The sequence below is a fragment of the Oryctolagus cuniculus genome, chromosome 12 (genome assembly GCF_051225735.1).
Source record: "Oryctolagus cuniculus isolate XC-2025 breed Fujian yellow rabbit chromosome 12, ASM5122573v1, whole genome shotgun sequence".
Lineage (NCBI taxonomy): Eukaryota > Metazoa > Chordata > Mammalia > Lagomorpha > Leporidae > Oryctolagus > Oryctolagus cuniculus.
In genome coordinates, this window is record NC_142878.1 from 114406943 (window position 1) to 114479031 (window position 72089).

The 72089-nt window shown below is 42.2% G+C and overlaps 1 protein-coding gene and 1 pseudogene across 3 annotated transcripts; one reads left to right on the top strand and one right to left on the bottom strand.

The window, feature by feature from the left end:
* Positions 1–7922: 7922 nt before the first annotated feature.
* Positions 7923–56996, bottom strand: LOC138844775 (uncharacterized). Of its 3 annotated transcripts, XM_089309578.1 has the most exons (5): positions 56418–56555; positions 55646–55722; positions 19508–19634; positions 19171–19263; positions 7923–15392 (listed from the first exon to the last, which is right to left on the bottom strand). In XM_089309578.1, the coding sequence occupies exons 2-5, from the start codon at positions 55658–55660 to the stop codon at positions 13603–13605; spliced, it is 2025 nt and encodes a 674-aa protein (XP_089165704.1). In that variant the 5' UTR covers positions 55661–55722; positions 56418–56555; the 3' UTR covers positions 7923–13602. The 3 variants fall into 3 exon arrangements, with proteins under 3 accessions (XP_089165704.1, XP_069910905.1, XP_069910904.1); XM_070054804.2 differs by lacking the exon at positions 55646–55722 and having other exon boundaries at positions 56414–56996; XM_070054803.2 differs by lacking the exon at positions 55646–55722 and having other exon boundaries at positions 56418–56974.
* Positions 34720–38821, top strand: LOC100358064 (vacuolar protein sorting-associated protein VTA1 homolog; annotated as a pseudogene).
* Positions 56997–72089: the final 15093 nt, after the last annotated feature.

Here is a 72089-nt window from a genome sequence, read left to right on the forward strand (position 1 = left end):
CACAGTGGAATGAAGCTGGAAATTAGCAACTCAGGAATCCCTAGAGCATATGCAAACACATGGAGATTGAACAACATGCTCCTGAATGAACAATGGGTCATAGAAGAAATTAAAAGAGAAATCAAAAATTTTCTGGAAGTAAATGAGGATAACAGCACAACATAGCAAAACTTACGGGATGCAGCAAAAGCAGTGTTAAGAGGAAAGTTTATATCAATAGGTGCCTACATCAAGAAATTAAAAAGGCACCAAATAGATGAGCTTTCAATTCACCTCAAGGATCTAGAAAACCTACAGCAAACCAGACCCAAATCTAGTAGGAGAAGAGAAATAATTAAAATCAGAGAAGAAATCAACAGGATTGAATCCAAAAACAATTACAAAAAATCAGCCAAACGAGGAGCTGGTTTTTTGAAAAAATAAACAAAATTGACACCCAATTGGCCCAACTAACTAAAAAAAGAAGAGAAAAGACCCAAATCAATAAAATCAGAGATGAAAAAGGAAACGTAACAACAGACACCAGAAAAATAAAAAGAATGAGCCGGCGCCGTGGCTCACTAGGCTAATCCTCCGCCTAGCGGCGCCAGCACACCGGGTTCTAGTCCCAGTTGGGGCACTGGATTCTGTCCTTGTTGCCCCTTTTCCAGGTCAGCTCTCTGCTGTGGCCAGGGAGTGCAGTGGAGGATGGCCCAGGCGATTGGGCCGTGCACCCCATGGGAGACCTGGAAAAGCACCTGGCTCCTGGCTCCTGCCATCGGATCAGCGTGGTGCGCCGGCCGCAGCACGCCGGCCACGGCGGCCATTGGAGGATGAACCAACAGCAAAGGAAGACATTTCTCTCTGTCTCTCTCTCTCACTGTCCACTCTGCCTGTGAAAAAAAAAAAGAAATAAAAAGAATCATCAGAAATTACTACAAGGACTTGTATGCCAGCAAACAGGGAAACCTATCAGAAATGGATAGATTCCTGGACACATGCAAACTACCTAAATTGAACCAGGAAGACATTGAAAACTTAAACAGACCCATAACTGAGACAAAAATTGAAACAGTAATAAAGGCCCTCCCAACAAAGAAAAGCCCAGGACCGCATGGATTCACTGCTGAATTCTACCAGACATTTAAAGAAGAACTGACTCCAATTCTTCTCAAACTATTCAGAACAATCGAAACAGAGGGAGTCCTCCCAAATTCTTTCTATGAAGCCAGCATCACCTTAATTCCTAAGCCGGAAAAAGATGCAGCATTGAAAGAGAATTACAGACCAATATCCCTGATGAACATAGACGCAAAAATCCTCAATAAAATTCTCGCCAATAGAATGCAACAACACATCAGAAAGAACATCCACCCAGACCAAGTGGGATTTATCCCTGGTATGCAGGGATGGTTTAATGTGCACAAAACAATCAATGTGATAAAAAAAATCAATTTGATAAAATACAACACCCTTTCATGATGAAAACTCTAAGCAAATTGGGTATAGAAGGAACATTCCTCAATATAATCAAAGCAATTTATGAAAAACACACAGCCAACATCCTACTGAATGGGGAAAAGTTGGAATCATTTCCACTGAGATCTGGTACCAGACAGGGATGCCCACTCTCACCACTGCTATTCAATATAGTTCTGGAGGTTCTAGCCAGAGCTATTAGGCAAGAAAAAGAAATTAAAGGGATACAAATTGGGAAGGAAGAGCTCAAACTATCCCTCTTTGCAGATGATATGATTCTTTATTTAGGGGACCCAAAGAACTCTACTAAGAGACTATTGGAACTCATAGAAGAGTTTGGCAAAGTAGCAGGGTATAAAATCAATGCACAAAAATCAACAGCCTTTGTATACACAGACAATGCCATGGCTGAGGAAGAACTTCTAAGATCAATCCCATTCACAATAGCTACAAAAACAATCAAATACCTTGGAATAAACTTAACCAAGGACGTTAAAGATCTCTACGATGAAAATTACAAAACCTTAAAGAAAGAAATAGAAGAGGATACCAAGAAATGGAAAAATCTTCCATGCTCATGGATTGGAAGAATCAATACCATCAAAATGTCCATTCTCCCAAAAGCAATTTATAGATTCAATGCAATACCAATCAAGATAAAGAAGACCTTCTTCTCAGATCTGGAAAAAATGGTGCTGAAATTTATATGGAGACACAGGAGACCTCGAATCGCTAAAGCAATCTTGTACAACAAAAACAAAGCCGGAGGCATCACAATATGAGATTTCAGGACATACTACAGGGCAGTTGTAATCAAAACAGCATGGTACTGGTACAGAAACAGATGGATAGACCAATGGAACAGAATTGAAACACCAGAAATCAACCCAAACATCTACAGCCAACTTATATTTGATCAAGGATCCAAAACCAATTCCTGGAGTAAGGACAGTCTATTCAATAAATGGTGCTGGGAAAACTGGATTTCCACGTGCAGAATCATGAAGCAAGACCCCTACCTTTCTCCTTACACAAAAATCCACTCAACATGGATTAAAGACTTAAATCTATACCCAACACCATCAAATTATTAGAGAGCATTGGAAAAACCCTGCAAGATATAGGTACTGGCAATGACTTCTTGGAAAACACCCCAGAAGCATAGCCAGTCAAAGCCAAAATTAACTATTGGGATTGCATCAAATTAAGAAGTTTCTGTACTGTAAAAGAAACAGTCAGGAAAGTGAAGAGACAACTGACAGAATGGGAAAATATATTTGCAAACTATGCAACAGATATGGGTTGATAACCAGAATCTACAAAGAAATCAAGAAACTCCACAAGATCAATACAAACAACCCACTTAAGAGATGGGCCAAGGACCTCAATAGACATTTTTCAAAAGAGGAAATCCAAATGGCCAACAGGCACATGAAAAAATGTTCAAGGTCACTGGCAATCAGGGAAATGCAAATCAAAACTACAATGAGGTTCCACCTCACCCCAGTTAGAATGGCTCACATTCAGAAATCTACCAACAACAGATGCTGGCGAGGATGTGGGGAAAAAGGGACACTAACCCACTGTTGGTGGGAATGCAAACTGGTCAAGCCACTATGGAAGTCAGTCTGGAGATTCCTCAGAAACCTGAAGATAACCCTACCATTCAACCCAGCCATCCCACTCCTTGGAATTTACCCAAAGGAAATTAAATTGGCAAACAAAAAAGCAGTCTGCACCCTAATGTTTATTGCAGCTCAATTCACAATAGCTAAGACCTGGAACCAACTCAAATGCCCATCAACAGTAGACTGGATAAAGAAATTATGGGACATGTACTCTATTGAATACTATACAGCAGTCAAAAACAATGAAACCCAGTCATTTGCAACAAGATGGAGGAATTCGGAAAACATCATGCTGAGTGAATTAAGACAGTCCCAAAGGGACAAATATCACATGTTCTCCCTGATTGGTGACAACTAACTGAGCACCAAAGGGGAAACTTGTTGGAGTGAAATGGACACTTTGAGAAACAGTGACTTGATCAGCTCTTGTCCTGACGGTTGATGTACAATGTAATACTTTATCCATTTTAGTATTTTTTTTTTGTTCTAGTACCATTGATTGAACTCTGTAATTAACACACAATTGTTCTTAGGTGTTTAAATTTTAACTGAAAAGTGATCCCTGTTAGGAATTTGGAAAACATCATGTTGAGTGAAATAAGCCAATCCCAAAGGGACAAATACCACTTGTTCTCCTTGATAGGTGACAACTAACTGAGCACCAAAAAGGAAACCTGTTAAAGTGAAATGAACACTATGAGAAACGGTGACTTGATCAGCCCTCACCCTGACTGTTGATGAGCAGCTTAATATGTTATCCCTCTTAGTATTTTTTTGTTTGTTCTACTTAATACTTTTGGTTGAATACTGTAATCAATACACAATTCTTCTTAAGTGCTGAAACTTAACTGAAAAGTGATCGCTGTTAAATATAAGAGTGGGAATAAGAGAGGGAAGAGATGTGCAATTCGGGACATGCTCAAGCTGACTTGCCTCAAACGGTGGAGTTAGAAACATACCAGGGGATTTGAATTCAATCCCATCGAGGTGGCATGTACCAATGCCATCTCACTAGTCCCACTGATCAATTTCTGTTCACAATTGATCATAATGATAGGACTAAGAACCAAAGGAATCACATAAACAAGACTAGTGTCTGCAAATACTAGCTGATAGAATCAAAAAGGGAGAGAATGGTCCAACATGGGAAGTGAGATACACAGCAGACCCATAGAATGGCAAATGTCCTAACAGCACTCTGGCCTCATAATCAGCCCTTAAGGCATGCAGATCCGGCTGAAATGCCCATGAGAGTACTTCAGGCATGGAAAGCCAAGACACACTGGAAAAAAAAAAAAAAACCCTAAATGAAAGATCTCCGTGAGTGAGATCCCAGTGGAAAGAACAGGTCTTCAAAGAAGGAGGTACCTTTCTCTGAAGGGAGGAGAGAACTTCCACTTTGACCATGGCCTTGTCTAAAAATGATCAGAGTCAGTGAACTCAGGGGACTTCCATAGCCTTGGCAGCTCATGACAAGAGCCTAGGGTGATTATTGATGCCATAAACAAGAGTGTCAATTTGTTAAGTCAACAACAGGAGTCACTGTGCACTTTCTCCTCATGTAGGATCTTTGTCCTTAGTGTGCTGTACATTGAGATTTAATGCTATAACTAGTACTCAAACAGTACTTTTCACTTTATGTTTCTGTGTGGGTGCAAACTGTTGAAATATTTACTTAATGTATGCTAAACTGATCTTCTGTATATAAAGAGAATCAAAAATGAATCTTGATGTGAATGGAAGGGGAGAGGGAGTGGATAAGGGGAGGGTTGCAGGGTGGAGGGACATTATGGGGGGGGGGAAGCCATTGTAATCCATGTTCTGTACTTTGGAAATTTATATTCATTAAATAAAAGTTAAAAAAAATGTGAATATGGTTTACTGCCCTTGTTTATACTCTTGAAGAACAGTGGTTTTCTTACTTGATACCTATTGAATTCTTTATTTAGTGGAGTTTTAAAAGTATGTCATAGTAAAAATTGAAAGAAAGATTAAGAAAAGGAAGAGGGAAGAAGGGAGCAAGAGCGAGAGAGAGGGTTGGTGGGAAGTATTACTATGCTCCTAAATCAGTACATATGAAATGCATGGAATTTGTTGACCTTATGTAAATAAAAAGTTAAAAAAGAATTCTATTTAGAACTTCAATTGCTTTATAGTTCATGGTTATATGTGATTCTTTATTAAATGGCTCAGAAATAGAATTACTTTTTTTTTAATTTGGAAGGCATAGAGACAAAGAGATAGGAATGTAATGAAAGAGTTAAACTCTTCATGTCCACTCCATGAGTGCCTATACACTTGGGGTTAGGTCAGCAGAAAAGGCACTCAATCAAGGTCTCCTAGGTGGGTAGCAAGAGTAGTTATCTGTCTCCCAGGGTCTGGATTATCAGGAAGCTTGAGTCAGGTTCTAGAGCCAGAAATGAAACCCAGGTACTCTAGCATGGGATGCAGGCATCTTAATTGCTAGGTTACATACCTGCTCCACAAATGAAATATTCTATAACTGAACACTGAAATGCTGAACTGAAAGTTGACCTATCATAAATTTATTTGATAATAAACAGAAACACTAAGGACATGCTGAATATAATTTAGCCAGTTCTTTCCCTCCCTAGGACTCCTGGAGAAGGATGACATGAGGCAGCTGTGGGAATCTCTTAGGAGTAGACAGTTGAGAATTAACTTTTTTTATTTTTTATTTTTTTGAAAAGACAATACTGGGTTATGCTGCAAATTTGGACTTTAGGTTTTGTAATTCACTTTCATGAAATTAATTTTATTTTCCATTTAGAGTTCTGATGGTTTCTTGTAGTAATAATCATTACTTTTTATGCAGAAGTGTACATTTGCCTACTTAGAGCTTTGAATGTAGTAAATTATTCAAAGGAAATAGCTGCTGTTGAGAGCAGTGCATTTCCAGTAATAATGTCTATTACTGTATGAGTGTCTTCAGAACAGTTGCCACAGACTTAGTGTTCTCATCCTTTTGAGAATTACCCTAACAGTTGCCTTGGAAACCCCAGGAGGCCAATGAAGTGATCCTAACCACCCCCAAACTTAGAGAAAGCAAATGATGACATTGATTTCATCCTGGAAGGTCTTTACTTGTGGTGAAGAAATGAGCAGAACTCATCATACACTTTGGTTATTAACATCTGTTTTGTTTAGATAATTCTGATCTCACAAACTGGGAGTTTGTACAACTGTTATGTGTGCATGTATATTTTGCTGCATCAAAGTAGCTGCTATATGTTATTCAGATTTGATTTTTTTATATTCTTATACTGTAGGATTTGTGTCAAGTAAAATCTAATTCTTGCCTCATGTACATTTGGGATTGTCTTTTAATAAAGAAATAAGAATTTTAATTACTGTTTTCTGAAGGCCAACTTCATATGTATTTAAATTTCATAGTAGTTCTCAAAGTCGGTGTTTTATCTCTGCAGATGAGGAGACAGATGCTGAGGAGCAAGATAATTGGCTCAAAGTCTTGTTACAGACTAACATGTTGCAGGACCTGTATTGGAACCAGGACTGGTTAGTTAAGCACATGTTGTCTCTACTACTCAAACCTGAATTACACACTTCTCCATATTTCTTTTTATTGTGCCTTGTCTTCACTCGAGTTTGGCTTACCAGTCTCTCTAGTCCATCCAGCTACTGAAGCTGGGGATGTTGAAGTAGGGCTTGGGGATAGGCTTCAATGCTGCTGAACAGGGTAGAGGCCAGCCGATGAATGATGATGGCTACAGTTCAGCTAAGGGGGAAGTATGCCATCTGTTTGATGGCTGACATTACCAAGAGGGCACCAGACCCTGGACAGATGCTTCATGAGGTGCAGAACATACTTCAAGCATCATGCTGAAAAATATGTTTCTCTTCTTGTCTCATTGGAGTCAGCCTAACTGGATTCTCTAGCTGTCTTTTCTTCCTGGGCATCTCAGTTTCTGGGAAGCTTGTTTCTGAAATTTGGAAAGCAAGAACTTTTGGTGTGGACCATCACTCTTCAGGTAGGATTGGCTTTTGCTGGTTCAGAGCTTGCACTCTTGTCCAAACTCTTTTCTTCCTCAAACTGCCAGCTGCCTCCATGAAAAAAGGAAAAAATAGCAGCACCCTAGGTTCATTTTCTTATTCGTTCCATGATGCTATGTTATCTCTTTGTCCTAATGTAGTAAGTAGCTGATCTAATAATCTAATAAATTTTAATTGGCTAACACAAATGTGTTAGAGGAAGACCTTTTTTTTTTTTTAAATAGGGAACTCTATGCTGTCTGTCTTGATTTAACTCCTTGGTGACCATGAGAATTTTAATCTACAGGCTCTGGGAAGACACAAAACCCATGAAGTGTGGGATTGCTCTTGTCTTTTTTTTTTTTTTTTAATGCCTGTTTGTTGAAGGAGGTAACAGTAACCTTTGAATGACAGAGTGGCGGTTTTTGGAGGTAGAAGCACACAAGTGTCCAAGAAGCAGCATCTAAACAGGAGATGAAGTGATTTGCTCTTCACATTAGTTGGCAGGTGCATTCTTTTTCAGAAAGTGAAGATGATACAGAATCCAAGTTAGAGAGGGCTGTTTGTAGGGAGGGAGGTGTGGACAAAAAAATGAACTAAGGGTGAAGCCTTTCTAATAGTGTTCTCACAAGCATGCATCCAATAAAAGCAATTTGAAAGATGAAATTTAGCCATTCCTTAGCATTATATGTATGACAGTGTCATTAACCCTGTTATCATAAATGGCTATGATTTTTCAGGGTGCTGTATAATAGTTGTTTATACTCTAGGGAAAATGAGAAGACTTGGTATATGTACTTTAGAAAATAAAATATTGGCAATCTATTACAGATGATCATTTTTATTATAAAATTTTAAAATTTAAAAGCCAGGTTTCTGTCCACTGTGACTATTATGGACATGCATTGGTTGTTCAATAAGTATTTATTGAACTCAATAATAAACAATTGGACAGATGAGTAAAAGCCTATTGATGAATTTCTTGAGAAAGAATAAACCAAGGATTAGATTAAGATGGAGGAATAGAGGGAGCTTACTGTTGTAGAAGATAGTATGAAAAAAGTGGAGAGAGTACAGTCTCAAGGAAGAGTTAAGGAAAAAATGGCAGAGGAAACTCCACACGAATGAGGGACACTGTGGACCATGTGCAGAATGTGGACATGCACAACTCAGAAACCCAGCAGCCAAGAACCTCAGCAGCAGCTCAGGAAGTGAGACCAGACTGGAGCAACCCAAGCCACTGGTGATAAAGTTGCAGAAAGATCCTGGTGGGAATCCAGCTAGGAGCCCTAGGTAGGACAGTGTACCTGCTGTGTTTCTCTCTCCCTGACCACCCTGAAACTGGCATTTTGTAACAAGCTGATAGAGAGCAGGCATCATTTTGGACATATGTAATAGACGCACCAGTGTCTGTACACCCAGCAAACAGCAGAGCAGAGAAACTTGAATTTGGTGGGAAGAACTAATGGGGGGCTGGGTGCTCATCACTGTGGGAGGCTTGTGTGCTGGGACTGTGAGAACACTGATGCTGCATGGAGGGCTCAGGGTATGGCTGGGACTTTGGGCAGTCACTGTGGGAAGTTACATGTACTCAGGGCTCGCTGATTACCTGGTGAGGATCACTGCATATTGGTCTCCTACATAAGTGCCAGGGGTTAGAATATGTGTGGAATCCACTGCTGCTTTCCCAGGAGCATTAGCATAACTGGTTTGGAAGTAGAGCAGCCAGAATTCAAATCAGCACTCATATAGAATCCCAGTATTATAGGAGATGGCTCAACCCATTATTAAACAACAGCTCCCTCTCCTGTCTTCTGTGGTGAACTATTTCTAACATGCTCACTATTTTAGAGTTAAGGGTTGTTTTGGTGGCATCTTATGTATTGCATTATAAAATTTAATTTATCAGGTATATTTTTCCTTTTTCTTTTTTTTTTTTTGTTTTTGTTTTTGACAGGCAGAGTGGACAGTGAGAGAGAGAGACAGAGAGAAAGGTCTTCCTTTGCCGTTGGTTCACCCTCCAATGGCCGCCGCGGCCGGCGCGCTGTGGCAGGCGCACCGCGCTGATCCAATGGCAGGAGCCAAGAGCCAGGAGCCAGGTGCTTTTCCTGGTCTCCCATGGGGTGCAGGGCCCAAGCACCTGGGCCATCCTCCACTGCACTCCCTGGCCACAGCAGAGGGCTGGCCTGGAAGAGGGGCAACCGGGACAGAATCCGGCGCCCTGACCGGGACTAGAACCTGGTGTGCCGGCGCCGCTAGGCGGAGGATTAGCCTAGTGAGCCGTGGTGCCGGCCCCTTTTTCTTTTTTTAAAAAAGATTTATTTATTTACTTGAAAGTCAGAGTTACACAGAGCGAGGAGAGGCAGAGAAAGATAGGTCTTCCAACTGCTAATTCACTCCCCAGTTGGCTGCAATGGCCAGAACTGTGCCTATCCAAAGCCAGGAGCCAAGCATTTCCTCCGGATCTCCCATGAGGGTGCAGGGGCCCAAGGGTTTGGGCCATCTATTACTGTTTTCCCAGGCTATAGCAGAGAGCTGAATCAGAAGTTGAGTAACTGGTACTCAAACGGGTGCACATATGGGATGCTGGTACTCTAAGCAGTAGCTTTACCCACTATGCCACAGAGCTGGTCTCATAGTATATTTTTCAAGGATTTTTTTTTTTTTTTTGCTTTGACTTTCATTCTTTAAACAGCATTTTGAAAAGAAGTTTTTGGGGCCATGCTATGGCATAGTGGGTAAAGCTGTTGCCTGCAGTGCCAGCATTCCATATGGGTATGACTTTGAGTCCTGGCTGCTCCACTTCTGATCAAGCTCACTGTTATAGCCAGGGAAAGCAGTAGAAGATGGCCCACGTGCTTGGGTTCCTGCACCCACATGGGAAATCCAGAAGAATCTGTTGGCTCCTGACTTCAGATCAGCCCAACTCTGGTCATTGTGGCCATCTGGGGAGTGAACCAGCAGATGGACAATCTCTCTCTCTCTCTGCATCTGCCACTCTGTAATTCTGCCTTTCAAATAAATAAATAAGTCTTGAAGAAAAGAAGTTTTAGACTTTGATTAAGTGTAAATTATCCCTGTACTCAATTATAGATTTTAATTTTTTCTTGTATCTAGGAAATCTTTGCCTAACTTAAAGTAAAAAAAAAAATTCTTCTATGATTTTTTTTTCTGGAAGTATTGTAGTTTTCAGTACTACAGTTAGATCTGTGGCATATTTTCTTTTCAATTTTGTAAATAGAAGCTATTTTATTGGAAATTAGTATCTCATTGTGCTAATACCATGTGTTGAAAAGGCTACACTTTCTCCCCTGCACTGTGATAGTGCCTCTGTAGAAAACCTGCTCACCGTTTGTGTTTGGATCTTCTATGGAACCTCTTTTGTGTTCCATTCATCTGTCTGGCTTTCTGTATGACAACAGCACACTTTAGATTAGTATAAATTTATAACACTTAAAAATCATCCCTTTGATTTTATTATTTTTTCAGAGTTATTTTGGCTATCCTAGATTCTTTGCATTTTCATATGCACTTATATCAGCTTGTTACTTTAAAATTAACCAGGTTGCTAAATGAAAGATCTCTGTGAGTGAGATCCAAGCGGAAAGAACGGGCCATCAAAGGAGATACCTTTCTCTGAAGGGAGGAAAGAACTTCCACTTTGATTATGGCCTTATCCGAATAAAGTTGGAATTTGTGAACTCAAGAGGCTTCCATAGCCTCGGCAGCTTGAGATAAGAGCCTTGGGTGATTACTGACATCATAAATAAGACTGTCAATTGTTAAATCAACAATGGGAATCACTGTGCACCTGCTTTCCATGTAGGATCTCTGTCCTCAATGTGTTGTACTATGTGAATTAATGGTAAAACTACTACTCAAGCTGGCGCCATGGCTCACTGGGCTGATCCTCTGCCTGTGGCACCAGCACACTGGGTTCTAGTCCCAGTTGGGGTGCCAGTTCTGTCCCGGTTGCTCCTCTTCCAGTCCAGCTCTCTGCTGTGGCCTGGGAAGGCAGTGGAGGATGGCCCAAGTTCTTGGGCCCTGCACCCGCATGGGAGACCAGGAGGAAGCACCTGGCTCCTTGCTTTGGATTGGAGCAGTGCACTGGCTGTAATGCTCATTTGGGGGATGAACCAATGGAAGGAAGTCTTTTCTGTCTCTCTCACTGTCTAACTGCCTGGAAAACACAAGAAAAACCTTTGCCCATCATTATGAGGGGATCAGACCCCTTCCATTGTTGGGTGGTTGGGTCCCTCCATCAAACCAGAGGCAATTGGGTTGCACCTGTGAGAGGCCTCCAGTGTCTCACTGCTGGTGGCTCTCCATGGGGTGAGACCTGTAAGAATTTTACAGTGAAAGGAGCAAAGTTAATACACTCATAGTGGGGGTACCGTACTCTCCCCTCTGTTTTTTAAGCATAGTCTTAAGGTCCTGCATGGGAAGTTAGTGCAAAGTAACTCTGATGGTTAATTTAAGAATTCACACTTTTTTGTGTGCTATCAGTGATCACCCAAGGCTCTTGACATGAGCTGTCTAGGCTATGGAAGCCTTCTGAATCCACAAGCTCCATCAATATTTAGAGAAGGCTGTAAGCAAAGTGAAAGTTCTCCCTTTGAAGAGAGTACATCCTTCTTTGATGACCACTTCTTTCCACAGGACTCTCACCCAGGGAGACTCTCCATGTAGGCACACCTTTTTGCATAAGTGTCCTAACTTTCCATGCCTGAAATGCTCTTGTGGGCTTTTTAGCCAGACCAGAATGCCTTTAGGGATGACTCTGAGGTCATTGAGTGTTACTTAGAGCAATTGCCATTCTATGAGTCTGCTGTATGGACTGCTTCCCATGTTGAAGCATTTACTTCTCTTTAATTCTGGTAATTCTATCGATATGATCACTTTAACAATTGGTGCCTTCTATATGACCAACTTAAAACTTAATGCAATCAAATACAGTCACTTTTAACCTTAATCATATATATATATATATATATATGTTAAAACTTAAGATGTCACTTTCACCATCTAGCCCAAGGGGATGAGAGACATTTCTGGAGAATCTGAACTTATACTGAGGACTACACAGATCCTTTGTGTGGTTCTTTGGACAGAGCAGACAAATATTATACCCACTGGGGCTAGTACTCAGGCGCTGGTCTCCATTGAGGAGAAGAGCCCAACTGAGCAGAAGATGCTTCCCTTCTGATCAAAAAAAGGAGAAATAAGACATGCCAAAATTGGGTGTGTCACCTGAGGCACACCCTTAACCCTGGAGACTGAACAGAGCTCTCTGGCCACATCCACTACTAGCCTCCAGAGATTCAGAGAAAGCAGAAAGTCCACTTATCTACAGTCATAGTACAAAGATAAAATCTGCCACAGTGGAAAAAAAAATAAAAAAGAAAAAATCTTGCTGGTCTGGACAAGTGGTGGCAAATTCTTTCAATTTCTGTTTGTTATGAAAGGTCTTTATTTCACCTTCATTCACAAATGAGAGCTTTGCAGGGTATAATAATCTGGGATGACAGCTTTATTCTCTTCAGACTTGGACTAGATTTTGCCATTTTCTCTTAGTCTGCAGGGTTTCTGATGAGAAGTCTGCTGTGAGTCTAATTGGAGATCCTCTGAGAGTAATCTGATGTTTCTCTCTTACGCGTTTTAGAATCTTGTCTTTTTGTTTCACTGTGGCAGTTTGATTACAATGTGTCATGGCAAGGATGTTTTCTGACCATGTCTATTCAAAGTTCTGTGTGCTTCCTGTACTTGGATGTCTCTTTCTTTTTCCAAACCCAGGAAGTTTTCTGCTAGTATTTCACTAAAAATGCCTTCTAATCCTTTCTCTCTCACCATGCCTGCAGGAACTCCTAGAACCAGAATGTTGGTCTTATTTTTTTTTTTATAGTATCCTGTAGATTCCCAACAGTCTTTTTTAGATTTCTAATCTCCTGGTCTTGTGTTTGGTTTGACTGTATACTTTCCTGTATAACATATGATTTCCATATAACATATGATTTATAAAGGCTTTTCCACACTCATTAGATTCATAAGGTTTCTGCCCTGTGTGAATTGTTTTGATATGAGGTATAACTTATAGAAAAAGGCTTTTCCACAGTCATTACATTTATAAGGTTATTTCCCTGTGTGAATCCTCTGATGCATTTGGAGTTGGAACTTAAAATCAAGTTTTTCCGCAGTCATTACACTCATGAAGTTTCAACACTGTGTGTATTCTCTGGTGCATTATGAGGTTTGACTTTTGTCCAAAGGCTTTTCCAGTCATTACATTCATAAGGTTTCTGCCCTGTGTGAATTCTCTGATGCATGATGAAGGTTGACTTATGGCTAAATGCTTTTCACAGTTATTACGATCATGAGTTTTCTACCCTGTGTGAATTCTCTGCTGTGATATGAGGTTTGCCTTTTGGCCAAAGGCTTTTCCAAAATCATTACATTCATGAGGCTTCTTCCCTGTGGGAATTCTCTGATGTTTCCAAAGGATTGACTTTTATCCAGAGGCTTTCCCTTGGTCATTACATTCATGGGGTTTCTCCCCTGTGTGAATTTGCTGATGTTTCCTGAGATCTGACTTTCGTCCAAAGGCTTTTCCACAGTCATTACATTTATGAGGTTTCTCCCCTGTGTGAATTCTCTGGTGCATTATGAGGCTTGACTTTTGTCCAAAGGCTTTTCCACAGTAATTACATTCATGAGGTTTCTCCCCTGTGTGAATTCGCTGGTGTATTTTGAGGTCTGACTTTTGTCCAAAGGCTTTTCCACAGTCATTACATTTATGAGGTTTCTCCCCTGTGTGAATCCGTTGGTGCACGATGAGGTGTGACTTTTGTCCAAAGGCTTTTCCACAGTCATTACATTCATGAGGTTTCTGCCCTGTGTGAATTCGCTGGTGTATTTTGAGGCATAACTTTCGTCCAAAGGCTTTTCCACAGTCATTACATTTATGAGGTTTCTCCCCTGTGTGATTTTGCTGGTGCACGATGAGGTCTGACTTTTGTCCAAAGGCTTTTCCACAGTCATTACATTTATAAGGTTTCTCCCCTGTGTGAATTCGCTGGTGTAGGATGAGGACTGACTTTTGTCCAAAGGCTTTTCCACAGTCATTACATTTATAAGGTTTCTCCCCTGTGTGAATTCGCTGGTGTATGATGAGGTCTGCCTTTCGTCCAAAGGCTTTTCCACAGTCATTACATTCATGAGGTTTCTCCCCTGTGTGAATTCGCTGGTGTATTTTGAGGCATGACTTTCGTCCAAAGGCTTTTCCACAGTCATTACATTTATGAGGTTTCTCCCCTGTGTGAATCTGTTGGTGCACAATGAGGTGTGACTTTCGTCCAAAGGCTTTTCCACAGTCATTACATTCATGAGGTTTCTCCCCTGTGTGAATTCTCTGGTGTTTGATGAGGTCTGATTTCCATAGAAAGCCTTTTCCACAATGAAGGCATTTATAAAGTTTCTCTCCTGTGTGAATTCGCTGATGGTTTATGAGGTGTGACTTTCGTCCAAAGGCTTTTCCACAGTCACTACATTCATGAGGTTTCTCCCCGGTGTGAATTTGTTGGCATTTCCTGAGGACTGACTTTTGTCCAAAGGCTTTTTCACAGTCATTACATTCAGAAGGTGAATTAAAACTGAGTGATTTTCCACAAGGTTTACATGTGTAAAGTTTTTCCCTTGTATTTAGTCTCTGGTTTATTGTAAGATGTGACTGGTGAATGACAGGTTCAACATACATAATGTACTTATAAAATTTCTTTCTTGTGTGAGTTTGTTGATGCATATTGAGGCTAGAATTTCCATAGATAGCCTTTTCTATTTGAGTTGCTTTTCCAAAAGTGACAGTTGATTTATTACAGTTTTCTGCCATATGAACCCTCTCAGATTTACAGAACATCTTTCTTGTGAAGACTTTTGCTTGTCCAGTGGGTCCAAATGGCTGCTTCGTGATGTGAATCTTGTCATGCTGACCAAGAGGCTCACAGAACTGGAGAGGTTTTCCAGGTATCTTAGTGTTATCAAATTTCTCTTCACCCTGTAGTTGATCAGGCCCACTGGGGGGATACACAGTGTGACATTTATTGCATTCCTCAGGCTTCAATCCTGAATAGATTCCCTTTTGAATAATCAGTGTTGGAATATGGCTTGAATTTAAACTAAGTGTTTTTCTTAATTCAACTCTCTTGAGAGCTGATGTCTTCTTATTTTTCATAAAATCCTGATTCAGATTGTTGTCCTGACTTTCCTGGTTGATCCTAATCAGGTCATCCGTTTTCATGCCCACTGAAATGAGAAAAAAGCAATCATGTCACTGAATCACATGTAACTGTTTCTCCTGGCATACTCATGTAAAGGCAATGAAGTTACTTGTTATCCAAGTGGCATAAGATTTTCACAAAATCAGTATGAAGTACTTATTTGTGACCATTATATGGTTTTTCTCCTTAATACATTAATATACCATGAGGTTTCCCAATGTTCAAACATGATCCTTTTTACTATGGGAATTTGTCAAGGATGGTAGAATGACATTTGTGCTATGATGTGTGGGATGCCTGCATCTCAAAACAGTGTCAGTTTGAGCCCTGGCTACTCTGCTTTCAGTACAGCTCTCTGCCTATGTAAACTGGAAGGAAGCAGATAATGGTTCATGTGCCTGGGAACCTGTGAGAAACCAGGGAAGACTAGAGGGATTCTAGAGTTTTGGCTTCAGACTAGTTAGACCTAAGTGTTGCAGGCATCTGGGAAGTGAGCTAATAGAGGACCTCTTTCTCTCTCTTCTCTCACTATCACTCTGCCTTTCACAAAGATGAAATATCTATAAAATATTTTAAAGAATGGAAAAGTATTTAATAAAAATATTCACCCACTGCCTAGCAACCATTTTTTCCCTGTCCTTTTTCTCCAGTTTATTTTTATAAAAATTGTGTGCTTTTTGCTTCTCTGATATCTCCACCATAAACATGAAAAAGTTTTACTGATCATTTACTTGCAGGTGGAGAAGAGTGAAATGTGCCTGTACTTTAAGCAGGACAACATTTAAGGAGTAGGATTTGAATCTATGAGTGTCTCATGCTCAGTCTTCCTAGGTAAACATCATTTGTGGGATTTTTCAAATGAAAAACTACTTTGTCTCTACTCTATGACAGCTTCCCTAAATTCCTAAGGACACCCAACACCTTCAGCTTCTCAGAAGTACAACAGGTACAGAAAATTCCCAATATACCACTTTAGTTAAACACTCCCAATCAGTTTGAAGAATTTGTTTCTGAGCCGGCGCCGTGGCTCAATAGGCTAATCCTCCACCTTGCGGCGCCGGCACACCGGGTTCTAGTCCCGGTTGGGGCGCCGGATTCTGTCCCGGTTGCCCCTCTTCCAGGCCAGCTCTCTGCTATGGCCAGGGAGTGCAGTGGAGGATGGCCCAGGTGCTTGGGTCCTGCACCCCATGGGAGACCAGGAAAAGCACCTGGCTCCTGGCTCCTGCCAGGATCAGCGCGGTGCGCCGGCTGCAGCGGCGGCCATTGGAGGGTGAACCAGCGGCAAAGGAAGACCTTTCTCTCTGTCTCTCTCTCACTGTCCACTCTGCCTGTCAAAAAAAAAAAAAAAAAAAAAAAAGAATTTGTTTCTGCAAACTGGGATGTGCTCATCTTCTTTGAAAAGTGTTTTCTAGCTCATTCTGAAATCATCAGTGCTGGTTACCTCCTCTCAATTCTTTCTAGAAGCATTCCTGTGTGATAATTTGAATTTCTGGAGGCTTTTGATCAGTTGCCTCCTATTTTCACTGAAAGCTCCATTTCCTATGCTTTTCTTATCTTTTTATTTGCTTATTTTTCAATGATACTGAAAAATAAGAGAGAAATCATACTTCAAACTCCACCCTTAAAGAAATCTGAGCCACCCAACATAAACCCACAAGGCTACTTGACCTTGGGTCTCAAAATCTCATTACTTTCTTGGTGAGTCTAGGATCACTTCTTTTCATGTTTTTTATAAGTTCATGCTTAGTTTAGGATTTCTTTTTTTCAAAGAATTATTTTATTTATTTGAAAGCTAAAATTATATAGAGAGATAGAAACAGAGAGAAGTCTTCCATCTGCTGGTTCACTCCCCATATGGGCACAACCAGTGCTGGGCCAAGATGAAGTTAGGAGCCAGGAGTGTCTTTCTTGTCTCCCACATGGGTACAGGGGGCCAAAGACTTGGGCCAACCTCTGCTCTTTTCTCAGGTGCATTAGCAGAGAGCTGGATTAGAAGAGGACTAGCTGGGACTTGAACTGGCACCCATATGCAATGCTAGTGTTGCAGGCTGGAGCTTTAACACACTGCATCATAGTATCATTCCTAGCTTCATAATTTCTGATGTCACAGCACAGAGGCTTACTCATGACCATCTTTTATTTTTAAAGATTTATTTGAAATTCAGAGTTACACAGAGAGGAGAGGCAAAGAGAGAGTAAGGTCTTGATCCAATGGTTCACTCCCCAATTGGCCACAACGGCCAGAACTGTGCTGATCTGAAGCCAGGAGCCAAGAACTTCTTCTGGGTCTCCCTCGGGTGCAGGGGTCCAAGGACTTGGAACATCTTCTACTGCTTTCCCAGGCCATAGCTGAGAGCTGGATCAGAAGTGGAACAACTGGTGCCCATATGGGATGCTGGTGCTTCAGGCTAGGGTGTTAATTCACTATGCCACAGCACCAGAAACATGATCATCTTTTAGCATTTACTTATTTACTTACTTGAGAGTCAGAGAGACAGAATGAGAGATAAAGACAGACTGAAACAGAGGTTTGCCAACTGTAGGCTCACTTCTCAAATGTTTCCAACAGACTATAATTTTCTTATTTATTTGAGAGGCACAGAGTTAAAAAAAGAAAAAGACTAAGAGAGAGCTCACATTTATTGATGCAGTCCTGAGCAAGTTCTATGCCTGGGCAAAATCATGAGTGGGAACTCAATCTGAGCAATGAGTTACAAATAAGTTTCCAGGGGCCGGCATTGTGGTATAGCAGGTAAAGCCACCACCTGCAGTGCCAACACCACTTATGGGCACCAGTTTAAGTCCTAGCTGCTCCACTTCTGATCCAGCACTCTGCTATGGCCTGAGAAAGCAGTAGAAGATGGCCCAAGTCCTTGGACCCCTGTATCCATGTGGGAGACCTGGAAGAAGCTCCTGGCTCCTAGCTTCAGATCAGTACAGCTCCAGCCATGGCAGCCAATTGGGAAGTGAACCAGTGGATGGAAGATGGGAAGACCTCTCTCTCTTTCTCTCTCTGCCTCTCCTCCTTCTCACGCTCTGACTTTCAAATAAATAAATCTTAAAAAAAAAAAAATAACAGAAACAGGCCAGCGTGGCAGCTCAATAGGCTAATCCTCTGTCTGTGGCACCAGCACACCAGGTTCTAGTCCTGGTCGTGGTGCCGGATTTTGTCCAGGTTGCCCCTCTTCCAGGCCAGCTCTCTGCTGTGGCCCAGGAGTGCAGTGGAGGATGGCCCAGGTCCTTGGGCCCTACACCTGCATGGCAGACCAGGAGAAGCACCTGGCTCCTGGCTTTGGATCAGCGTGGTGTGCCAGCCACAGCACACCGGCCATGGTGGCCATTGAAGGGTGAACAAATGGCAAAAGGAAGACCTTTCTCTTTGTCTCTCTCTCTCACTGTCCACTCTGCCTGTCAAAAAAAAAAAAAAAAAACCAGAAAAATTAATCTTAAAAAAATAAGTTTCTTTATGTTGCCTAATTAACATGCATAGAAGGAACTAATAAGTGCATGAAGGAAAAGGTATGAAAGTATAGAGAAGGACAAGTTAGAATTTGGGGAATGTATCAAACCTAAATAAAAGCCTTAGTAACATCAGAAAATGACTGGATTTTTATTTTTAATCAAAGAACATCTTCACTAAGAACAAAAGTTAGAAAGATATTGGTATCTCTAAATGCCTGTGTCTGATGCACAAAACCAGCTGTCATCAGGAGTAAGGCTTGAGAAAAATTCATGGAAAGAACACCAGTCAACATCTGCACACTTTCTGCCTTGGCCTCCCTGTCTCTTATGTGCAGACTGACCTGGAAGGCTCTCATTCAAGCATTCATCCACCATCCATGGCTCTGCTCCTTGCTCCAACTTGAAGATTAAGTCAGGTTTGGTAATGCAGTGCCCTATTAATGGAAACAAAGTAAGACTTTGTGAAATCACTATCTTGGGTTATTTAAAGGACTACAGCTTGGTTCAGGAGCTATGCAACAAATGTTCCAATTTGAATCTTTTGTTAGGTGGTAGATGTTCAGATTATTCATGGACTCAAATTCTAATCCTGCCCAATATTAAACATTATAAACTGTTCCCTTATTTATCAAATAGCAAGAAAATGTTATCACTGGGCATGTGAAGGGTGTCACTCACCCAAGGAGAACAGACTGCTGTAGGTCTCCAGCATCACATCTCTGTACAGAATTTTCTGAGCATTGTTCATTTTCTGCCATTCCTCCCATGTAAAGTACACAGCCACATCTTCAAATGCTGTCATCACCTATAATAATACACTTCCAGTCAACATATTAACTCCATCACAAAATAAACACTGACAGTTGTGTATGGTTATGAAGGAAAAAAGGAAGGATATGGTGTCACATTAGACTTGTTGAGTGTTTAGAAAGCCACACAGAACATTCAACAGAGTCAAACCCATGATCTACTGGCTGTGAGAAATGCCCAAGCTAGAGGGAAACAGGAGGTTCAAATCACAAAGGCCACATCTGTCAAGGGGAATTGCACAGCAGGCTAGAAGAGGGGCAATACTGACTCTTGAATGAGCAATGTTAAGGAGAAGTATGTAGAAGCATCGAGAAAAAAAGACAAGAAACCATCAGTGAAATTACGATGGGAATGAACAGAAAACAATTTCCAGGAAAACACCATGCATATCATTTCCAATATGTCAGAGAAAAAATATATTAAAAGACAGGGCAGACATTTAGCTTAGTGTTGTTTATGATGCCACCTCAGAGTGTCTATGATTTCCAATGCCAGCTCTAGTTTCTAGCTCCCAGATAATGCAAACCTGGGGAAGCAATGGTGATGTCACCAATGAAGGAGGCATAGATTCCATTCCTCAATCCTGGCTTCAGTCCTACCCCACCTATTTGGTATGGTTATCTAGGAAGTGAATTAATGTGTCAAAGCTCTCTCTCAGTCCATCAACTTTTTTCTCTATCAAGCTAATAAATAATTTTAAGTAAGAAAATACAGGTAAGACAAAGAATACAAATTAGCTTTTGCCCTTGTCTATGATTATTCTACTGATAAACAATTGAAATAACATTATACCGGCTGGCGCCGCAGCTCAATAGGCTAATCCTCCACCTAGTGGTGTGGCACACTGGGTTCTAGTCCCGGTTGGGGCACCGGATTCTGTCCTGGTTGCCCCTCTTCCAGTCCAGCTCTCTGCTATGGCCCGGGAGTGCAGTGGAGGATGGCCCAAGTGCTTGGGCCCTGCACCCCCTGGGAGACCAAGAGAAGCACCTGGCTCCTGGCTTCAGATCAGCACAGTGCACCAGTCGCAGCGCGCCAGCCGTGGCGGCCATTGGAGGGTGAACCAATGGCAAAAAAAAAAAAAAAAAAAAGGAAAACCTTTCTCTCTGTCTCTCTCACTGTCCACTCTGCCTGTAAAAAAAAAAAAAAAATAAAGAAATAAAGAAATAACATTATATCTAATTAAAGTGAAAGCAATGGAAATACTTGCCCAAAACATTCAAATGATAAACATTTGAAATAACATTATACATAATTAAAGTGAAAGCAATAGAATTATTTGCCCAAAAAGAGAACCTGGGAATGTCTGCAGTACAATCTGCATTTGTGACTCACTGAGAAAAATGCTTAGAGATTTATTTCAGAACCTGCAATAGTCACCAGAATTGTGATCCAGCAGGCTAAGCCTCCACCATCAATGCTGGCATCCCATGTAAACAGAGGACTTGAGTCCTTGCTGCTCCACTTCCAATCTAGTTCCCTGCTAATCTGATTGAAAGAGCAGTGAAAATGGCTTGAGTATTTGGATCCTTCCACCAGTGTGGGAGACCCATGGAGTCCCAGGCTCCTGGCTTTGGCCTGGCCCAGTCCCAGCCATTGTGGGCATTTGGGGAATGAAACAGTAGATAGAAGATATCTCCTTTTGTCTCCCTGTCTCTCCCAATCTCTGCAAGTCCACTTTTCAAATAAATAAAGATTTATTTATTTATTTGAAAGTCAGAGTTACACAGAGAGAGGAGAGGCAGAGAGAGAGAGGTCTTCCATCTGCTGGTTCAGTCCCCAATTGGCTGCAATGGCTGGAACTGCACCAATCTGAAGCCAGGAACCAGGAGCTTCTTCTGGGTCTCCCACATGGGTTCAGGGGCCCAAGGACCTGGGCCATCTTCCACTGCTTTCCCAGGCCATAGTAGAGAGCTGGAGCAGAAGTGGAGCAGCTGGGTCTCAAACTGGTGCCCATATGGAATGTCAATGCTTTAGACCAGGGCATTAACACACTGAGCCACAGAGCTGACCCCATATTTTCCATTTTAATTAACTAGTATACTGGGACCGGCACTGTGGCATAGCAGGTAAAGCCACTGCCTTCAGTGCTGGCATCCCATATTGGTGCCAGTTCAAGTCCCAGTGGCTTCACTTCCAATCCAGCTCTCTGCTATGGCCTGGGAATTCAGTAGAAGAGGGCCTAAGTCCTTGGGCCCCTGAACCCATGTGGGAGACCCAGAAGAAGCTCTTCACTTCTAGCTTTGGATCAGTGTAACTCCGGCCATTGTGGCCAACTGGGGAGTGAACCAGCAGATGGAAGACTCTCTCTCTCCCTCTGCCTCTCTGAAACTCTGACTTTCAAGTAAATAAAAAAAAATCTAAAAAAATAAATAAATAAACTAGCATTAAACACCTAAAATGAGTACTGACAAGCTGGGGAATAATTTAAAAAAAAAAAAAAACACTTACAGGTGATATATTAATTTTCTTTCCTCTTAGAAACATGTGGAGGACCCAGAATCATACCTGGGAGAGAAGGTGAATGGCAGGAGTTCAAAGAAAACTCTGGAGGCCAACGCTGTGGCATAATGGGTAAAGCTGCTGCCTGCAGTGCCAACATTCCATATGGGTTCTGGTTCGAGTCCTGCCTGCTCAACTTACAATCTAGCTTTCTGCTATGTCCTGAGAAAGCAGTGAAACATGGTCCAAGTCCTTGGGCCACTGCACCTGCATGGGAGACCCTGAAGCTCTTGGGTCTTGGCTTTGGATCGGCTGAGCTCCAGCCTTTGCAGTAATTTGGAGGGTGAGCCAGCAGATAGAAGACTTTCTCTCTCTGCAACTCTTTCAATAAATAAATGAAATCTTAAAAAAAAAAAAAAAACCCTCTGGTTTCCTTCTGCACTGAACAGTGGGAAAAAAAGGATATAATAGAATGAATAAAGAATAATAAATACATTAACCAAGAAAACATCAGCTTCACTGTAGAGGAATAAACCTGTAAAAATAGAAATACATAGGAAAATGCACCCACCTATATTAAGTGGCAGAGATTAAACAGAAGTTATCATTGGTTTAACGAAAGCATTATCTACGAATTTTGTAAAATAATAATGTAAAAGTAAAAAGAAATGTTGAGTGTTCAAATGAATGAGGTTATCAGAGGAAAACATTATGTTGTTATTAAAGTTTATACTAAAGAAAGTTAACAAATGCACATAATGTATATTTAATGCAGTGCACTTTACCAGTAATGATTCCAAGTAGCACCTTTCCCTGTATTCATCCCTTCACAAAACCCTGGATTGGGGCTGGCACTGTGGCCTAGCGGGTAAAACTGCCACCTGCAGACTGGCATCCCATATAGGCACTGGTTTGATTCCCAGCTGCTCCACTCTGATCCAGCTGTCTGCTATGGCCTGGGAAAGCAGTAGAAGATGGCCTAAGTCCTTGGGCCCCTGTACCCATGTGGGAAACCCAGAAGAAGCTCCTGCATCCTGGCTTTGGACTGGCACAGCTCTGGCCATTGCAGCCAACTGGGGAGTGAACCAGCAGATGGAAGAGCTCTCTCTCTCTCTCTGCCTCTCCCTCTCTCTGTGTGTAACTCTTTCAAATAAATAAATAAATCTTTTTAAAAAAAAGACCCTGAATTTCACCATTTCACTTGATTTACCCAATGAGATACCAGTAAATGTGATAGAAATAGACAATTTGTTAAAATATTTATTTGTATGAAAGAGTTACATAAAGAGAGGAGAGGCAGAGAAGAGAGAGAGAGGGAGGGAGGGAGGGAGAGAAGGAGAGAAGGAGGAGAAAGAGAGGTCTTTGAACTGCAGGTTCACTCTCCAGATGGCTGCAATGGCTGGAGCTGTGTAGATCCAAAGATATGAACCAGGAGCTTCTTTCAGGTCTCCCACAAGGGAGCAGGGGCCAAAGGACTTGGGCCATCTTCTACTGTTTTCCCAGGCTGTAGCAAAGAGCTGGATCAGAGGTGGAGCAGCCGAGTCACAAACTGACACCCATATGGGATGCTGGCACGACAGGTGGTGTCACAGAACCAGCCCCAGAAATAGACAATTTGTAAAGTATTTGCCTTCTCAGATTTCTTTTTCTGACAGTTATCTTCTGAAAAACCCTGGGGCCTGCCTGTTGAAGAGATAGTATGTAGGCTGGCGCTGTGGCTCACTAGGCTAATCCTCTGCCCACAGCACTGGTACTCCAGGTGCTAGTCCCAGTTTGGGTGCCGGTTCTGACCCAGTTGCTCCTATTCCAGTCTATCTCTCGGCTGTGGCCTGGGAAGGCAGTGGAGGATTGCCCAAGTTCTGGGGCCCTGCACCCACATGGGAGATCAGGAGGAAGTGCCTGTCTCCTAGCTTTGGATCAGCACAACATGCTGGCCATAGTGGCCATTTGGGGGGTGAACCAATGGAAGGAAAACATTTGTCTCTGTCTCTCTCTCTCACTAACTCTGCCTGTCAAAAAAAGAAAAAAAGAGATAATATGTAGCCAAGATTCACCACAAACCCCAGACACTTAAGTGAAGCCTCAATCAGTTCCCCAAATGGCTAAACTCTCATTTCTGCTCCTGGACTGATCATAGGAACTGCCCAGCTGACTACAGCCCATAACACAGAGTCAGAACTGCAAATCAAATGGCTATTTGTTAAGCCATTGTGTTTTCTGATTTGTCCTACATCAAATGCTGATATATATCAGTAAGTATGGAAGAAAGTTGAATTACATGCAAACTATAATGCATACAACTTCAAAATTTCATTTAGCAGTTCCTATAAAGCAGGGCCAGCATTGTAAACAAGTAAACCTGCTGTCTGCAATACAAGCATCCCATATGAGCACTGGTTCATGTTCTGGCTGTTCTGCTTTTGACCCAGCTTCCTGCTGATGGCCTGAGAAAAGCAATGGAAGATGATCCAAATACTTGGGCAAATGCTACCAATGTGGGAGACCCAGATGAAGATCTTGGTTCCTGGCCTCATTCTTTCCTGGCCCTGCTCAAGGCAGCCATCTGTGATGTGAACAAGCAGAAGGAAGATCTCTCTGGGTCTCTCCTCTATATACAATATTTTCAAATAATTTTTTTAAAAAACTTAGAAAAAAGCTCCTATAAACAAAATCTTTGCCTATCAATTAGACCTTAGAAAAGCTGCTGATACTAAAAAAAAATAAAAAAAAAAAAAAAAAAAGAGTCCTGGGATTCATAAAAATAAATTATCTGGAGACCATAAGGTTGTTCTTCACATTTTGGCTTATATATATGCTCATTGTGTTCTTTTGGTTTATATTTTAAGAAGCTTATTATCATATGAAATCTAATTTAATATAATTTTACTATCTCAGAAGGCAGGATAAAGGTTCACAGTAATTTTCTGTAGCTGCATGTATACTGCATATTGTTCAAGAAGAAATTACTGAAATGGGAAAATTTTTATGATATGCTTTTTGTTTTTTTTAAAGATGTATTTATTTATGTGAAAGTCAAATTTATGCAGAGAGAGAGAGAGAGAGAGAGAGAGATCGATCTTCCATCTGATGGCTCACTCTGCAAATGGCTGCAATGGCCGGAGCAGCACCAACCAAAGCCAGGACGCAGGAGCTTCTTCCAGATCTCCCACAGGGGTGCAGGGACCCAAGGACTTGAGCCATCTTCTACTGCTTTCCCAGGCCATAGCAGAGAGCTGGATCAGAAGTGGAGCAGCCAAGTCTTGAACCCATGCCAATATGAGATGTGGGCACTTCAGGCCAGGGCATTAACCCACTGTGCCACAGCACCAGCCTCATGATATGTTTTTTGAAGTCATACACTCAAAACACAGCATTAGTAGCAAAAGGGAAGACATGCTCATGAAAGTTTTCTAAAGCAGTATTATTTGAACTGGTGACAATTTCTGAAATGGATCTAAAAATAAATGTTTTTTAATTAAGTGTGGCAAGATAGAGAACATTAGACAGAAGTTAAGGTGCTGGGTATTTACAAATCATGTGAAACTACACAAAGCACTTTTCTCCTGAAATACAATTTGTTTCATCTTTTTTACAGAGATCCTGGCAAAACTTCCTTGAGCTACCAGGAAGGACTATTAGAATACAGGGGGCAGGAGTCCTCCAAGATGGTGGAATAGGGAGGGAGCACACTGATAGTCCAGGAAAAAATAGTTTAATAAAAGTGGAGATACTATAGTTTCAGGGAAGTTAGGGGGAAAAACTGCAGAAGAAACTCTTCCAGAACTAGTGGGACATGGTGGACCTATGTGGAGGGCATGGGTGCCCATGGCTCGGGATCCCAGCTGCTGAGTCTACACACCAGCACTGGAAAGGGAGGTGAGGCAAAACCTCAGTAGCCCAAGACATTTGCAGGGAAGTCACAGGAAGAGCCTAGAGGGAATGAGACTTGAAACCCTGTGGGGGAAAGTCTACCAGGCTAACTAAAAGAGAGAAATAAAATAAATAAAATAAAATAGAATAAAATAAAAGGGACCAGTATGGACATGATTCTCTGTCTCCACTCACCTTACATAGGTGAGCAAGACAAAGAGCAGGCACCATTTTGGACATATGTAAAAGCTGTGCTTACTCTGGTGGGGAGAAATAAAAGGAGGTTAGGACCTAGTGAATGTGTGGGAGCTTATGAACTGTGACTGTAAAAAAAAAAAAAACTGAGGGTGTGTGAGAGAACTCATGGAGTTTCTGAGATGTGAGTACTCTTGGGAGACGCCGAAAACTTGGTAACCTTGGCAACCCGGTGGAAGACTGCAGGGGAATCTGAGCTTACACTGAGGACTGAACAGATCCTTTGTGTGGTCCTTGGGACAGAGCAGATGAATATTACACCCACAGGGGCCAGAGCTCAGACATTGACTGCGTTCAGTTCCACTCAGCTGTGTGGAATTACTTCCCTTCTTAATAAAAAAAAAAAAAAGAGAGAGAGAGAGAGAGAAAGAGAAAAAATTTAATACACCTAACCTGGGTATGTCACCCTTAACCCTGAAGAATCAAACAGAGCTCTCTGGCCACACCCATCACAAGCCTCTAAGGATCCGTCAAAAGCAGACAGTCCACTTAATCGAGTCATAGTATAACAAGAAAAACCACGACAGCAAAAAAAAAAAAAAAAAAAGAAGCAACCAAAGTGTGGGGAGCAACTCAGACTATACTGTTACTGGAATTAAGACTTATTCTATACATCTGCTCTCCCACAATATGGCACTGGGAGAGGAGCAAACAGCTTCTACCCAGCTGCCTCTCACCAACTTGACAAGCTGCAGGAGCTGCTCCTGATTGGAGGAGAGCAGCGTACTCGGCATGTGGGTAGCAGAGTTGGGATTGGTGGAAGAGGACTATAAAGGAGGAGAGAGACAACATGCACCAGGAACATCTATCTGAAGGAACACCTGTGCAGACCCCGAGAGAGCCGGCCGACGGTGTGCCACTCCCCTGCGGAAGTGGGGAAAGTGGCAGGGGGAGCCGCCCTTCCACGGAGGTGGAAGGTACGGTAGCCAACCCGGGAAGAACCAGCAGCAAACCCGGGGAGGGCCGAGCAGACGAAACCCTGCAAGATATAGCACAGGCAAGGACTTCTTGGAACATACCCCGGAGGCACAGACAGTCAAAGCCAAAATTAACAATTGGGATTGCATCAAATTAAGAAGTTTCTGTACTGCAAAAGAAACAGTCAGGAAAGTGAAGAGGCAACGGACAGAATGGGAAAAAATATTAGCAAACTATGCAACAGATAATGGGTTAATAACCAGAATCTACAAAGAAATCAAGAAACTCCACAACATCAAAACAAATATCCCACTTAAGAGATGGGCCAAGGACCTCAATAGACATTTTTCAAAAGAGGAAATCCAAATGGCCAACAGGCACATGAAAAAATGTTCAAGATCACTAGCAATCAGGGAAATGCACATCAAAACCACAATGAGGTTTCACCTCACCCCGGTTAGAATGGCTCACATTCAGAAATCTACCAACAACAGATGCTGGCCAGGATGTGGGGAAAAAGGGACACTAACCCACTGTTGGTGGGAATGCAAACGGGTAAAGCCACTATGGAAGTCAGTCTGGTGATTCCTCAGAAACCTGAAGATAACCCTACCATACAACCCAGCCATCCCACTCCTTGGAATTTACCCAAAGGAAAGTAAATTGGCAAATAATAAAGATGTCCACACCATAATGTTTATTGCAGATCACTTCATAATAGCTAAGACCTGGAACCAACACAAATGCCCATCAACAGTAGACTGGATAAAGAAATTATGGGACATGTACTCTATAGAATACTATACAGCAGTCAATACCAATGAAATCTGGTCATTTGCAACAAAATGGAGGAATCTGGAACACATCATGCTGAGTGAAATAAGCCAGTCCCAAAGGGACAAATACCATAGGTTCTCCCTGATCGGTGACAACTAACCAAGCACCTAAAAGGAAGCCAGTTGAAGTGAAATGGACACTTTGAGAAACAGTGACTTGATCACCCCTTTTCCTGACTATTGATGTACAACTTAGTACTTTATCCCTTTTAGTGTTTTTTTTTTTTTTGGTTGTTCTACTTAATACTTTGGTTGAATTCTGTAATTAACACACAGTTATTCTTAAGTGTTGAACTTTAACTGAAAAGTGGTCCTTGTTAAATATGAGTGGGAATAAGAGAGGGAGGAGATGTACAATTTGGAACATGCTCAATCGGACTTGCCCCAAATGGTAGATTTAGAAATGTGCCAGGGGATTCCAATTCAATCCCATCAAGGTGGCATGTACCAATGCCATCTCACTAGTCAAACTAATCAGCTTCAGTTCAGAATTGATCATAGTGATAGGATTAAGAGTCAAAGGGATCACATAAGCAAGACTAGTATCTGCTAACATTAACTGATAGAATTAAAAAGGAGAGAATGATCCAACATGGGAAGCCGGATACACAGCAGACTCATAGAATGGCAGATGCCCTAAACAGCACTCTGGCCTCATAATCAGCCCTTAAGGCATTCGGATCTGGCTGAAGAATCCATGAGAGTATTTTAGGCATGGAAAGCTAAGACACACTGGATAAAAAAATAAAAAAATTAAAAAAATAAAAACCTAAATGAAAGATCCCTGCGAGTGATATCTCAATGGATAGAACAGGCCTTCAAAGAAGGAGGTACCTTTCTCTGAAGGCAGGAGAGAACTTCTACTTTGACTATGACCTTGTCTAAATAAGATCAGAGTCAGTGAACTCAAAAGGCTTCCACAGCCTTGGCAACACATGACAAGAGCCTAGGGTGATTACTGACACCATAAACAAGACTGTCAATAGTTAAATCAACAACAGGAGTCACTGTGCACTTACTCCCCATGTAGGATTTCTGTACTTAATATGTTATTCAATGTGAATTAATGCTATAACTAGTACTCAAACAGTACTTTACACTTTGTGTTTCTGTGTGGGTGCAAACTGTTGAACTCTTTACTTAATATATGCTAAACTGATCTTCTGTATATAAAGATAATTGAAAATGAATCTTGATGTGAATGGAATGGGAGAGGGAGCCGGAGGTGGGAGGGTTGCAGGTGGGAGGGAAAAAGCCATTGTAATCCAGAAGCTGTACTTTGGAAATTTATATTTATTAAATAAAAGTTAAAGAGAAAAAAAAATACAGGGGGCAGAAGCATAGCCCAGGTACCAAGTATATAACAGACTAGATTTTACAGACCTCCATTTCTAGAGATGCTGATAGTGGAATGAGGTAATGGGCATGTGGTAGGAAGCAATGCAAATAGTGACTCTCAGATTGGAGAGGTCATCCCTCCACCCCAGGCTGCACCCTTAAGACCACTGTCTTTCTAATCCACTCACAACTCTCTTTTGAATGCTGGTCCAGAACTTCTGTTACCACCAAGTTTTGAAAACTAATGGATGAGGTAAGGTAATATCAAGTATATCTTGTTCACTCTGGTCAGTATGATCCATAACTGCTTGGACCATGCAACTAGGTTCTTTACTTTTTAATGACTCTTGTCTCTGCTCTGAGCCTGAAGGTGTTATCTCAGAGAGCATTAAGTTGTATTCTGTTAGAAAAGATTCCTATTTATTGAGCTCCCTTCTTCAAATGCCATAAAAACTTCTCACTTCCAAAGGATATGGGACTGTCCCCCAGTACCCAAACTTCCATGTTCCCAGAAACTATGTATTCTATAAGTTCTGTAACCTTGAATGAGTAGCACTGGGCAGGCTATACAGTGCAGGAATTGAGAAACTTCATTTAAAGAAGATACACCAGAAATCCCATAAATGCAATTGCAACACAGTGTAAGTCAGCATGCACACATCTCACAGTAAAGACATTTCACTAGTATTGTTGCTATACTCATCTTAAAGATGAGTAAACAGTGACAGAGGTGCAACCTACATTCAGCTCATATACAATTCGGCTCCAGTGGTCTGAATACCCATCTCCATGCCATGGCCATCTTGTATGAGACTAGTTGTCTACAGAAATTTTAGAACCCCTTTCTGTATTGCTGGAGACCCACTGGTCTTCTGTCAGACACATCCTCTTCTTTTAAAAAAAAAAAAGATTTATTTTTATTTATTTGACAGGCAGAGTTACAGAAAGGGGTAGAGACAGAGAGAGAGGTCTTCGATATGCTGGTTCACTCCCCAGATGGCCACAACTGAGCTGTGCCAATCCAAAGCCAGGAGCCAGGAGCCAGGAGCTTTTTCTGGGTCTCCCACATGGGTGCAGGAGTCCAAGGACTTGGGCTATCTTCTACTGCTTTCCCAGGCCACAGCAGAGAGCTGGATCAGAAGAGGAGCAGCCGGGATTAGAACCAGCACCCATATGGGATGCTGGCACTTCAGCCCAGGGCGCTAACCCACTGAGCCACAGCGCTAGCCCCTCATCTTCTGACCAAAAAAAAAAAAAAAATCCTTGAAAATCCAACATTATTTATTCCTTCCATGGCTTTGGAACTAAGGATCTACCACTGGTATCCCTTCCTGAACCAGCCAAGGTCTATAGGGTGTACCTGAAAGAGATTATAATGCCTCCAATCTACAACTGCACCTATGCCATCAAGAGACAGGAACCTGCCCTGCTCTCCAAAGTTCCTTTTACCCCCACACTAACATTCACAGACATAGAAACCAATCACACAGTCCTTGAGCAATATGAGGACAGCTTCAGGACCAGAAATTCTCTAAAGATGGTGGGAGTGGTCGCAATGGCATATGCTGAGAAGGAAAACAAAGGAGACTTTCCATCATCTTTCCCTGTTGACATCACGGGCTGATGAAGCTACTTTCCCTCTAAAACAGTGCACACCTCCGTTAGGAAGAAATTTGCTGGAAAATCAACCTCTTAGGATACAGCGAGGATACATAAAACTTGTCTAACCACATGAAGTGCTCACATAATATTCCAATTCCTCATTAATTCCTGGCTTGGCAAATACATTTGAAAGAAAAATACTATAAGTTGGCTGGCACCACGGCTCACACAGCTAATCCCCCACCTGCGGCACCAGCACCCTGGGTTCTAGTCCCAGTCGGGGTGCTGGTGTCCCAGTTGCTCCTCTTCCAGGCCAGCTCCCTGCTGTGGCCCAGGAGTGCAGTGGAGGATGGCCCAGGTCCTTGGGCCCTGCACCCGCATGGGAAACCAGGAGAAGCACCTGGCTCCTGGCTTCAGATCAGTGCGATGCACTGCCCGCAGCGGCCATTGGGGGGGTGAACCAACAGCAAAAGAAAGACCTTTCTCTCTGTCTCTCTCACTCTCCACTCTGCCTGTCCAAAAAAAAGAAAAAAAAAGTGGCAAATGTGTTTTTGCTGAAAGCTTTTCCAACAGCTCCTCAGTCTAGTTTGCCTTCACTTTGAAAAGACTCTTTTTCTAGGGTATACATGAGCATTTCATTGACTTGGCCATCAAACATAATTTTTGCAAAGAATTTAACTGTACCCAGCTTTTATCAGGAGCACAAGAATATATCACATTGATGACTTCTTCCCTTTATGAGACTATTTGACACACTTGTGAAGAACATACAATGCTAATACCTTTTAGTCCTTCCTGGGTTTTGGTGCAATGCATGCCTCATTTAAAAAATTAATTGTCATGGATGCTACAAATCAGCCCAGCTTATATGGCCCCCCCTTCCAATGAAAAGTCAAATTGAATTCTGTAGGCACTATCCTTAGTGCTCTCAGTGACTTCTTCACTCGTGGAGCTCATATGCCTTCTAAATTCTCTGGATCATTTGTGATATCCATTACTTCTCAAGGGCTGTGATGCAAGGAATAACCTCGCTTGGAACCTTGCTATGTGCCAGTAAAATTAAATTAGATTTCTATTAATTGTGCTATATTGGAAAAATAGTCACCTACATACCTTGAGCCTGTGATTCTCCAAACCTTGTTATGTAGTAGGACTTTGGCCATGGATATAGAACAGTAAAACATGAGAATGGCTACTAAGACCTCCTTAATAGATGATGGACCCAAACTTGGCATACTCCATTTGGCAAAGGGGATGGCTTCCAATGTCTGCTGTCTATGTCCAGATGCCAGGGTACAGCAGGAGGTCACTATTCTAATGATAAAAAAAAACCATTTAAGTTCAGCTGGACACCATTTTGCTGACTGTTGATCTCGTTACTGTTAATCCAGATGCCTTCACTGATGACAATCCAGAGACCCAAAGTAGTCACAGCCATTATCTGCTAACAAAAGCTTAAACCAAGAGTGAAGAATTAGTATCCATTATATCACAATTCCTCAGAACCCATCTAGTCCAAACCTTGAGAGTTGGAAGCTATTATACTTGGCCCACCCATAAATAGGACGTTAATTGTCCCAGATGGGCTCTATATCCTTGTACTGCAAGGAGGATGTCACAGATATTGATGCTCCAAACTTATCCAGCTCCCTGCTAATGTGTCTGGGAAAGCAGCAAAGGCTTGCCCAAATGCTTGGGCCCCTGAACCCATGTGATATCTGGAAGAAGCTCCTATCTTACGAGATCAGCCTGGTCTAGCCCCAGTCATTGCAGCCATTTTGGAGGAGAACAAACCAGAAGGAAGATCAGTCTCTCCCTTTCTCACTCTAACACTGCCTTTCAAATATATAAATAAATCTTTTAAAATGTAATCATTTCAATAGATTCCTCAGTGCTCAATCATGATGACTTTTGCCTCCTTAAGAACATTTTCATTTATTTTTTAAAGATCTGTTTATTTGAAAGGTAGAGAGGGGGCTGGTGTTGTGCTGCAGTATGCCAAGCTGCCATCTGTTATACTGGCATCCCATATAGTCACCAGTTCAAGTCCCACTTGTTCCACTTCTGATTTAGCTTCATGCTAATGGTCTGATAAAGAGTGGAAGATGGCCCAAGCACTTGGGCTCCTGCCACCCCCATGGGTGACTCAGAAGAAGCTCCTGGTTTCAACAAGGCCCAACACTGGCCATTGGAGCCACCAGGGGAGTGAACGAGATGATGGAAGATCTCTCTATGTCTCTCTCTCTCTCTCTCTCTGTGACTTTCAAATAAAGAATTAAATAACTTAAAATTATTTTAAAAAGGACAGAGAAACACACACAAAGTGGTTGAGGAGAGAGAGGCAGAGAGGTCTTCCATATGTTAGTTCACTTTCTAAATGTCTGCAAAAGCTGTGGCTGAACCAGGCTCTCAAGTCCCCTAATAAGTAGTAGATCTTGCACTTAGGTGAGAGGAACTGAAGAATTTGAACCACTACCCCATGATTCCCAGAGATATTAAGCAGGAAACTGGTTTGGAAGTGGAACACTGAAAACTTAGATTAGCACTGCAATATAGAATGTGGGCATCACATGCAATGGGCAACAAATTAGAAAACCTAGAAGAAATCAAAACACATGCTACATAACAAAATTGAGTCGTGAAGACATATGGAAAACCTAAACAAACAAAAACCAAGACAGATACTGAATCAGTAACAAAAACTCTCCAAAGAAAAGCCCAAGACCAGATAGCTTCAGTGCTAAATTCTACCAGCCTTTCAAAACAGAACCAATTCCAATTCTTCTTAAGCTATTCAAAACAATTGAAAGAGAAGAGTATTCCCAAACTCCTTCTATTTGGCCAGTATCACCTTATTTTCTAAACCAGAAAATGATACAATAGAGAAAGAGAATTAAAGAACAATATCTCTGAAGCACAGATGCAAAAAATTCTTAACAAAATACTAGCTAATAAAAATCCAACAACAGATCATAAAGATAATTTACCTGGACCAAGTGGAATGTACCCCTGGTATGCAGGGATCATTCAACATATGCAAATCAATAAATGTGATATGTGACACTAGAAAACTAAAGAATAAAAACCACATGATGATCTCAATAGATGAAGAGAAAGTATTAGTAAAAAACAAGCTTTCATTATAAAAACCTTAAGCAAGTTGGGTATAGAAGGAACATTCCTTAACACATTCAAGGCAATATATGACAAATCTTCAACAACATCATATTGAATGGGAAATCTTGGAAGCATTTCCATTAAGATCTGAAACCACAGTTGCTCTCCATCACTACTAACAGTTTTAGTCATGGCAATAATTCAAGTAAAAGAAATTAAAAAAAAAATTAGAAAGGAGAAAGTCCAGTAATCTGTTTGCAGATGACATGATCCTATATATTGGGAAACCAAAAGACTCCACCAAGTGATTATTGAAACTCATAAGAGAGTTTGGTAAAGTTGTAAGATATAAAATCAACACACAAAAATCAATAACCATTACATACACAAATATGCCATTGCTGAAAAATAACTTATCAGATCAGTGCCATTCACAATAACCATAAACATTTTTTATTACCTTGTAATAAATTTAGCCAAGGGTGTGAAAGATCTTTACAAGAAAAATCACAAAACATTAAAGAAATACATGTTCATAAATTGGAAGAACTAATATCAAAATTCCCATACTACCAAAATAAATTGTTTTTAGTTTTATTTTTACAATCATTTATTTATTTGAGTGGCAGTTATAGACAAAGAGAGGGAGAGACAGAAAGCGATGTCTTCTAACTGCTGGTTAATTCTCCAAATGGCTGTAATGGCTGGTGCTGGGCTAATCTGAACCCAGGAGCTAGAAGCTTCCTCCTCATCTTCTATGTGGATACAGGAGCCCAAGCACTTGGGCCATCTTACTCTGCCTTGAGCAGAGAGCTGGATCAGAGGAGCAGCTGGGACCCAAACTGGCATCCATGAGATGCCAATGCCACAGAGGCTCAACTCACTATTCCACAGTGCCAGTCCCCCAAAAGCAATTTACAGATTCAATGTGATCTCAATCAAAATATCAACAACATTCTTCTCAGAGTTAGGAAAAAAATGATGTTAAAATTGGGATGAAATACCAAGGCAATCTTAAAAAAAGCAAAGAGGGAGGCATCACACTTCCAGAATTCAAGATCTACTACAGGGCAGTTATAATAAAAATAGCTTGTTATTGGCATGCCAAAAGACATGTAGACCTATGAAACAGAATAGAACCTCTGAAAATTAATCTGCACATCTAAAACCAGTTAGTTTGTGACAAACAAATTTAAAGCAATCTCTGGAGAAAGGAAAATCTTCAAAAATAGTGCTGGGAAAATTTGTTCTTCACACTGTAGTAGGAAACAAGATCCCCACATTGCAACTTGTACAAAAATTAACTGTAATTGGATCAATCATCTAAATCTAGGGGAAAATATCAGGGAAACTCTGCAAGACATTGTCATAGTCAAAGACTTTTGGAAAAAGACCCCATGAAGCACAGACAATAAAAGGAAAAATAGCCAAAGGAGATTATATCAAGCTAAGAAGCTTCTGAACTGCAACTAAGGAAGCAACTGACAGAATGCAAGAAAATCTTCACAAACTATTAGTAAAAATCTCCAAAATCTCTATGAGCTCAACAACAAAACAAAGAATCCAATTCAAGAAATGGGCAACAGGCATTTTTCCTGTTATATTAACAGGCAGTTTTAACAAGCATTTTTCCAAGGAAGAAATTCAAATGGCCAACAGACACATGAAAAAATGTTCAGGATCACTAGCCATCAGGGAAATGCTAATAGAACCACAGTGAGATTTCTCCTCACCCCAGTTAGTATGGCTATCATACAGAAACCAAAAATCATTTTGGGACAGGCACTGTGGCTTAGTGGGTTAAGCCACTGCCTGCAATACTGGCATCCCATATGAGTGCTGGTTTGAGTCCTGGCTGCTCCACTTTTGATCCAGCTTTCTGCTAATGAGCCTGAGAAAGCAGTGGATGATGGCTCATGTGCTTGGATCCCTGTACCCATGTGGCAGACCTGGATGAAGTTCCTGGCTCCTGGCTTCAATCTAGCCCTGCCTTGGCCATTGTGGTCATTTGGGGAGTGAACCAGCAGAGATCTCTCTCTCTCTTTCTCTGCAAATCTGCAATTCAAATAAATAAATAAATCATTTTTTAAAAATCACCAAGTATTTTACTGAACAATTTTAAATGTTGTATGAGCAGACATCTACAACCATTGAATTATTTTTACAATAGTCAGTCTGGTTTAAACTGCTTTTCTGTGAATGTAAGAATATGTACTTGAAAAAAGTATAGGCTTGAGGAAGTGGTGATATGCTCGAGTGCTAGAGTGGAGATGGCCAAGCTTGCTCCACTGCCCCCACTCTCCCCACACATTAAGAACATTCAGCACCACCTGATGGTCAGGAGCATGACAAACAGGACTCTGTGGTGGCCAGTTACTGAATAGTTGCTCAAGAACTGATCTGAGAGGTGGTTGGCAGCCATTGTTCGATCATTATGTATCTCACCAAGGAGGTCATTTTATATGCCATGCAAACTAGAATGAAGATTCATAATAAAACTGAGTGTTGTAAATTTTTATCAAAATTAATGGGTCAGTTAGAAGCTCTTAAGAAACAATTGGGGGGCTGGTACTGTGGTGCAGCACATTAAAGCCCTGGCCTGCAGTGCTGGCATCCCATATGTGCTCCAGTTCAAGTCCCAGCTGCTCCACTTCTGACCCAGCTCTCTGCTCTGCCCTAGAAAAGCAGTAGAAAGATGGCCCAGCTGGTGCTGCAGCTCACTAGGCTAATCCTTTGCCTGCAGTGCCAGCACCCAGCATTCTAGTCCCAGTTGGGGCACTGGATTCTGTCTTGGTTGCTCCTCTTCCAGTCCAGCTCTCTGCTGTGGCCCAGGAGTGCAGTGGGGGACAGCACAAGTGCTTGGGCCCTGCACCCACATGGGAGACCAGGAGAAGCACCTGGCTTTGGATCAGCACAGTGTGCCGGCTGTAGTGTGCCGGCCACAGTGGCCATTGCGGGGTGAACCAATGGAAAAGGAAGACCTTTCTCTCTCTCTCTCTCTCACTGTCTACTCTGCCTGTCAAAAAAGAAAAAAATAATAATGAAGATGGCCCAAGTCCTTGGGCCCCTGCACCCATGTGGGAGACCTGGAAGAATCTCCTGGCTCCTGGCTTCAGATCAGCACAGCTCCAGCCATTGCAGCCATTTGAGGAGTGAACTAGCAGATGGCAGAGGCTGACTCTCTCTCTGTCTTTCTGCCTTTCTGTGACTCTGCCTTTCAAGTAAATAAATAAATCTTAAGAACTGTTAGACTGGACTCAGATGGGACTCAATTATCCCAATGAGAGACTTCAATAATACAAAAGCAAAGAGGTTTATTGTTCTAGCTCGAGCTAGGGTCCACTCCTCCAATCATCACAGCAGTCTTCTGATGAGAATCCATCCCATTTCTTTTGTGGGGTTTATATAGGGTTTTCAGAGACATTCTATACATTATAGCACCATTCAGCAAATCATCTCGTTCTGCGGGAAATTTAAAGAACATCTCTTAAAATTGCTTAGTAAATCCAGTGGTGGGAATAGACTAGTAAAGGTGGTTGGATGGCTCTGGGTTGATGCTTTTTAAAATGATTGGCTAAAGTATAGGGTATGAGCTGCTAGGGTGTATGTTCCAAACTGCAGGGTTTGGGGATGTTATCAATCACCTTAACCACCTGAAAAGATACCTGGAACTTTAGATATTTCCCTGCTATCTGCTGATTGGCTGTTGCTAGGAGAGTTTATCACAAGGGGAGTTTATTTTTCTTCTTCCAGAGCTTTTGGCTTAGGGTTCAGGGCCCGGTCATGCCCGAGTTACAAGATGGAGGCCTAGTCTAAAATAGCTGCACATTGATCCAGGCTCAGGTTCTTCACAACAACAAAAAGAAACAGTTGAGTGATAATGAAGCTATTACCTAAGGAGCAGTTGGTTCTGCCCATTTGGGGATTTATTCTTGGAAAATGTTTATATATGCAGACAAGGAACATATACTGCAAGTCTTTTAACAGATGTCATAACCGTGTTTGACATAACACTGATGAAAATGTGAAACACAGAAAGTATGCAAGATGGAAGGCAACATATATCCATAATTGCTTAAAGAATGAGGAGACTCCTCAAGCAGGCCCTATTGCAATTGAGGAAGATACTGATGGTGAAGAAAATGAAGATGCTGTAGTAGCATCTCTGCCCATTCCACACACCTCAGCCATCATCATCTTCAGCAGTTGACCCAGGCAGCATGCCATCAGACAGCTATAGTTGAATACAGATTCCTCTGGGTGCACATGCCACAGCCAACACACCAGCGAAAGTGCCTCATAGCATGGGTGTAACAAGGAATACCATCCAACCTACTCTATAGACTATGCCAGCCATTGATCCTGCACTTTCCAGTACGGTTTCCCAAGGCGATACCCACCTCACCCCTGAGGAGTTTGTGAGAGCTCAGAGATACTGCAAATATGCTGGCAGTGCTTTGCAATATGAAGATGTAAGCACTGCCATTCAGAATCTACAGAAAGACCTCAAGTTACTGATGACTGACAGAGAATGAAGACTTTGTACAACAGATCCACGAATCTTTGGCATAAAGAACTCACTCCATTACCCTATCTTCAGCCTATCAAGAGGACAGTTTTAAGAAAGACTTCAGTTGAATTGAATATGATGATAAAATCTGTGAATATCAGATTCCTTTTGAAGCATTCATCAGTAGCCTCAACCAGTTTTTATTGTCCATTTAATGGCTCCAATAATTTATGGGCACATAGGGCTGATGTTGGCAAGATCCTAAAAACACCCTTTGAACCCTGTTTCAGCAAGTGAAAACACAGCAAATATATATTGGAAATAAGCTTTATTAATTTAAATACATGAAGAGAATTTTTTAAAAGCCATAATATTTGGACAAACAGATCATATTACTTTGCAGTAAAATTGTAAATCTAATAAAAGATTTCAGAATTGTCTAGATTAGAGATTACCTTTTTGTTTTCCTTAAGATTTATAAAATACAAATGTCCTAAAGTGTTAGATTAACCTGAAAAAATTATGTTCAAAACACAATTTTTATTCATTAGAGTTTATAGTTGACAGAAGGAAAAGTCATTCAGTAAAGAGGTAGAAGTGCTTTCAGACTTAATATTAATAATGTTGGTTTCCCAAATGCTTTCTCTTATCCATCAAGCTTAAGGTGAATTGGTATTTGCTGCATCAGCAGTCTGACTGCATGTCTTAGAGAATGAAAAATAGAGGTCTGTAGAGATGCCTGAAGAGTTGGTGCTTTTAAGTTAAGATTCTTCTCAGCTGCTGAGGAGTATGTTCCATCGAGTGCATAACTTTGAATGATTCAGAAGATTTATAAGACTTAAGATACTCAGTTGTTAAATTTATGAATTTTGTGGGAAATTATGGACTTACGGTGTCACCTGAATTTGCTGTGTTAAAACAATAAATACAAAGATTCTTTTTAAATAAAACTTAAAAAAAGTATAGGCTTGTATGGAACAAGATGTTTCTAAACTTCATAAAATGCTGTTATTTTAATACAAAACATACATAAGCAAATGTTTTAAACAAATAATTGATTATAAAAGCTTGTGTTTCTAATCAAATACACTTGTGAAAAGAAATTACAATTTACCCACAAAATAATCTAGAATTTCCTAATAGTATCTAACTTAATAATAGTATCTAACTTAATAATGAAGTAAAAACATCCTAAAACATCTTTTGTTTGTGTGAATTTAAGTACAGTACTTTAAATTAGCATTTTCCATCCCAAAGGTTATTAAAAGTTTTGAAAGGGAGATAAACTCCATGAGGTTGGTAGATTTTCTGTTCTAAATTCTTCATGTAGTTGGGGCTGGTGCTGCTGCGCAGCAGGTAAATCCTCTGCCTGTGGTGCCAGCATCCAGTATGAGTACCAGTTCTAGTCCTGGCTGCCCCTCTTCCAGTCCAGCTCTCTGCTATGGCCTGGGAAAGCAGTGGAAGATGGCCCAAGTGCTTGGGCCCCTGCTCCCGCATGGGAGACCAGGAAGAAGCAGCTGGCTCCTGGCTTTAGATCCGTGCAGCTCTGGCCATTGCAGCCATCTGGGGAGTTAATCAACAGAAGGAAGACCTTTCTCTCTGTCTAATTCTACCTCTCAACTAAATAAAATCTTAAAAAATATATTCTTTATATACTCATATTAATTACAACCTCCTATTTTAGAAAAATGAGGGTTAATGGTTTATGACTTCTGCTAGTCTGTGATTGTTACAAAGTAAAACTTCTAGTTTTATCTAGAAGATAATTCCTTATCTGCAATCACCGTATTGTAACAAAAATTGTGGTACTAAGTTAATAGTCTTTAAGTAAATTAGGAGAATATTTAGCAACTTAAAAACACCTGGCTAGAAAATTTCTTCACAAGATTCCTTGTGGGGTAACCACATGCTGAATTTCTGGTTTTTCCTTTACGTGTCTCATTGTCACAGGCTGAACAGCAACAGAACACAGTATGAGAATGATGAGCACTCCTCTAATGCTAGAGACATATGTGCCCTGTCAGGACTTCATTGGCCTGACTCATCAAAAGACTCAGGAATAAATGTTTCTGTTTTCAAGAGAATTGTGGGGCTGGTGCCATGGTGCAGTAGGTTAATCCTCCACCTGCAGCACCGGCATCCCATATAGGCCCCAGTTCCAGTCCCAGCCACACCTCTTTCAATCCAGCTCTCTGCTATGGCCTGGAAAAGCAGTATAAGATGGCCCAAGTGCTTGGGCCCCTGCACCCATGGGAGACTGGAAAAAAGCACCTGGCTCCTGGCTTTGGATTGAGCAGCTCTGGCTGTTGCAGCCATTTGGGGAGTGAACCAATGGACGGAAAACCTTTCTCTCTGTCCTACCTCTCACTGTCTATAACTCTACCTCTCAAATCAATAAATAAAGTCTTTCAAAAAATCTTTTAAAGTGAATTGCAACCACTATTGCATGTTTTCTTTCACAACTTCAAGTGGACATAGCTCATAAAATAAAATGAATCATGGTTTCATAAACATTAAAGCTTATCATAGACAATTGGTACCAATGAATAGCTTCTTTTACAGTCTCTCTATATAAATAATTAATAAGCCAATTGTTTTCTTCCTACTCTGCAAAGCCAGTCAATGCAATTGATTTCAAATTTAGAATTTTCAAATCACCCAGAAATGCACAATGTTAATGCTTTTGGAGCTTTATAAGAGCCCAAAATATCAATTTTTAATTCTTGTACTTTTTAACATTAGAGAGTTCTAAGACATTAAATAGTACTTTTTCTTTCTAATCCATGTAAGACTAACAATGTGCAGAAAAAAATATGAGGATTTTTGTTATGCAGATAAATAATTGTGCTTTGCCTAGAATCATGCTTCAACTTTGGTTATTTTTCCTCTTCACTGAATCCAGGAAGACAAGAATCCTGTGAAACTAATAAAATGCCCCTGGTGTTCTTAAATGATTACTTTTTGGACAGGAACTTCCAAGAAACAACACCACAGTCATAGTGAACATTTTCTGTGGTTGAATCTTCTCTTTGCTTTCAGGAGACCAACAGAAGCCACCTGGAGATCTCAGAGAAGGCCACGTGGGAATGGAGGGGCATGCACCTCCTCTGGAAGCAGTTGTGTCTGTGAAATTTTTTGCTCATTGCAAATTTGACAGGTCTCTATCCATTGATAATGAAGAGACTCATCATAAAAATTAGTAATACAGAAAAAAATCATTGAAATTTCATTTTTTTCTGCCACAGGCAAGTGGAACAATATCTCTCACAGTAAAACAAACAGACTGTAAAGAGTCTATCCAATGTCTCTGGCTCTCCTCACATTCTGAGGACAGATCTCAGAGAACTTCTAGCTGCCTCTTCCAGAAAGGTAAATCAGTAAATAAATTATTAATAAAAAGAAAAGGAGGTAACTTTTTTTCTGTATTTCTGGATAGGATTCCTGTCTTCGAATCAATATGTCATGATTTTTATTCATTTTTCCTTCTTTGGAATTGGGGTAGGAGTAGGCAAAAACATGCATGAAAGAAGGGGGAAAAAGCTTAAAGTACTAGATTGTAAAGTAGGAACAAATAGGAAGGCTGGAGATGAAGGGGTAAAGACTAGGTTAGGGAAAAAAAGCCAGCTTATTAACTCCTTAAAAAGAGAAAGGAAGAAAGGAGGAGGAAATAGAGAAGTATGGTTATGTTCTTATGGAATTACATTCTTATGCAATCTGATCTCTTTGTATTAATAAAAATAGAAATGTTTAACAATTGAAAATTTATTCCTTTATTGAATCACTACTGCCTCATTCCAACACTCTATAAAAACAGAATCCAAAGGCAGGCATAGGTTGCAGGGTGGGGCACAGTGCAAGTGGCAGTGACAGACTTACTTCTCTAATATCAAATTCTACACCACAACTTCTAATCCAGCAAAGTTCTACACATCACCCAGAATCAATTGCATAAAATAAACCACTTAGGGCAAAAGCTCAGGGAAAATCAATGTCCCCATTATTCTTTGCCTGTGAAGCACTCATATAAATTAGCATGCTGCTAAAGAAAATGAGATTATGGCCAAGCTATGTATAAAGAACATAGGGATGCAAAGTCAGGAGGCAGTTTGGTGTTTTATGAGCACCCAAAGTGAACTGCAGATGAAGAAGGGGATGCATTACAGAATGGGAGCTGAGTAGGCAGCACAGCCAGCAGTGATCACCAAGCCATTAACCTGAGATTGGTGAGTATTTGTGAAGTGTACAAGTGAGTTCTACCTATAACAACAGTAATTACTTTTTCTTTAGGACACAAGGCAAAACACATTTTTTTCCCAATTTTTATCTGTTTTTCATTTTATTTGAAAGGCAGGGGGAGAGGGAGAGGGAGAGGGAGAGAGATTTCCACTTTCTGGTACATCCCCAAATGCTCACAACAGCAGGCAATGTTCAGCCTGAAGCCAGGAACCTGGAACTCCATGCAGGCCTGGGAGAGTTCAGTTAATTCTGAGGATACACAGTCTTCAGTGACACCTGTCTTTATAAAGACACATCTCAATACAAAATAAAACTCTCTACTCAGGACTTTAGAGATCCAAGAGAAAACTTTCAAATATTTTGCAGGTGAATGCAAAACAGAAATCTGGAGACTTCTGTGAGCCAACAAGTTCCCTGCCTACCTGAGAATCAGCCTGGTCACCAGGGAGATCAAGGGAAGAGGACCAAGCAAAGCCATTTGGGACCTGTGCCCAGAGTCTTATCTCTTGAGTGAGCCTAAAGGCAGCCCAGTCATTGGGCACTGGCAGTTTTGGACCACCTTAATCCTGAAGTGGCTACACAAACTAGTCAACTCCAATTTGGGCTGAGTTATCAGACTGGAAGTCTGGTCAAAGACTGCCACCCATTAAGGAATCTGGACACAGGAATGGCCAAAAAAGTACCATTAGGAGGTGCTCACAATAGGAGGCAGAGAACTAAGTGGGTAATAAATGCACAGATCCTAGACCAAGGCAACAGGCAATGAAAACCTTCTCTTTTGTTGCAAAATTTTCTTATTTTATCTTAAAGGCCTTGAGAAACAGATCTGTAGACATCTCATGTGTAAGACAAACATGGATCATTCATAGTTGGCCTATAAATATTAGCATTCTTGCCCTGATCAATCAGCCTCAGGAGCTAGCTCAGGGAGGGGCAAGTAAAGGGAATTACTTCAATCTCATTTCTAGGGAAATATACATCCTCCATGAACTGCTTCTTACAAAACATTTCTCCAATTTTCCAGGAGAAATACATCAACTCTGAAGAGGCTACTTTTTTTTTTTTTCCATAGAGCCCAACACCTGTCTTGGGAATCACCTGTGATCCAGGTAGATGGATAAGAAAGCCAACTGGAATCATCTACTGTAAGACAAGATACTTTACCCAAGTCACTATATTTCACTCTACAGAAAAATGCAAACTGAATCACAAAGAACTCCAGTGGATTGATCCACTGGTTTCAGCAAAGGGCATATTTGCATTACTCCAGATATGCAGGCCTCTCTTTCTGTGTACCTTCATGTGGACTATCTGCAGATACAGAGTGAGGGGGAGGCTGCAGCAGTAAAAATGGTCAATGTTTCAACTATGAAACTTATTTTTAATTATCTCAAATACAGTCATAAAAATTCTGCTCTAAGCAAGACACACATAAAGCCAAGCTCATCCCTTTCTCAACAAAAATTTAAAGCAATGAGAATTACAAAATCTTAAAGAAAGAAATAAAAGAGGATACTAAGAAATGGAAAAATCTTCCATGCTCATGGATTGGAAGAATCAACATCATCAAAATGTCCATTCTCCCAAAAGCAATTTACAGATTCAATGCAATACCAATCAAAATACCAAAGACATTCTTCTCAGATCTAGAAAAAATGATGCTGAAATTCATATGGAGACACAGGAGACCTCGAATCGCTAAAGCAATCTTGTACAACAAAAACAAAGCCATAGGCATCACAATATCAGATTTCAGGACATACTACAGGGCAGTTGTAATCAAAACAGCATGGTACTGGTACAGAAACAGATGGATAGACCAATGGAACAGAATTGAAACATCTGAAATCAACCCAAACATCTACAGCCAACTTATATTTGGTCAAGGATCTAAAACCAATTCCTGGAGCAAGGACAGTCTATTCAATAAATGGTGCTGGGAAAACTGGATTTCCACGTGCAGAATCATGAAGCAAGACCCCTACCTTTCACCTTACACAAAAATCCACTCAACATGGATTAAAGACCTAAATCTATGACCTGACACCATCAAATTATTAGAGAACATTGGAGAAACCCTGTAAGATACTGACACTGGCAAAGACTTCTTGGAAAATGCCCTGGAGACACAGGCAGTCGAAGCCAAAATTAACAATTGGGATTACATCAAATTGAGAAGTTTCTGTACTGCAAAATTAACAGTAAGGAAAGTGAAGAGGCAACCGACAGAATGGGAAAAGATATTTGTAAATTATGCAACAGATAAAGGGTTAATAACCAGAATCTACAAAGAAATCAAGAAACTCCACAACAACAAAACAAACAACACACTTAGGAGATGGGCCAAGGACCTCAATAGACATTTTTCAAAAGAGGAAATCCAAATGGCCAACAGGCACATGAAAAAATGTTCAAGATCACTAGCAATCAGGGAAATGCACATCAAAACCACAATGAGGTTTCACCTCACCCCAGTTAGAATGGCTCACATTCAGAAATCTACCAAAAATAGATGCTGGCCAGGATGTGGGGAAAAAGGGACACTAACCCACTGTTGGTGGGAATGCAAACTGGTCAAGCCACTATGGAAGTCAGTCTGGAGATTCCTCAGAAACCTGACTATAACCCTACCATTCAACCCAGCCATCCCACTCCTTGGAATTTACCCAAAGGAAATTAAATTGGCAAATAATAAAGATGTCTACACCATAATGTTTATTGCAGCTCAATTCACAATAGCTAAGACCTGGAACCAACTCAAATGCCCATCAACAGTAGACTGGATAAAGAAATTATGGGATATGTACTCTATAGAATACTATACAGCAGTCAATACCAATGAAATCTGATCATTTGCAACAAAATGGAGGAATCTGGAACACATCATGCTGAGTGAAATAAGCCAGTCCCAAAGGGACAAATACCATAGGTTCTCCCTGATCGGTGACAACTAACCAAGCACCAAAAAGGAAACCTGTTGAAGTGAAATGGACACTATGAGAAACTGGGACTTGATCAGCCTTTGCCCTGACTGTTGATGTACAATTTAATACTTTATCCCTTTTAGTATTTTTGGTTGTTCTACTTAATACTTTGGTTGAATTCTGTAATTAATACACAGTTATTCTTAAGTGTTGAAACTTAACTGAAAAGTGATCCCTGTTAAATATAAGAGTGGGAATAAGAGAGGGAAGAGATGTACAATTTGGGACATGCTCAATTGGACTTGCCCCAAATGGTAGAGTTAGAAATGTGCCAGGGAATTCTAATTCAATCCAATCAAGGTGGCCTATACCAATGCCATATCACTAGTCCAAGTGATCAATTGCTGTTCAAAATTGATCACACTGATAGGACTACGAGTCAAAGGGATAGCATAAACAAGACTAGTGTCTGAAAATACTAACCAATAGAATAAAAAAAAAGGGAAAGAATGATTCAACATGAGAAGCAGGATACACAGCTGACTCATAGAATGGCAGATGTCCTAAACAGCACTCTGGCCTCAGAATCAGCCCTTAAGGCATTTGGATCTGGCTAAAAAGCCCATGAGAGTATTTCAGGCATGGAAAGCCAAGACACTCTGGCAAAAAAAATAAATAAATAAAAAAGAGGACCTAAACAAAAGATCTCTGAGAGTGAGATCCCAATGGAAAGAACAGGTCATCAAAGAAGTAGCTACCTTTCTGTGAAGGGAGGAGAGAACTTCCACTTTGACTACTACCTTGTCTAAATATGATCAGAGTTGGCCAACTCAAAATGCTTCCATAGCCTTGACAACTCATGAATAGATCCTAGGGTGATTACTGATGCCATAAACAAGAGTGTCAATTTGTTAAGGCAATAACAGGAGTCACTGTGCACTTACTCCTCATGTAGGATCTCTGTCTTTAATGTGCTGTACATTGTGATTTAATGCTATAACTAGTACTCAAACAGTATTTTTTACTTTGTGTTTCTGTGTGGGTGCAAACTGTTGAAATCTTTACTTCAAATATACTAAATTGATCTTCTGTATATAAAGATAATTGACAATGAATCTTGATGTGAATGGAAGGGGAGAGGGAGCGGGAGAGGGGAGGGTTGCAGTTGGGAGGGAAGTTATGGGGGAGAAGCCATGCAATCCAGAAGCTGTACTTTGGAAATTTATATTCATTAAATAAATGTAAAAAGAAAATTAATGTTAACTGCATATTTAGGAGTGTACTATTGCATTTAATTACAGTGCTTCTCTATATTTTATTTTTTAAGATTTTATTTATTTATTTGAGAGGTCAAATTATAGACAGTGAGAGGAAGAGACAGAAATAAAGGTCTTCTATCTGCTGGTTCACTCCCCAAATGGCTATAACAGATGGAGCTGCACTGATCTGAAGCCAAGAGCTTCTTTTCTGTCCCCCCTTGGGTACAAGGGCCTAAGCACTTGAGCCATCTTCTACTGTTTTCCCAGGCCATAGCTGAGAGCCAGATCAGAAGAGGAGCAGCTGAGGCTAGAACTGCGGCCCATATAGGTACCAGCCCCTCTACATCTTATAAGCACATCTTATCTGTAAGAAAAAAACTGAAAAGTTAGTCAAGTATATCACAAACTATGTTAGAAATTATCTCTAATTTAAATAAAAAAGGAAAACCTTAAAATAGAAGTGGTTAATTTTGGCAATCTGCACAAATGACCTGTATCCTATTATTTTATCCTTTGGAATACTTTTCAAGATTTCTTCTGACCTTCCCATCTTCTTTTGTTCCTCATACCCTTTCAATATCACTGCCTGTCTGTCCCTGCAGCTCTCTCCCTTTGGAAACAGTCTTGCAGGCTATCAATCATTATTTCAAAATGTTTTGTAGGGAGTGCCTGAATGGCCTTCTAATATCCCATAAATATATATTTCCATAAAACAGACAATAGAGGGGCTGGTACTGTGCCCTAGCAGGAAAAGCTGCTGCCTGCATTGCTGACATCCCTTATGGGTGCTGCTTTGAGTCTCTGCTGCTCCATTTCTGATCCAGCTCTCTTCTACTGGGGAAGCAGTAGAAGATGAACCAAGTCCTTGGGCCCGTGCACACATGTGGGATAACTGGAAGAGGCTCCCAGCTCTTGGCTTCAGTTCAGGGTAGCTCCAGCCATTGCAGCCATCTGGGAAGTAAACCAGAAGATGGAAGACCTTTCTTCCTCTCTCTCTGCTTCTGCATCTCTGTAACTCAAATAAAATAAAATAAATAAAAATTTTAAAAAAGGTGGTATAGCATAGTGGGAAAGCTGTTGCCTGTGATGCTGGTATTCTATATTGTGCATGAATTCATGTCCCACCTGCTCTACTTCTTTTCTTTTTTTTTTTTTTTAAACAGGCAGAGTAGACAGAGAGAGACAGAGAGAAAGGTCTTCCTTTTCAGTTGGTTCACCCCCCAATAGTCACTGCAGCCAGTGCACCATGCTGATCTGAAGCCAGGAGCCAAGTGCTTCTCCTGGTCTCCCATGCGGGTGCAGGGCCTAAGGACTTGGGCCATCCTCCACTGTATTCCCGGGCCACAGCAGCTCTACTTCTGATCCAGCTCCTTCATCTGCCTAGGAAAGCTGCAAAGAATGGTGCTTGTGCTCCTACTCCCACATGGGAAATGTGGAAGAAGATACTGGCTCCTGGGTGGGAGGGATGTTATGGGGGGGAAGCCATTGTAATCCATAAGCTGTACTTTGGAAATTTATATTCATTAAATAAAAGTTAAAAAAAAAAAAAAAGAAGAAGATACTGGCTCCTGACTTTAATCCAGTTCCAACCCCAGCTGCTGTGGCCATTAGGGGTGTGAAACAGTGGATAAATGATTTATATCTCTCTCTCTCTCTCTTTGTAACTCTGCCTTTCAAATAAATATTGGCTGGCGCCGTGGCTCAACAGGCTAATCCTCTGCCTGCGGTGCTGGCACCCCAGGTTCTAGCCCTGGTCGGGGCACCAGATTCTGTCCTGGTTGCTCCTCTTCCAGTCCAGCTCTCTGCTGTGGCCCAGGAGTGCAGTGGAGGATGGCCCAAGTGCTTGGGCCCTGCACTCGTATGGGAGACCAGGAGAAGCACCTGGCTCCTGGCTTTGGATTAGCACGGTGCTCTGGCTACAGGAGCCATTGTGGTGTGAACCAATGGAAAAAGGAAGACCTTTTTCTCTGTCTCTCTTTCTCACTGTCCACTCTGCCTGTCAAAAAATAAATAAATATTTTTATTTTTTTTTTAAATTTAACAAATGGCCCTAAATATTCTGACTCATCTTGACATGTAACAGGAGACATGAAAGTTGCTGCTGACTTTATGTAGTGCCTCCTCAATCTTTTCTATAAGCAAAATACATTTATTTCTTTTGCTGTCCAAGCACTCAAATCTAAAAGAAATAATACTACCCAGTGCAACTCTGTTCAAGGCTGCTCCTGCACTGAAGAAAAGTAAAGGAGCAAGGGGCCCAAACCCTGTGTGGCCAGCTGGCAGTCCCCTCCTCACTCTGCATCTGAGTTTCTGATTAGAGAGGGAGACAAAGGCAACTCCAGATACTGCAGCAGTACACAAACAGCCTCACAGACACACCTTATGTGTGTGCAACAGAAGGAGAGCACAGAGCACTATGCAAGGGAGGAATACATTGAACAAAAAGGAAAGGATGTGAATGGACATAGCTAAGAATTTCCCCACTCTGCTGATCATGATCTCAAGGATGTCCAGGCCAGAATTCCATTTCACTTTGGAAAACCCACTCCATAAAGTTTTCTCCACCTAGGTGTATTCTTATGTGAGGAATCTGTCTTCCTGTGAGAGAGGGCACCACCACAGACTGAAAACCAGTCAAAAAGCAGAGTGATGGCTTTAATTCTCAGAGGTGAATGGACAACCACATCTATGAATTCTGCCTTGAAAAATAAGCTTCCTTCTGCTCTAGGAATCTGGTATAGTTTAGGGCTAAAATGAGAAACACAGAGACCAGTTGGGTCAGTTACTTGAGAAGAAAGGAAGCTTGATGGCAGCACTGTAGGTGGCAGCCTCACCTGCCATGCCACAATGCCAGTCCTCAAAATAAGCCTATTTTAAAAAGCATTTTAAATGAGGGATGGGAGAGAGGGACACTGGATTTCATTTTCCACTTCTATTTGAAGAAATGGAATAGTAGAATCCATGCCAGCCTAACACATGGCAGCTTTAGCCACTGATGACATCACAGCTTGCTACCCAAAAGTGGCAGCCAAAATAAACTCAACAAATGAGAACCAAAATAAAACAGAAGAGTTTAACCTAATACCAACAGTTGTTCAGCAGATATCACCAAGATCTTGACACACAGTCATCAGAAGGATAAAGGGTGGGGCTGGCTTTGTGGCACAGTGGATTAAGCCACCACAAAATAAAATGCTGGGATCCAATATGTGTGTCCACCCTTTAAAAAAGATTGATTTATTTGAAAGTCAGAGTTTTGGGGACCAGTGCTGTGGCACAGCTGATTGAGGCCCTGGGCTGCATTCCATATGGTCCCTGGTTCAGGTCTTGGCTGCTCCACTTCCAATCCAGCTGCCTGCTAATGTGCTTGGGAAAGTGGCACAGTATGGCCCAAGTCCTTGGCCATATATCCACATGGAGATCTGGAAGGAGCTACTGGCTCCTGGCTTCAGATCAGCTCAGATCTGGCCACTGCGGCCATTTGGGGAGTGATCCAGCAGACTGAAGACCTCTCTATCGGTCTCTATCTCTATCAGTAACTCTGTCAAATAAATAAAATAAATCTTAAAAAAATGTCAGAGTTATAGAGAGGAGGGAGAGTCAGATGGGATGGCATTGTGGATTAGCAGGTAAAGCTGCTGCCTACAGTGCTGGCATCTGGTATAGGCACCAGTTCATGTCCTGGTTGCTCCACTTCTGATCCAGCTCTCTTCCAATGGCCCTGGAAAAGTAGAAGATGGCCCAATACCTGGGTCCTTGCCACCCAAGTGGGAGACCTGAATGAAGCTCTTGGTGCCTGGCTTGGGCCTGGCCCAGTTCTGGTCATTGTAGCCATCTAGGGAGTAGACGAGCAGATGGAAAATCTCTTTCTCATTCTCTTCCTTTCTCTATCTCTGCCTTGCAAATAAATAAATGCTAAAAAAGAGAGAGATCTGCCATCTGACATGGCTGCAATGGCCAGGGCTGAACCACACAGAAACCAGGAGCCAGGCACTTCATCTGGGTCTCACACATGGGTTACAATGGCCCAAACGCTTGAGTCATCCTCTGCTGCTTTTCTCAGGCCATCAGCAGGGAGCTAGTTTAGAAGTGGAGCAACTGAGACATGAACTACTGCTCATCTGGGAAGCTGGCATTGCAGGTGGTGGCTTTCCCCATTGTGCCACAATGCCAGCCCCATGAGTGCCAGTTTGAATCACAGCTGTTCCACTTCTGATCCAGCTCCCTGCTAACACAACTGGGGAAGCAGAAAAAGATGGCACAAGTACTTGGGTCCTTGCACCAACATGGGACACTGGGTTGGACCTCCAGCCTGGGCCAGCATTATTCATTGCAGTCTCTTGAGTGAACCAGCAGATGCAAGATCCCCATCTTTCTGTCTCTGCCTCTTTCTCTGTAACTCTGCCTTTAAAATGAAAATCTTAAATCTTAATAAAATAAAGAGAAAGGGTGAGAGAGTGTCCACAGTAAAGTAACAGAGCAAAGCTACAGTTGTGCTGTCCCTCAGCAGCCTTCTGCCTTAAGTGGGAAATCTCTGGCTTACAGACACTGACATAAAAGACACATTCAAAACACATTTCAAAACAAGAGATGAGAGGTTTACAAGGCATATTGACTTTATGATGACTTTCATTCATTAGGTACACTGGGTTTAGGTATATGCCTTTTGTGCAGCCAAGTTAACCCAGGGTCTAACTCAAAGAGATGTACTGAGGGAGATGTGCTGCCAGGGGAGAGAGCTACAATGTCCCATTGCTCTTGTAGCATCATAAAGGGAAGGAAAAGGTCTACTCATGTCCATGGTTACAAAGAGGACAGAAGCACAAACATTTCAGAAGGCAGGAGCAAATTTCAAATACAGTTATTTTAAGAAAATAAAAGGAAGTAATTTCAGAATATAACGTGGGGTAGAAACACACCATCAGTTCATCAATTCTCACAGGGATCCAGGAAAACTGCCCTGCCTACCCATAAACCAAACGTTTCAAAACATATTTTTTGATTAAATTCAGAAGATTACAGGAATCAGCACTCTGGGTGTTCAAATGCCAAATTAAGTTTTAGTTTCCACTACAGGCATATGTAGCCCAATCACTCAGAACATGAGAAAAACTTTTCCATAAGAAGGAACATGAAATATTCAGTCACACAGAATAACTGTGCTTAGTGCTCAAAGTGAACCAACCCCAGGATAAGCACCCAGAAAACCTGTTAGGTCTTAGGGCCAGCTCCATGGTGAAGCATGTAAAAATTTATTTATTTATTTAAAAGGCAGAGTTACAGAGAGTCAGGGCACAGAGAAAAGTCTTCCATGCACTGATTCACTCTGAAAATGGCTGCAATGGCCAGAGCTGGATTTACTCGAAGCCAGGAGCCAGAAGCTTCTGTCAGGTCTCCCATGCGGGTGCAGAACCCAAGAACTTGGGCCATCTTTCACTGCTTTCCCAGGCCATGGCAGAAAGCTGGATCTCAAACAAGCACCCATATGAGATGGCAGCACTGTAGGTGGCAGCCTCACCTGCCATGCCACAATGCCAGCCCTCAAAATAAACCTATTTTAAAAAGCATTTTAACTGAGGGATGGGAGAGAGTTTGTTTATCCAAAGCAAGGATAACATAACATAACTACTACACAGAAGAAGCTCCTGGCTCCTGGCTTTGGATCGGCACAGCTCCGACCACTGAAGCCAACTGGGGAGTGAACCAGCAGATGAAGACTTCTCTCTCTCTGCCTCTCCTCTCTGTAACTCTGACTTTCAAGTAAAATAAATAAATCTTTTTAAAAAAATAACTACTAGTACTCATTAACTTCAAAAATATAGAAATTTAAGGAAACTCAAAATATAACCAAAATCATCATCTACTACACATTATAATCTTTATTTTGAGAGTCCTATTAGAAAAAAATTAACCCCTCCCCCATTGAAAAAATGCACATGGGACTGGTATAGTAAGTTAAGCAGACCCTGGCAGTGCCAGCACCCCACATGGGCACTGGTTCAAGACGTGGCTGCTCCATTTCCAATATAGCTCCCTACTAATTCACCTGGGAAAGCAGAGGATGATGGCCCAAGTGTTTGGGCCCCTGAAATCAAGTGTGAGAACCAGAAGAAGCTCCAAGCTCCTGGGTTCACCTGGCTCAGCCCAAGTCATTGTGGCCATTTGAGGAGTGAACCAACAGATGGAAGACCTCTCTCTCAATCTCTCTGTAAATCTGCCTTTCAAGTAAATAAAATTAATCTAAAAGAAAATACACTGTATACAATGTAGTATTTTGGTTATTTCCTCATACAAAGAAAGCTCAGATAAACTGTAGATGAATCCTCCTGGCTTGATGGAATTCAGAAGGATGATTGCCTTCTGCCACCTTGTGGTAGACATCAATGAAAGTTATTAATGGGGAGATGAATGGGCTGGAGCCATGGCTCACTAGGCTAATCCTCTGCCTGTGGTGCCGGTACTCCAGGTTCTAGTCCCATTTGGGGCGCCACTCCTGTCCCAGTTGCTCCTCTTCCAGTCCAGCTTTCTGCTGTGGCCCAGGAAGGCAGTGGAGGATGCCCAAGTGCTTGGGCCCTGCACCCGTATGGGAGACCAGGAGAAGCACCTGGCTCCCGGCTTTGGATCAGTGCAGCGTGCCAGCCGTAGAAGCCATTTGGGGGGTGAACCAATGGAAGGAAGACCTTTCTGTCTGTCTCTCTCTCTCACTGTCTAACTCTGCCTGTCAGAAAAAAAAATGGGAAAATGAATGGACACCATCAGACTGCTTCCTCATATGCCACCTTTCCTTAAAGACATCACTGCTACATTACCAGATTATGTCTCTTGTGTGAAACATATCTCTCCTAAAAATTTTAAAGAACTTGCCAGAAACTTATAACAGAGCAGGGAATGATGTGCCAAGGACAGTGAGTTAGCCTGAATAGTCCAGGAATCCTGTTCTTGGCTGTTTTCAAGTTCATTTTTTTTTTTTTTTTGACAGGCAGAGTGGACAGTGAGAGAGAGAGACAGAGAGAAAGGTCTTCCTTTGCCGTTGGTTCACCCTCCAATGGCTGCTGTGGCTGGCGCACTGTGGCCAGTGCACCACACTGATCCGATGGCAGGAGCCAGGAGCCAGGTGCTTTTCCTGGTCTCCCATGGGGTGCAGGGCCCAAGCACCTGGGTCATCCTCCACTGCACTCCCTGGCCACAGCAGAGGGCTGGCCTGGAAGAGGGGCAACCGGGACAGAATCCGGCACCCCGACCGAGCTAGAACCCGGTGTGCCGGCGCCGCTAGGCGGAGGATTAGCCTAGTGAGCTGCGGCGCCAGCCCTTTCAAGTTCATATTAATGTACACACAACATAGTTGCTGAGAAAGTGTCTTACAGTTGTTTCCTGGGTGTGAAGCAGCTCTTTTCAGCAGAAACACGTAACTGCCTGTCCACTCGCAAGCACTGTGTTAGGGAGTACATGGGAGAAAAGTTCAAAAACACACTGGGTTTCAGAGGAAGATGTTGTTACCCTAACAACCTCTATCCAGGATTCACTTTCTATTTTTACTTCCTAGGTAACCTTACTATGCTAAATGAGTTTCACAGATTAATAATCTGGTGACAACAGGACTCTAACAGAATCTATGAACCACTCAGTTAATCAAGTGATAGCTTCATTATACTGAAAGTTAGTCTATAGCAATAGTTTTTAGGGCCACATGTCTCTTTTTTTTTTAAAGATGTTTTATTTATTTATTTGAGAGGTAGAAATACAGATATTGAGACAGACAGAAAGGTCTTCCTTCTGCTGGTTCACTCCCCAGTTGGCCAAAATGGCCAGAAGAACTGCATTAATCTAAAGCCAGGAGCCAGGAGCTTCTTCTGGGTCTCCCACATGGAGACCTCCCACATGCCTTCCCAGGCCATAGCAGAGAGATGGATCAGAGGAGGAGCAGCTGGGACTCAAACGGGTGCCCATATGGGATGCTGGCACCACAGGCAGAGGATTAACATACTGAGTCACAGTGCCAGCCCAAAGCCACATCTTTTACTATACTGTGTATAGTAAAAGTATAGTATACTATCTCTGTGGGGGGAGGGGAGCATATTTTCTCTTTTCTTCCTTACCCCTCCTCACATTAACACCTTGTATAAAGGCTTCCATAGACCACAGTCATTATGAAAATCTGTCATTAATATCCTCCCATGTTGAAAATGGCATGGGGTTAAACACAGAACTCAGAATAAGAAAAGTAATTTGAAGCTGGTGTTGTGGCTGAGCAGGTAAAACCATAAGGGTGCTGGTTCGAGACCTGGCTGCTCCACTTTCTGATCCAGCTCTCTGCTATGGCCTGGGGAAACAGTGGAAGATGGCCCAAATGCTTGGTCCCCTGCATCTGTGTGGGAGACTTGGAAGAATTTCCTGGCTCCTGACTTCCATGCACTTCTGGCCATTGTGACCATCTAGGGAGTGAACCAGCAGATGGGAGACCTCTCTATCTCTCTGTGCCTTTGCCTCTCTGTAACTCTGCCTTTCAAATAAATAAATAAATAAATTAAAAAGTAACTGACCCTCTTAATTAAAACCATATGGACTGTAAGATAATCAGCTTGGTGGAGCATTGAGTCACTTTAAAGAACTAGAAGAGAAAAATTGCTACTTTTCTGTATTTATGTCTTCATAGCTCTCCATTTTATGAAAATCCATATTAAAGTAGCTCATTATTAACTCACACGGTAGACTTGCATTAATTTCAGTTCACTTCTCACTTTGCAAAGGGATTAGCAGCAGGTAATAATAGTTGACATCCCTAATAACATAAGAAAAAAGGGTTGAAGACAGAAATCGAAAAGCAGGAAAATAAATCAGCTACATTTCCATGGCCTCAAGCTCCAGATTGAAAAAGAGTCTGTTAATTAAACACGGAGGAGAGATCAATCTACTAAGCTACTGCGCAAGCTTCACATTGCCGCTGGGAAATACAGCCAAACACATAGCGCCCTGGCTGTCAGATGTGTCCACAGGGTCCAGCCTGGGGGCCAGGAGCCAGATCCTACTCTGATCTTCCATCTCCACCTCTCTGCTGCCTCAGGCTCCCAGCTGAGGGCCACTGGGCCCCACCCAGCTGGAACAACCATGGGGTATTGCTGGAAGCCCAGCCAGAAGGCATTCTCTGACCCACCCTAAATGAGAACTGGGCTAATTTAAATCTAGGGAATGGGACTCCTTCCTTTGCCATGCTCTCAACTGCCCTGCTTGTGCCGTTCCTCGTCCAGTGTACTGTAAGGAGAATTTGAGTGAGGCAGCCCGTGGGACTGGCCGTGCATCGGGAGACTGGGAAGCAGCGGTGGGAGACACAACACCTGGGTTCCAGCCTTGACTCTGCCAGAGACGCTCCCAGGATCACTGAGAACCAAGTGATCAATGTCTGGGAGCCGCTACCCGCCATCGCACCCACCCTCTCCCACACACGCATAGATGCCCCTTCCTGTTCTCCATACTTGCCGTGGAAACTCTCGGGAGCACGTCCCCTTTCTTCAGGACACCTGGAGAGCAAAGCGGAAAGTGTGGGACAGGAGAAGTCGCTGGAACTTGGGGCCCACGGTGGGATGCAGAGGCACAGAAGCAGCGGGCGGCAGGTCTGGGGTGTGTGCTCCCGAACCGCCTGCAATTGCACTTGCAGAGCAAGACTCCCCAGGGAATGTGGGAGAAGGAGCGGTGCGGCCTCTCAGGGCACACTCTGATCAGTAAATGAACTTCCTCTGTTCTCAACCCCCGGGCCACAGGGAAAGGCACGCGCATGCGTACGTTCTCCCACATGCACACGCACAGGCGCTCAGAGCACGGAAAACGTTAGAGCACCAGGTGACTCTGGGAAATGGAGTCCAGGCCAGGGCATTCCTAGATAGACTTACTGGCCCTCTCCTAGGACTTCAGTACGGGGTGGGTGGAGACAGGCTGGGAACCAGAGGGCGTTTGCTTTTGTTTCCATCCCTCCTTCCCTTCCTTCCCACCCCAGATCTCGAGGGTCAGCTGCTGTTCTTCCTTTCTTGTACAAAATTTCAAGAAGTGACAGCCACTGCTGCTGAGTCCCAAATCCCAGTTCCCTCACACACGCTGTTTCCCTCAGGAAAATCCCCTGCTGCTTTATTCCTGGACAGCTTCTCTCAAGTAACCCATGACAAGGATTTCAATGTAACTCTCAGCACAGGTGTACACGGCACAGTTTAACATCTAGATTTGAGAATACAATTTTTACTTGTGTCTTTTATTTGTGGTTCTTTTCAAAGTATTTTACACCACCCTCTAATTCACCAAGCACAAAAAAAAAAAAAAGAAAGAAAAAAAAAAAGAAAAAAAGAGAACTGGATACAGGACTAACATTGCCAAGTATCTTCTAGGGGCCAGATTAACAGAGTAAATGCCTTACTTTGTATCAATTATACCTCAGGTTAATTCTGGAGACCGTATTCTCAATTTACAAAGAGAAAGCTGAGGTGGAAAGAGATAAGAATTAAATTTGCCCATGGAAGTATGGTAAAAAAGTCTAGGTTAAAGGCCAAAGTGAAATTTTGGTTTAAGAAATCTTTCAGGACCAGCACTGTGGCATAGTGGGCTAAGCCTCTACCTTCAGCACCGACATTCTTCATAGGGGCTGGTTCAAGTCCCTGCTGCTCCACTTCCAATCCAGCTTTCTGCTCTAGCCTGGGAAAGCAGTAGAAGATGGCCTGAATGCCTGGGACCCTGCATCCACATCAGAGACCCAGAATTTCCTGGCTCCTGGCTTTGGATCAGCTTAACTATGGCTATTGCAGCCATTTGGGGAGTGAACAAGTGGATGGAAGACTTCTCTCTCTCTGCCTCTGCCTCTCTGTAACTCAGCCTTTCAAATAAAAAAAATCTTCTTTAAAAAAAGAAATATTTCTTTTATCTTGGGGCTCAGTTTCTAAAACCCAAGATTTCTCATCTCTAAAATAAAAAGTGAGGGAGAGGAGGAGTATCTACAATCCTAATCTTCACTGTAGAGAAACACATAGGATTATAACTTATCTAAAAAAGAAAGGAGGTTCAAAGTTGCTAATTGCTGTATGGTTATTTTTCTCAAGTTTAATATCAAGATAGTGTAAATATTATGCATTCTTAGGTATATGTGTGGTGTTTGATTTTTAAGATTTTAAGTAGAAATGTAAATGGAAGCAGGATGACATGGAGTTCTATTTGTGATTACTTCTGTCAATTATAATTCATGGGATTAGAATTGCTGGATTAGGAATGCTTAAATGGATCCATTCATTTCACACTAATGTTTATTATGTCAGGCAATATTCTTTGTGTAGACTGCTTTTTCTTGCCAGATTGAAAATTCAGGAGGGCAAGAAACATGTTTGCTTTGACATTAAAACTCAGCATCTTGATAGTCATTCTGTTAGCTGAATGAATAAATGAGGCTATAAAAATTAAACAAATACAATTTTTGATCCCCAATAACTACCTAGTTGAAGAGACAGTGAAATAGATATCTATTTGATAACAGACACAATTAGATGAATGTATAATTTGTTGCTCAGAGACAACTTTGATAATAAAAGAGACATATTAATAATGACACAGGGCTGAAATGTATAAACAGAAACCATCCAGGGCCAAGCAGGTTAAATGTTCACCCTAGCTTTGTAAGGCATTCCATTCACTATTTAGTAAGCATTTACTGAGCATTCTTTTGTGTGGTGTGTTGAAAGAACTACCAGCAACATGATTTTCCTAGATATTGGAGCAAGAGAACCTGAGCAATCAGAAAAAGTTGGGATGAACTAAGAGGTTTTTGACACAAAGGTAAGAAAAACAAAAAGCAGAGAGGTCAATTAAAAAGTATATCAATGGTAATTTAGTAGGACCTGAACCAAGGTATGGTGGTAGTGGGAATGAAGAAGAGGCAACAGATTACAGGGAGATCCAAACGGCAGAAACAACAGGATTTCAGTGGTAGATGAAGGCAGGAGGGAACTCATGTGTAAATCTTCATTTGGATTTTATTATTTAATGGACAAGGAGTTCTCAGTACATTCATGTTCATCAGTAATAAAAGGCTACCTGCAACTGACATAAACTTCCCCTAAATCCAAGACACAATCTCATGGGTAGCTACTATCTATAAGCCTTATGTTGATCATCAAGCCAAATATTTTTAACTGCTACAATCTACAGTGGTCCTCATTATGATGCAGTTACTTAGAGACTAGAAGACATAATCCGTGTCTATAAGAAAGGTCTAAAGAAAAAAGTAAAATTCAGGGGCTTGCGCTGTGGCGCAGCAAGTTTGGCGCAGCAAGTTAACATCCCATATGGGCCCCTATTCGAAACCCGGCTGCTCCACTTTCAATCCAGCTCTCTGCTATGGCCTGGGAAAGCAGTAGAGGATACTTGCTCCCCTGCACCCACATGGGAGACCTGGAGGAGGCTCCTGGCTGCTGGTTTCGAATCAGAACACCTCTGGCCATGGTGGCCAATTGGAGAGTGAACCATCAGATAGAAGAGCTCTCTCTCTCTCTGCCTCCCCTCTCTCTGTGTAACTCTGATTTTCAAATAAATAAATAAATAAATGAATAAATATTTTTTAAAAAGAGTAGTAATGGTCGATATTTATAAAAAAGTTAAGTTAAAAAACCCACAAAATCATATAATTCAAAGCTAAATTTGGAATACCTCGCTAATTCACAACTTATATATTTACCAACCTTAGGTAACTAAAGCACAATTAAGCAGGAAAGAAGTAAAAAAAATTTCCCTAGAGAGGGGCCGGCACTATGGCATAGTGGGTAAAGCTGCCACCTGCAGTGTGGCATCCCATATGGGCATCAGTTCAAGTCCTGGCTGCTCCACTTCTGATCCAGCTCTCTGCTATGGCCTGGGAAAGCAGTAGAAGATGGCCCAAGGCCTTGGGCTCCCGCACCCATGTGGGAGACCTGGAAGTGGCTCCTGACTCCTGGCTTCAGATTGACACAGCTCTGGCCATTGCAACCAATTGGGAATGAACCAACGGATGGAGGACCTTTCCCTCTCTTTCTTCCTCTCCTTCTATCTCTGTGTAACTATTTCAAATCAATAAATAAATCTTTTCAAAAAAAATTTCCTGGAATAGCCAAAATGCACATTATAAAGTCCAAGTAAGGTGTCTAACCACTGGCTCACCATCCTGACTCATAAAAACTCACTCTGTCCTGGCTACTCTGATATGAGTGGATGGACACAAAGCAGAAAAGAAAACAATAGGTTTGAGCAGTGGATAAATGGAAAGGGCTCCAACAACAATGCTGCAGAGCTCTGTGGCTCCTAAATGAATGTAATATGCAGGCAGACATCTCCTTAATTTCTGCCATACTCTCAGTTGTTCTAGGACCATAGAACTGAGCACAAGAATCAGAGCTTTCAAGTCCAACATCCACAATTCACTTAGTGATAGGGGAGCACTGTAGCTTTGCTTCATGAGTACAACTAATCCTCCACACTTGATATGTCATCCTGTTTGGATCCACTGGAACTGGAGAGCGTATGGGGTCAGAGGAAGTATAGGAGCAAGGTGTGTGAGGGACTCATGGTGGTGGTAGCTGTGCAGAGGAAAGGGTGGAGGAGGAGGAGAAGAGCAAGAGCCCCTAGCACTGTGGGAATGAGGAGCCGAGGATGAATGGAGACAGGGGTGACTTGTCTGCATTATGCCTGGTACTCTCCTGGGGTATAATTGATGCAACATGAATAATGTAAATATCATTATTACCCTAAAGGCAATTTCAGTCCTGGTAGATGGATGACAAGGACATAGATAATTAAAAACAATGTGACAAAAGTTGTAGGTGCACAATACAATCACCTACATCATTTGTGGATGCCATGCCCATAAGGCAGGAACCACCAGGTTAAGGTCAGATCTCAGGGCTGGCATTGTGGTGTAGAGGGTAAAGCCACCCCCAGCAGTGCCAGCATCCCATATGGGCACTGGTTCAATTCCCAGCTGCTCCACTTCTGATCCAGCTCTCTGCTGTGGACTGGGAAAGCAGATGGCACAAGCCCTTGGGCCCCTGCACCCTCATGGGAAGACCTGGAGGGATCTCCTGGCTCCTGGGTTCTAAGCGGTGCAGCTCTGCCTATTGCAGCCACCAACTGTGAAGTGAACCAGTGTATGGAAGACCTCTTCTCTCTCTGCCTCTCCTTCTATCTCTGTGTAACTCTGACTTTCAAATAAATAAATAAATCTTTTTTTAAAAAAAGAGTCAGATCTCAGAGGTAGCAGAGCCCAGAAATGACAACATTGTATGAAATGAAAATAGGCAGATGGTAGGTAGAAGCTTGGTAACTAAAGCTGGGATCAGCACATGGATCTTGACTGGCAGGCTGTCAATTAACCTGGACTAGGCTGGGATCTCCCAACTTCTATCCTAGTGCCCATGTCTTTGCAGAGAGGCATAACCAAGGAAGAGAAAATCATCTCTGGCTTTGGCTGAGGGGACTGTGGGAGCTCCCCACATTTGAAGCCAGAATATTTTTAACCCTGAGATTCCCTCTTTCATAGGAAGGCTCTTTTCTGGCCTTGTCTTCTTAGCATAAACCTCTCAAGCCACCAGACCTCCCATAGCCCCACATCACAGGGCACATGTGAATGTGAATGGCTGAATGAACAGAATCTTGAGGTATCATGTAAATGGAAGACTCATGAATCTGTTCTCGCGTCATGGGTGTACTTGAAGGTGAGAAAACTGAGACAGGGACTTTGGTCATGCTCAACCATAGAGTCCTCCTTACAAAGCAGAAAAAAAGAGAAAAAAAAGAAAAAAAAATCCTGTTCACACTTCAGAAGTGCCCAGCCACCCACCTCTTGAGTGCATGCTCTAACAATGACAAATCCTCTAAGACCAGAGTTGGGCAGGCACTGTCTTGACAGTGTAGAAAACATTTGGGGAGGGAAAGCCCTGCCCCTCTAGAGCCCATTGGTCAAAGGATCCAGCAGAAGACTCAGAGGCTTGCCACATCACACATCTGCCCACAGAGAAGGATGGTCACAGATGTGCTGTGAGCTGTGGCCTCATGGTACTGGCTGCAGCTGTTGACACATCAGAGATGACTGGTGGCAGTGGTTTGAGCTAATCCTGCCTCTGCCTGGCCAGCATTGCAGTGTGCATAGAGCGTGTCTGCTCCTGGAGTGCCTGATGAGGCCAAGGGATGTGTATAGACCTACAGTCAGAGGAAGTATGAAGCACTGGCCTCAAGGTTGGAAAGTTGCCATAGCAACAATATTTTCAGAAGGTGATGTGGCAGGGGTAGTCCTGCAAGGCAGGGTGGCCTCCTGACTACATGTCCTTCCTGTTATGCTCCTCTGAACATAGATGAGCCCGAGTTGAGTGCAACAGCCTGGGTGGGTGATGCTGAGAGACCACCAGATGAGATTCTGGCTAATGTATGCAGGTTGTGGGTCATAATGACAACCATATGTGCAATGTTGGGTGCTGTCCCATGTGTTCACTCACATGTCTGATATGAACGAGGGTCTGACAGAGGGAGAGTGGGCCATGGGATTTTCAAGAATGACCTATGAGCAAGTGAAGCAGGCTGATTTCTTACCTGGGGCTACTAGAGAAGAAGAAAGGTTTGCAGGCTAGAAAATGAGCAAAGAGACAGGAAACACAGCATCTCCTTTGCCCCTTCCCCAAGATGCACACCCAAGGTTAGCAATTGACCTCTTCTTAAATCTGAATTGGTGGTAGTAATGATGTTGGAACCTGTGAATAAAGGGCCTAATGTGGCTAATATTCTGCTTGTCTTTCCTACAAATGGCCAACAAATGATATTTGCTTAAAACAAATATAGGCATGCACATAGCTTGAGACTTGACTGAGAGTTCTTGCAAAATGTAAGTACTCCTTGCTGACTTGAAAGATGCTAAATGTGTGGCCCCACATTGGGGATTGGGAGTTCTGTCATTAGAGCTGGATTTTGCCTTTGGTGGTGCACATCATTTTCTCTACTAGGTCTCTGACAACTCCTATGGCATTTACCCTTGCTAGACATTTCCTCAGGTTCCCAGCTGAAAGGCAGCCAAACATGAATCCCATTATTTAAAGGCTGACATCTGTGGTCTCTTTGTGTGAGACCCTCAGCTGTTGGGCTGGAAGAGCAACAGCATCTCTCCACAAGAAACACTGGAGACAGGCCTGATGAGCCTGTCTGTTTTTTAGCAATCAGGCTCAGAATTTAGAGGGGAAGAGGGGAAGAAAAAACCTTGGGTGGCAACAGCAAGTCTATAGAGCAGAAGGGCAGCATGCCAAAAGGCCTCTAACTAATTGACTTATAGGTCACATAGCACACATAGGCCCCTGGGCTCCTTTGTGCAACCAGCCCACGTCTGGGAGTTGCTTATCAGCTCTCTGTTTATGAACCACAAAAGCACAGCCACAAGGCTTCCAACATGAAGAGGGGATGGAGGAAATGGGCCTGGAGCTCCTGCCACCTGCCAGCAGCCAGGCTGTGGGGTCCCTCTTGGGAGGCATAGCGCACCATGCCCTCTCAACCTCTTGCATGGGCAGAGCAGGCAGTCCCATGGGATCACCCACAGAAATCTATCCAAACTGCTTTTAAAAGATTGTGATTGGCTAAATTTTATTATAGAATTTATATCAGAAATTTCCCACCAAAGTCTGCTTTATTCTGACTTTGTCATACACAGTGATGGAGAAAGGACAAAAATCCTTATGTCCATGTTGACCTCTCACCTACACAACAAGCAGTCCCCTGTTTCTCTGTCTTGCTAATGCAGCCTCTCCCCCCCTCCACCTTGACCAGCCTTGCCCTGCCTCAACTTTTGGACACAAGACCATGTGAAAACTCTGCTATCAGCCTGAGATCTCCCCCACTCCTCCCAAGCTGTCTCCCGCTATCTCAGCACTCAGCCTCAGAGTTCAGCCTCAGCCCAAACCCCTCCCAGCTCACACTGTGACCTCAAAGAACCTTTAAGTCTAGCCCAAGCTCTTCTCTATCTCAGCAGCCCTGCTTTAGCTCAGACCTCCAAGCTCCTTCCCACCACTTTGTGCTATATAAAGCACGAGTCTGTAAGACAGGGGGTTCTCTCTTTGCTGTGTTTGCTGGGAACTCTCTGCCATGCATTCACCTTGGAGTGAATCAACCTTCTGAATAAACCTGGCCCGCCTGTGGCTCCATGCTCTGTCTCCTCTTTCTTGGCACACAGCTTGTCTTGTTTTGTGGACTTGTGCATGGAGATTTAAGATTACTACCCCAATCCCCGACCATTTAAAAGCTAATTTATAAACATGGACTTGGAATGTGGCTCCATTAATGTGTGTCTGTGATCTTAGAAGTTCTTTTGGCTGCTTTTATTGGGAGGTGACTGTCAGGGAATAAACTGCTAGGAAGAGATTGATGAGATTTCCTTTGAATTCTGTGGTGCTTCACTGAAACTTGGAACACTTTGGTGATCTAAGATTAAAAGCTCATTAACGGCCAGTGCTGCGGCTCACTAGGCTAATCCTCCACCTAGCGGCGCCGGCACACTGGGTTCTAGTCCTGGCCGGGGTGCAGGATTCTTTCCCAGTTGCCCCTCTTCCAGGCCAGCTCTCTGCTGTGGCCTGGGATGGCAGTGGAGGATGGCCCAAGTGCTTGGGCCCTGCACCCCATGGGAGACCAGGAGAAGCACCTGGCTCCTGCCTTTGGATCAGTGCGGTGCATCGGCCGCAGTGCGCCAGCCGTGGTGGCCATTGGAGTGTGAACCAATGGCAAAAGGAAGACCTTTCTCTCTGTCTCTCTCTATCCACTCTGCCTGTCAAAAAAAAAAAAAAAAAAAAACCTCATTAACAATTCTTGCTTAAAGATGCTAAAAATAATCAGCTATCTGGATCATGGACCTTGGATAAATGTTCTTTCCAACTTGAAATTTCTTTTCTTTTTTTTATTTGACAGGTAGAGTTATAGATAGTGAGAGAGAGATAGACAGAGAGAAAGGTCTTCCTTCTGTTGGTTCACTCCACAAATGGCCCCAATGGCCGGAGCCGCAGCAATCTGAAGCCAGGAGCCAGGTGCTTCTTCCTAGCCTCCCATGCGGGTTCAGGGGCCCAAGCACTTGGGCCATCCTCCACTGCCCTCCTGGGCCACAGCAGAACTGGACTGGAACCTGGTGCCCATAGGGGATGCCAGCACTGCAGACAGAGGATTAACCAAGTGAGCCACAGCGCTGGCCCATCCAACTTGAAATTTCTAAAGAAGACTTCACTTAAATGTTTTTAGCATTGATGTTTTCAGAAAGGAAATACAAAAAGCTACCCTTTTTCTTTGACTTTGCTGAACTTAGTTGTGGGAAGGAAGGGGAATGTGGAACCCAGTGACTGGTGATGTCTGGAGACCTAAGCTCCTAATGGCTACTCCCATGATTTCCTACAGCTTTTAAATCTGAGTGAAATCAGGTGAGAAACTCTAGTGTGCAAGCAAAGCACTCTGCCAATCAATATGCTATCCACAGTAGAGACTAGGGTACCTGAGGAGTCAATATAGTCATTTTTCAGCATGGTGATTGCCTTAGAGCCATGAGCTTCAGCCCCCTGGGTGTAAGAAATTCCCAATTTTTGGTCCCCCAAATCCAGAGAGGATTCCATACAGTTCATGACAAGAGAAGTTTTGACCAAACATTTGAAAGCCCTTTTTGCATTCTTGATAGGATTTCTCAGGATCAAGGTTCTGAGCATTTTGACCTTGAGATTTCTAGCTGGACCCTTGGATATGTCAAAGGATATGCATCTCATCTTATAGAGGTAATAGCTACTTAGTCTCTTTGGAGTTTATATAAAGTTCTGTTATACAAAATCATGCTAAATGTTGTTATATTAACATGGATATGTTATTGATTTAAATGTCATAGAAATTATGTAAAAGTGGGCTGGCAATGTGGCATAGCAGGTGAAGCCACTGCCTGCAGTGCCAGCATCCCATATGGGCACAGGTTTGAGTCCCAGCTGCTCCACTTCTGATCCAGCTCTCTGCTATTGCCTGGGAAAGCAGTAGAAGATGCTCCACTCATCTTGCCATGAGACCTCTCTGGGACACATATATGTGAATTATCATGACATTCAACAAGTGTGTACTAGCAGGCTAGATCTAACAAATGTCCCTTTAGCAGGAGTAGGGAACATCCATAGCGTAGGCCATAAAAAGCCCATGAAATTACTTGGTCTGACAGTGCTAAGGCAACTGCAAATGGGATTTGAAATTCAATAAACCTATAGCAGGCTAAATTTTTTTAAAGATTTATTTATTTATTTGAAAGGCAGAGGGAGGGAGAGAAAGCAAGAGAGAGAGAGAGATAGAGAGAGAGAGAGAGGTCTTCCATCCACTGTTTTACTCCCCACATGGCCACAATGGTAGGAGCTGGGCCAATCCAATGTCAGAAGCCAGGAGCTTCTTTTGGGTCTCCTGAGCAGGTGTAGGGGCCCAGGGATTTGGATCATCTTTTAACTGCTTTCCCAGACCATAGCAGAGAGCTGAGTCAGAAGTGGAGCAGCCAAGACTTGAACCAGTGACCATATGGGATGTTAGCACTTCAGGCAGTGGCTTTACCCACTACACCACAGTGTTGGCCCCCAGGCTAAATCTTACATTGATAATTTGGTATGGCCTGTGAATAATGGTATAGATATACAGATGGCCCTTGGAAGAAACGTCCTTTGCTTTAGAAACTACAGACCAGAAACAATCATGGGTGGAAACAGTTTCACAGACAAGAATCACATGCTGAATATGCAGCAGTAACTCCCCAGGAAACTTTGGAAGGAGTAGCATTGCTACAGTGTATCTTAGCACAGAATGCTAAACTCAAAGGCCTCACCCATGCCTATGTCTAAGAGAAAGTTAAGAGTCACAATTCACACTGACTTGAGTTAGGAAAGAGGGATGTTGATCATCTGAATATTGATTAAAGACATATTTTGGGCCTTCCCTGGGTTCAAGAAAGGTGGAAAAGGTATACAGAAATCTGTGTTACCCAAACTTTCTTTGCAGCTAGTCCATATCTCTGTTCCATTCATATGAAAACTAGCTATTCATCTTTGTTCTATAGATAAGAATGGAGAGTGTGATTTTGCACATTAAACACTGGCCAAGTGTTTTCAACATGTCTTAAAATGCTATGTCTAGACCAACTCTAAGGTTTTTTTTAATATAAAGATTTATTCATTTACATGCAAAACTGAGTTACAGAGAGAGAGAGAGAGAAAGAGAGAGGCAAAAATATCTTCCACCTGCTGGTTTATTCCCCAAATGACTGCAACAGCCAGAGCTGGGCTGACCTGAAGTCAGGAGCCTGGAGTTTCTTCCAAGTCTCCCAAGTGGGTGCAGGGGCCCAAGCACTTAGGCCAACCTCTGCTGTTTTCCCAGGTATCTCAGCATGGAGATGGATCAGATGTGGAGCAGCTGAAACTTGAACCTGTGCCCATCTAGGACACAGGCTGGTGAAGCAGGTGGTGGCTTTACCCTCCACACGATAGTGCCAGCCCCATCCACACTAAGCCTGAATTCATAACTCTACTCCTGGTTTGGACTGGAAGTTTTCTGGCAGAAAGATTATTAATGTCTCTGGCTTTCATTATAGGTATAGAAATAGTAGTGTGTTCTTGGTTTCATTGATATAGAATGGTGATGCAACTGCAAGATAAAGCTGTGCAGAGGGGCTGGCACTGTGGCATAGTGGGTAAAGCTGCCACCTGCAGTGCCAGCATCCCATATGGGCACTGGTTTGAGTCTCAGCTGCTCCACTTCCAATCCAGGTCTCTGCTATGGCCTGGGAGAGCAGAGGAAGATGGCCCATGTACATGGGCCCCTGTACCTGTATGGGAGACCTGGAAGAAGCTCCAAGGCTCTTGGCTTTGAATCAGCTCAGCTTTGGCCATTGTAGCCATCTGGGGTGTGAACCAGCAGATGGAAGACCTCTCGCTGCTTCTGCCTCTCTATAACTCTGCCTTTCACATAAATAAATAAATCTTTAAAAAAAATCTGTGCAGAAACTGGCAGTGCAACACTTTGGGGTGCTCTGCTATGAGCTGCTGGTGGGAAATCCACCCTTCGAGAGCGTCTCTCACACTGAGACATACAGACGCATCCTGAAGATGGATGTGAAGTTTCCTGTAACAATGTCTTTGGGAGCCCGAGACTTCATATCCAGGCTTCTGAGATACCAGCCATCAGAGTGGCTGCCCCTGGCCCAGATCCTGAGGCACCCCTGGGCCCAGGCCCACTCCTGGAGGGTGCTGCCTCCTTGTGCTCATCCAGCTTCCTGAATCCTGTCTGCCTCTGTCTGCATTTGTGCAGGGAGCTCTCCTGGCTCTGTTAACTCATCTATTTTTTGTTTGTTTCCTTTTAAAGATGCAAGATATAAATTAATAAAAGCTGAATTGTTTAGTACCAGATGAAAAAAAAATGCAGAGGATCTCAACAGCTAAACCCAAGACTAGGAACTTTATCTAAAGAAATGTCTACAGGGATGGTGTTGTGGTGTACGAGGTACAACTGCCATCTGTGACTCAGCATCCCCTATGGAGCTGATTTGAGTCACAACTGTTCCACTTCTGATCCAGCTCCCTGCTAATGGCCTTGGAAAGCAATGGAAGATGGCCCAAGTTTTTAGGCCTCTGCATCCAAGTGGGAGGAAGCTTTTGGCTCCTAGATTCAGATCAGCACAGCTCTGGTCATTGTGGCCAACTGGGGAGTGAACCAGCAGGTGGAAGACTTCTCTCTGCCTTTTCTTCTCTCTCTGTGTAACTCTTTCAAATAAATATATCTTAAAAAAAAAGAGTTGTATGTATACTTATTTCAGAATATCTGACTGATCACCTAATGAAGATGTATCAAATTTATAAAATAAAAATCATCAGATTTATAATTTATACAAATTTATAAAATCCTCAGATAGAATAAATCTGGTTTATAACTGGTTGGATCACTCTAAGTGGATGGATGTTATTTCAAAATTAATAGGGAGTTTATTTTGACCAAATATTTTAAGCCCCTTTGGCATCCTTAACAGATTTCTCAGAATCAAGGTTCTAAATTTTTTCACTTTGAGATTTCCAACAGGAACCCTTGATGTGTCATAGGATATATCCTATCTTGTAGAGGTAATAGCTGATTATGCAATTTAGATTGTATGTAAAGTACTGTCATGAAATTATGCTCAATTTTAAATTATATCAATATAGATATACCATTGATATATAAATTTCCTAAAAGTTATAAAGTCTTAAAATCTGATAGTTCTGTTTTGTTGTTATCAGTCATGATGGTTATCTTGATAAAAAGGAGACCCAGAGGACTAAGGGAGACAACAGGTTTGTCAAATCACTCCATTTCTTTCTTTCCTTTTAAAAAGATTTATCTATTTATTTGAGAGGCAGAATTCCAGAGAAGGAAAGACAGAGGGAGAGAGATCTTCTGTTGGTTCACACCCCAAAGAGACACAATAGCCAAGGATGGGCCAGGCTTCGGTGATCATGTCTGCTTTATTAACAACCATGTATACTTTTGAAAGGGCAGGCAGCAGGAGCATAACTAATTCAGGGCAATACTAATTCTATAGGATGAAGCTGACATTGGCACTGCTATGCTTCTCCATTCAGCTTGAAGAGTAGATTTCCAGGTGGGCCTGGGCCACACCCAGGAGCAGTTTAGCTGATTGGTGGTGGTTGGGGGAAATGCACCCAGAGATCCCATTGCCTGCCAGGAGGGAGGCCGTGGGGTCCCTCCCGGGAGGCCTGGTGCACCATGCCCTTTCAACCTCCTGCATGGGCAAGGCAGGCAGTCTGACAGGATCACCCATATCTCCCAAAAGGGTGTAGGAGCCCAAACACTTGGCCATCCTCTGCTGCTTTCCCAGGTGCATTAGCAGGGAGCTGGATCAGAGTGGAGCAACCAGGACTCGAAGTATAACCCATATGGGATGCCAGCATCATAGGTGGCAGCTTAACATGCTATGCCACAATGCTGACCCCCTCTTTAGTTGCTTTGTAACATGCTCTATGGGATGAATGTAAATGGCTCATGTCAATTAATCAATTTCATTTTAACCATGTATATTTAAAGACTTGTGCCATCCATAATTTTGTATTTTCTAAAAACACTTGAAATCAGTTTAACAGAAAATATTCTTAAATACAGATCTTAGGCTACTTTAGACACTAATTTCCAGAATGCTGAGGGAAAGAAAAAAACTAAAAATCCATTAAACTGCTAGTAGGGGGCCAGTGCTGTGGCACAGTGGGTTAAAGCCCTGGCTTGATGCTCCAGCATTTCATATGGGCACCAGTTTGAGTCCTGGGAGCTCCACTGTTGATCCAGCTCCCCATTAATGTTCCTGAGAAAGCAACAGAGGATGGCTCAGGTCCTTGGGCCTCTACATCCACATGGGAGACCCAGAAGAAGCTCCTGGATCCTAGCTTCAGATCAGCTCAGCTCCAACTGTTTCAGCCACTTGGGGAGTGAACCAGCAAATGGAAGTGCTCTCTCTCTCTGTGTGTGTCTCTGTCTCTCTCTGTAACTGTCTTTCAAATACATAGAATTAGTTACATGAGATTGAATTAATCATATTTATGGATTTCTATGCTTTTATTTAAATATTTTGGTTCTGCATTTCAGTGTTTCATCTAGATTCAGGAAGATCTCTACAATTTCTATCGGTTACTATACTTTAGTATAGTTTTGTAAATAGATGAAAATGTTTACCTTTCCACCTACTTAATTCCTCTAAAATGAAAAACTTTTTTGATTTATTGTGGCAACGTTATTGTATGAGCTCAGTAAGAATCCGTTATCAGGGCCGGCACTGTGGCATAGCAAGCAAAGTCACTACCTGCAGTGCTGGCATCCCATATGGGCAATGATTCAGGTCCCGATTGCTCCACTTCTGATCTGGCTATCTGCTATGGCCTGGGAAAGCAATGGAAGGTGGCTCAAAAGCCCTTGGGCCCCTGCACCAGTGTGGGAGAACCAGAAGAAGCTCCTGGCTTCAGATCAGCCCAGCTCTGACCTTTGCGGCCATTTGGAAGAGAGAACAAGCAGATGGAAAACATCTTTATCTCTCTCTTACCTCTGCCTCTTTGTAATTCTGGCTTTCAAGCAAAAATGAATAAATTTAAAAAAAGAAGAATCTATTATCATCGTACCACAATATCCTTGAAAACATTAGCAGACACAAAAATTATGCACAGAATATCTGGCATCATGAACTCCTAGCCTTGCAATTAGTGAATAGAGTTGTCACTTCTTAGTGAACCCCAAAACTTGAAAATACCAGATATTGCAGTTAAAAAAGAAAACATAATCCTGTCTTGGATTCAGTTTTTAACTTTCAGAATTTTTTGATCAGATATTATACATATTTAATGTAAGCAGTTAGCACACTGTAATACTCCTTCTTTCAGATCACAACTCTGTTCATTGTTTTTGTTTTATTTCAAAGATTTAGTTTTTCATTTATTTGAAAGGCAGAATTACAGACAAAGAGGGAGAGACAGAGAAAGAGAGGTCTTCCATCCATGGTATACTCCACAAATGGCTGCAATATATGGAATGGGGCAAGGCTGAAGCCAGGAATCAGGAACTTCATCTGAGTCTTCCCCATGGGTGACAGGGGTCCAAGCACTTATGTCATCTTCTACTGCTTTCCCAGGTCCATTAGCATGGAGTCATATCAGAAGTGACTCAAATTGGCACTCATATGGGATGTAGGCATCAAAGATGGCAGCTGAACCACTGGGCCACAATACCAGCCCATGTTCATGGGCCTGAAAACTTTCACTGAGGTTAATAAGCATTTCCTGTGTACTTATACGATGTTAATTATGGTATTCTGCTATTCGCTTGTAACCTTGTTCGTTGTTTTAACATATAACTTCTGCATAGCTTATATGCATAGATGTAACTCAATTTGCTATCATCTTGTTGGTTTTGTTAAACACTTTTATTTTGAACTTTGGGCCTATTGAATGGCATACTTCTACAGAAGTACAATTCCCAGCAAAATAATCCTGGCTAGGTACTTCGGGGCAACGACCTCTGTATACAGAACAGATATATCTAAGTTTAGCAATGGACTACAGATAAAGTTAGTCTGAAGACCACTCCTAAATCTTCATTGTTAAT

Coding starts and splice junctions, on each gene's coding strand:
- LOC138844775 (XM_070054803.2), bottom strand. CDS start 56,732: ATGTGGGAGAACGTACGCATGCGCGTGCCTTTCCCTGTGGCCCGGGGG. Junction 19,635..56,417: donor TGCTCCCGAGAGTTTCCACG/GCAAGTATGGAG, acceptor GTATTATTATAG/GTGATGACAGCATTTGAAGA. Junction 15,393..19,170: donor CTTGAATGAGAGCCTTCCAG/GTCAGTCTGCAC, acceptor TTCTCATTTCAG/TGGGCATGAAAACGGATGAC.